Genomic DNA, 72,089 nt, shown 5'->3' on the forward strand with positions numbered 1-72,089 from the left:
ACTGGCAAAAGAAGCCTTCTTATGGACTCAACCTTACGTCCATTTGACAAGAGCCACATCACATTTGCTGACACTGGTAAAAGTAAGGTATTGGGTCTAGGTAGAGTTGCAATCTCAAAGGATCAACACATGGATAAAGTCATGCTTGTTGAATCCCTTGGTTTCAACTTAATGTCTGTCTCAATGCTTTGCGATTTGAACATGGTCATAATATTTGGAAAATATCGTTGCCTGGTACTAATGGAATCTGACAAGTCTCTAGTGTTTGAAGGGTATCGGAAAGATGATTTGTATGTGGTAGATTTCTCAGCAAGGCCACAACTTGCAGTATGTCTTCTTGCAAAAGCTTCAGAATGCTGGCTTTGGCATCGGAGGCTTGGGCATGCTGGCATGAGGAACCTCCACACCCTTGCGAAGAAGAAGCATGTCATAGGCATCAAGGGCGTCAAGTTCAAGAACGATCACTTATGCGGTGCCTGTGAAGCAGGGAAGATGACAAGGGCAAAACATCCCTTGAAGACAATCATGACCACTACTCGACCCTTCGAACTGCTTCACATGGATCTTTTTGGTCCCACTCACTACTCAACTTTTACTACTACTGCTTGCCTCTATGGCTTCGTTATTGTTGATGATTATTCTAGATATACTTGGGTGCACATAATTCTTTACAAGACTGAAGTGCGGGATGTCTTTAGACGCTTCGCCAATCGAGCTATGAACAATTACGACGCCAAGATAAAGCACATCAGAAGTGACAATGGCACTGAATTCAAGAAAACTGGCCTTGATACATATCTTGATACCTTGGGCATCACACATGAATTCTCAGCTCCGTACACGCCACAGCAGAATGGCATCGTCGAACGCAAGAACAGAACACTCATTGAGATGGCCAGAACGATGCTAGATGAATACAAGACTCCAAGAAAATTCTGGACTGAAGCCATTGACACTGCATGCCATACAATCAATCGTGTTTATCTTCACAAGCTTCTGAACAAGACATCTTATGAACTCCTAACTGGCAAGAAGCCAAATGTCAGTTACTTCAGAGTATTTGGTGCAAGGTGCTGGATCAAGGACCAACACCACACCTCAAAGTTTGCACCAAAAGCACATGAGGGTTTTAAGCTTGGATATGGAAAGGATTCGCACTCCTACAGAGTCTTCAATCTCTTTCATTACAAAGTGGTTGAAACAGTGGATGTGCGGTTCGATGAGACAAATGGTTCACAAAGAGAGCAGCTGCCAAGTGTGCTAGATGAAGTTCCATCCAGTGAATCAATCAAGCTAATGGGAACTGGAGAGATTATACCTTCTGAAGCTCATCCTGAAGAAGAACTTATCATTTCAGCACCTGATCAACATGAAGACATTGCTCAGCCTGAAGACATTCCTTCCAACAACGACAGTGAACAGCAAGAGCAAAGTCTTCGCCCTGTACATCCTCGCGTTGCCAATGAAGTGCAGATTGAAAGAATAATTGATAGCATCAATGCACCTGGTCCACTCACTCATTCAAGGGCAACTCAGCTAGCAAATTTCTGTGTGCACTTTGCATTCGTCTCAATATCAGAACCCAAGAAAGTTGAAGAAGCCTTCATGGAACCTGAATGGATTCAAGCTATGCAAGAAGAGCTTCAACAGTTTGAGCTGAATAATGTATGGGAACTGGTTAAGCGTCCTGATCCACGGAAGCACAATATAATAGGCACCAAATGGATATACCTCAACAAGCAAGATGAGCATGGTCAAGTTGTCAGAAACAAAGCTCGTCTCGTTGCTCAAGGATATACTCAAGTGGAAGGCATTGACTTTGATGAAACGTTTGCTCCTGTGGCTAGGCTTGAAGCCATACGCATACTGCTGGCCTATGCAAATCATCATAACATACTTCTATATCAAATGGATGTGAAGAGTGCCTTTCTCAATGGCAAGATTGAAGAAGAAGTGTATGTTGCACAACCGCCTGGCTTTGAAAATCCAAAACATCCTGACATGGTATACAAGCTCAACAAGGCACTGTATGGCCTTGAACAAGCCCCTAGGGCCTGGTATGACACACTCAAATACTTCCTGAAGAGCAAAGGCTTCATACCTGGTTCCCTAGATCCCACTCTTTTCACGAAGACATATGATGATGAACTGATTGTGTGCCAAATATATGTGGATGACATTATCTTCGGCTGCACCAATCAGAAGTACAGTGAAGAGTTTGGATATATGATGCAAGAGCAATATCAGATGTCCATGATGGGGGAGCTGAAGTTCTTCCTTGGTCTTCAAATACAACAACAACGCAATGGCATCTTCATATCTCAAGAGAAGTATCTCAAAGATTGCCTGAAGAAGTTCGGTATGCAAGACTGCAAAGGCTTCACAACACCAATGCCAGCCAAACATCATCTGGGTCCTGACGACAATGGTAAAGAGTTTGATCAAAAGGTATACCGCTCCATGATTGGTTCTTTACTTTATCTATGTGCATCTAGGCTAGATATTATGCTGAGTGTTTGCATGTGTGCTCGATTTCAAGCGGCACCAAAGGAGTCGCATCACTTAGCTGTGAAGCGAATTCTTCGATATTTGGCTCACACCCCAACTCTAGGATTATGGTATCCAAAGGGCTCAGAGTTTGATTTGGTTGGATTCTCGGATTTTGATTATGCTGGTGACAAAGTTGATCGCAAGTCTACGTCAGGCACATGTCACTTTCTGGGACGATCACTTGTATGTTGGTCTTCAAAGAAGCAGAACTGTGTATCTCTCTCCACTGCTGAATCTGAATACATTGCTGCTGGATCTTGCTGCGCTCAGCTTCTGTGGATGAAGCAAACACTCAAGGACTATGGCATTCATCTGAAGCAAGTGCCACTTTACTGCGACAACGAAAGCGCCATCAAGATTGCCAACAACCCAGTTCAGCACTCGAAGACAAAGCACATTGAAATTCATCATCACTTCCTCAGAGATCATGTTGTGAAGGAAGACATTGGTATCATACACGTCAACACTGAAGAGCAATTGGCAGATATCTTCACCAAGCCCTTGGATGAGAAGAGGTTTTGCAAGTTACGGTGTGAGCTAAATATCCTGGAATCCTCAAATGTCCTGTGATCAGGCACACATCCTAACACTTATGCATATGATGACTTAGATGTGCAACACACAAAGTAAAGTATATCTTCAATCAATGAAGACATACATTCTAAGTGTGAATACATTAATGTGGAATTTGACTTCGGAGCGCCACGATAATTGTGCGCCGTGTCTGGGTCTAATACTTCCTATACGGTGGGTAACGCCACCACCAAACGTTCTATTTTGAAGTGTTTCACTCATGGCGTTACCTTGCAATGTCTTCACATTTGGTTTGGCTTCGAATTTAACATGTCTTCATGATTATCTTCACTACGTTGATTATATAGATATATATATATATACTAGTGTTCTGTCCTCTACAGCATTCACTTATAGCTATGTCTTCTTGGTTGAATCTTTTTGAACTAAGTGAATGTGATCGGACCCTTATCTCTCTATGCTTTCTATCTCAAATTCTATCTCTCCAAGTCATATGCATTCTATTGAAACTGTCGAATGTCTTCTCTGCGTCCTTGTCAGCAGAAGACACAGAGACAACCTTTAAAACCGTTTTCAATGCTCATTCATCCACAAGAAATCCGAAGAAGTAGGAACGACCACCCAACAATCCAGGCGTGCGTGGGACGTGGAACAAACCCCAAACTTCCGCAAACTGGCCACACGTTCCTCAGATGCGAATCGCCAGGGGCACCTGTGTAATAGCACAGTGCCGCCCCTGCGCCTATAAATTCACACTTACCACGGTCATAATCTCCTTCCTCCACCCTCGCACGAACCCTAGCGCCACCACTAGCTCTCGACGACGCCGGCGACGAAGCGCTTCGCTGCCGCAACCTCTCCGACGTCGTCTTCACGCCGATCGCGGACATCGTCCTCTCCGCCGTCGCCGTAGGTGTCTTCCGTCGCCAAGTTAGGGCACGGAGGATTGAACTGCTCGGCCTCATCTCTCGCTCCGTCTAGCAGTTCTCAGTGTGGTAAATAAAACTGCCTTTTTACAACACCATTGATCCTATTGATCTGTCACTTTCTACCACAAGCAGTTTCTGCTCACACAAACTAGATCTCTCTCAAACTGCATCTAATAACATGCCTAGAATATTCACTTGTGCTTCAAAAAGTAGTTAGATTCCTCACTTGTACTGATCTGTGGATTCGTACAAATCTGGAACCAACTTCTTATCTATGTGTGAATGTCTTCGCACGATGAGGTCAATGTCTTCTAAACTGATTAATCTTCAAAACCTTCTGAGAATGCATATGACCTCTTCTCCTTCCCTCGCACCTTAATGCTGTCACAGGTACATGTCCGTGGGAGAATCCTTTGGTTCTCATAGTCTGCATTCATTTGCAGAGTTCTTACAGCATCACATAAATTCTCCTGAAGCCAGTTCCTGTTGATCCAGCAAAAGAAAGCCTTTGAAGCCTTTGAACGTCTTGAAGCCTTCCAAGTTAAGGTTTATGGCTTCAGAAACAGCAGCAAGGAAGGGGGGCAGACAGAGACGTGGAGGAACATCCAAAGATGTGCCTGATGAACTGGCAGAAATGTATAAAATAGATCCTAAAGAGAATTATGGGCAGCGCAAGACCCGAATCCAATGGATTCGACGCTATTGGGCAGAGCAATGGTTCAAATACTGCTTCACAACCCAAGAGTATGCTGAGAAAAGTGCCATCAAAAGACCGTGGGGAGACATCTTATACAAGAACCTTGTACCCAGGTCCAGAGATGAAGCTATTGCCCAAAGCTTCTATCCATACATGGTTCGTGGGCCACAGCCTGATGATGCACATCCGTCATCACTACTCTGATGTCGTGATGACAATCTATTCAAGCGCAACTTCCAGTTTGCCCAACAATCAGCGAAGCAGAACAAGAAGAAGTTGGGGTTAGACTTCAACCCTGGTCCCTCCACACCAAGGGCAGATGGCACACGCGACGCAGAACCCAATATCATCGGTCCGTATGCCAACCTTGAGGGCCTCATCACCCGCATCTTAGTCCAAGGGACTGCCGTGAATGACCCTCCAGCTGACTCTGAGTCTGATGAAGCTCCTGCTGTACCAAAGCCAAAGCAGTCGAAGAAGCCAAAAGCTTCAAAGCCGGCCCCTTCACCAAAAATCTCAAGGGCGAAGCCATTGGCAACTACACCTCCTGAAGACAGTGTGCAGTCTGAAGACGTATCCCGCGTCTCCAAGCCCCAGAAGGCCAAGATACCTCAGCTGCACACCGGCAAAGAGCTCACAGTTGCTGCCATTCTATGCAGCGAAGCCATTGATCTGTCAAGTGATGAAGATCTTGGAGATGACGCTCTCGAGCAGCTCATCAAGAGCAAAGAAGAAGCTGAAATCTTCAGCAATTTGCCTCTCTTTGATGTTGCCATCATCCACAACTTCATCGACGAATGGTTTGCCACACCAAACATCAGCTTCGAAGATCTGCAGCTGCCCGTTGGCCTCAGCGTCACCTTCCAAGGCGTTATTGCTTCAGAACTTGCAATTGCCCAGCGCATTATTGAACTGAAGCAGAAAATTGATCATGAAAAGGCTCAGTTCAAGAAGCATATGGCCAAGCTTAGTGTGCAAGAAGTGAAGAGCTTCAAGATCATGTTGCATGAACTGAAGGAAAACTTTCTGAAGAAGCGTGCAGAAGCTCAAGGTTCACGGGAGCGAATGAAGACTCTGGCGGACAGATGTGTGCAGGCCTACAATGAGGCTGAGAAGCGCAAGGCACTTGGGCGTCCTGGCATCGACCCCAAGATGGCCGCAAAGAAAAAGAAGAAGATGGTTCCAGCTGAACAAGAGGCACCAAGGTAGGAAGCAATTCCACTTGTCTTCCCAACTGCAACAACTGGCTCGAAGCCAAAGAGCCGGTCAACAGCTTCAGAGCTCAAGAAGACAAGAACTGCTGAGGCTGAAGCCAGGAAGAGGAAAAGCTCTGAAGCCTCTCCTACTGCCCCCAGCAAGAAAAAGAGAAAGACCAAGAAATCTCGGGCTGCTCCCACAGAGCCCTTGATAGTTGAACCTATTTCTATGGTTCACCCTGACGCAGAACGTCAACTGACCGTTCATGAGCCTGCTTCCACAGAGGCTCCTGAAGTTGAAGACATTCCAGCAGCTGATCCCATCACTGCTGAAGACATTGGTCATCGTGACAATGTAGAAGATGATGCAGCCCTTCCTCAGTTAGAACACAGCGAACACATCAGCATTGGTCGTCCACTGACGCCAATTGCACAAGATGCTTCATGGGCGGATCGCCCTCAAGAGGAAGAAGACTATGAGGCCCAGCCCACTCCAATCCCACAGGCGTCATCTGCATTCCGTAGGCTTCGCAAAGGTTCAAGGCCTCAAGTCTATGCTGAAGACATTCCGGCTGCATCAGCCGCAGAAGAAGCACCACAAGAGCCCACTCCTATGCTCCACCAAGAAGCAGTTCTCCAGGAGAACGTGCTTGTGACCGACCCTCCAGCTAGTCAAGCGGAGGCTGAAAATATTAAGGCTGCCACAACCAACACTGAAGCCAATGTGGAGCCCTCCCCACCAAAAGCTTCAGAAGACAGCGAAGCTACTAATCCAGACACTTATGTTCCTGAGTCTGCTGCAGGTCCTCAATTTGATTACCATGTTGAGCACAGGCCTCATGTCCAGAAGCCAGTCCCAAGGCTGCCGAGGTTCCCAGGTCCTGCATCAGCACCTGGCTCCTTTAACATCAATAGCTTCAAGGCAGATAATACGTTCTTCAACAGCTCCAAGAACCCCTATTCAAGGGAAAGGATTTCATCAGATAGGTTCTGGAGCTATCCTCAGCGCAGCTACTATTTATGCATCCTATACAACCAAGGTCGCATCTTCCCGCACAAGCGCCTTGATGTTGAAGCCATTGCTGGTCTGCCCTGTTTAGAGGAAGCGTTGGATTGCTTCAAGCAAGTGGGTCTGCTGCAGTTTGTAACTGATGAAGAGCAATGGAATGAATAGCTTCTACTGCAATTCTATGCCACCCTCCACATCAAAGGATACAACAGAGATCCGAAGACTTGGGCCCTGGAGTGGATGACCAGCAATGTTCATCATGAAGCCAATGCATTTGATATCATTGAGCTCACCGGCCTGCCCACTCCTGGCGAATTCTTCGAGGAAGGCTGTCCACTACACACTGAAGCTCTTGAGAGCATATTCCAGAGGCCTGAACCGAATATGAGTCAGATGCTCTCCATGATGAAGCCATTGCCCCACGATGCTCCTTATCCAACAGAGTTCTTCGTTGAAGACTTTGAGTACCTGCCTAGAACCATCTATCACATTATCCGGCGGACTCTCTGGCCTATCAAAGGGCACTCTCCAAATGCCAAGATCGAGGGTGCAATGAAGACTCTGATATTTTGTATCCTTCATGGCAAATGCTTCAACGCACAGGATTTCTTCATACACCAACTTGCTGCATCAGGCTCAGATTTACTTGGTTTGAAGTTCTATGCTCCTTGGGTAATGAGACTGATCAAGCTTCACTCTGCAATCTCATATCAGCCCTCAGCCCGCAACCATCGGATCTTCTTGCCAGATGTGGATACCTCTGCTGAAGCTATATATCCTGAGCCTGCCAAGCAACCTTTGAGTCTTCAGAATGCAGAACACCAGAGCTTCACTCAGAATGTTGAAGGTGTTGAAGCCATCTCCAGGGTGTATCCTTTGGCTGGCACTACACGTGCACCACACCCTGCTTCAACTGAAGCCACTGACAGTGCAACTGCTTCAAGACCCAAGAAGCGCACTCGTGTTCTCAACGACCGAGAGCTTCTTGTGGCCCTTCATCAAAAGCAGGATAGGCATCATGACTGGTTGAAGAGACAGATGAAGAGCCTCTTGGTGGATGTAAATCGCATCCGAAATCTTGCCACCAAGAACGCTTTCGTTGCCCATGAAACCTATCGCCGCACATGGAAAGGGCTAACGATGATGCTTTCTGAAGCTGATCTTCAAGAGGATGGCTTCACTGAGAGATTCAAATTTGACTCCACACCTCTTCGAAGAGCTATGCTGATGGGGACTCCATCTCTTGAAGACTCTGAGTTTTCTTCCTCTGCTGCCACAGTCACTGCCAGAATCATTGATGAAGAAGACGATGCTACCTCACCGCCACCTGCTTCAGCACCTCCAAGCTCTTCTGCACCGCCAAACAACGCCAACAACCCTACTACTTCATCTACTCCTCATGGGAATGAGTAGAGGCTCTATGTCTTCAAACCTTTTTGGTCATTACTGACAAAAGGGGAAGAAGCATATGAGACTGATAGTCTTCAAGCGGGTTCATATGGGCGGGTGCCTTATATTTTGCTTCGTGCTTACAACTCTCGTTTTTTTTGCTACATTTGGTTCTTATGAGTTGTAACACTTAAACCAGATGGTCGTCTGCTACTTGTTTGCCACCCTGTTATGCGAAGATAAATTCCGCATGTGTGACGATAAATTCCGCACTTATCTCATTCTGCAGACGTCCATTTTCCATTATGCATGTCATTATCTTCATATATTTTCACATGCATAGTGGATTGTCATCATAAGCTGAAGTGGATCTCCACAAGTACAACCTGCCATGTGCATTTGCATTCCAAAAGCAAATTAACTTATATGCACATCTTCAGGGGGAGCCCTTGCAACTTATGAAGACAATTCCTTATCCTTTACAATTTCACAGACTATATTCCCCATTGAAAACTTCAACTAGTTTGTCATCAATCACCAAAAAGGGGGAGATTGTAAGTGCATCTAGTGCCACCCCTAGTTGGTTTTGGAGTATTGACGACAAACCTAGTTGAGGGACTAATGTGTTTGTGAGAATTGCACGATAACACAGGTAGAAGTCCCTCATTGATTCGGTTTTACTACCAGAGATGACCCCTAAAAATGTATGAAGACATTGAAGTCAAAGGTGGTATATGAAGATATTCACATTGAAGACTATGACAAAAGAAGACACGTTATGAAGCCTATGGAACTCGAAGACTTATATCTTTCATAGTTCTTTTTCTTTTGTGTTGAGTCATAGGAACCACCGTACTGTTAAGTGGGGTCTAGGAGAACCAGTCAGAATGACTGAAGTGATGCCTAAACCAAAAACCTATGTCTTCGAGTGAAGACTATGAGAGCGAATCTTGTCCAGCGCCGGACAAGTCAGCTTTGCTTGTAGCCCAAGTAAAGTTGCCATGAGAGTTTGAAATCTGACCGTTGAGACACATGTCAGTTCCTTAGTGACCCAGGGTCATTTCGGACAAATCAAGTTGGGTTGCCAAGTGGCTATAAATAGCCCACCCCCTACAACCATAAACGGTTGGCTGCTCAGATTTCAGTGCACGACTTTTGTCATTTGAGAGCAACCCACCTCGAAGCCTTTGAGAGAAAATTCCTAGCGAGGAGAAAAGCCCTAACCACCCAGAGCCAGAGAACATTGGGCATCACTTAAGTCTTCTTGTCTGTGTGATCTGAAGACTTATTACACTTGAGGATTGTGCATCCCCAGACGGTTAGGCGTCGCGTTCAGAGCATCCAAGAGACATTGTGGATTGCCAGTGAATGAAGTCTGTGAAGGTTTGGGAGTCTACCTTGAAGACTTACTAGAGTGATTGGGCGAGGACTATGTGACCTTAGCTCAAGGAGAATACGGTGAGGACTTGGTGTCCTGAGCTGCGTGTTCAGGACTGGGTGTCCGGGACTGTGTGTCCTAAGGTTTAAATACCTAGCCGCTCCAACCAGACGTACAGTTGTCACAGCAACTGGAACTGGTCCATCACATCATTGTCTTCAACGAGTCACTGGTTTCATCTTCACTTCCTTTTACTTACTGATCACTCAGTGTGAAGTCATTGCGTGTCTGTTCTATCTTTTGTCTTCACAACGCGAGTGCATGATCTGTTTGGCTTCATAGTATCTTCCTACCTGATCCTTATTACACTACAGCTATTTGTCACTGTGCTTTCACTCTGTTGATACTTGACCATAGCTTGCCTAGTGTAGTCTAACTTCCGCTGCATAGTAATAGGCATATCTCTACTGTTTGTCTTCATAACTTCCATGTTTTGAAGACTTTCATAAAAATCCCCTATTCACCCCCCTCTAGTCGATATAACGCACTTTCAGCATGATAGACTACTCTTATCAATAAGGAATTTCTTCTTTTCCGGGAGCCCATTCGGACAGAACTCCAAAGTTAAGCGTGCTCAGCTTGGAGTAGTGTTAGGATGGGTGACCGACTGGGAAGTTGCTCCCGGGTGCGCACGAGTGAGGACAAAGTGCGCAGAAAAGACTAGTATTGATCTGTGGGTCCAGTCTAGATCCCGCCAGGAGTAACGACCACCGGCGGGTGTGTCCGGGGCGTTACAACTATTTAGTTAATTCTTTCTGCAGATGATTAATAGATAAATTCCTCATGTCCAGCAATTTATTTTAGAATTTTTGGGGTTCCAGATCTTGCGCTAGCTACAGATTACTACAGACTGTTCTGTTTTTGACAGATTCTGTTTTTCGTGTGTTGTTTGCTTATTTTGATGAATCTATGGCTAATAAAATAGTTTATAATCCATAGAGAAGTTGGAATACAGTAGGTATAACACCCGTATAAATAAAGAATGAGTTCATTACAGTACCTTGAAGTGGTCTTTTGTTTTCTTTCGCTAACGGAGCTCACGCGATTTTCTACTTTAAGTTTTGTGTTGTGAAGTTTTCAAGTTTTGGGTAAAGATTTGATGGATTATGGAACAAGGAGTGCCAAGAGCCTAAGCTTGGGGATGCCCATGGCACCCCCAAGATAATCTAAGGACACCTAAAAGCCAAAGCTTGGGGATGCCCCGGAAGGCATCCCCTCTTTCGTCTACTTCTATCGGTAACTTTAGTTGGAGCTATATTTTTATTCACCACATGATATGTGTTTTGCTTGGAGCATCTTTTATGATTTGAGTCTTTGCTTGTTAGTATACCACAATCATCCTTGCTGTACACACCTTTTGAGAGAGCCATACATAATTTGGAATTTGATAGAATACTCTATGTGCTTCACTTGTATCTTTTGAGTTATATAATTTTGCTCTAGTGCTTCACTTATATCTTTTAGAGAATGGTGGTGGATTTGTTTAATAGAAACTATTGATCTCTCATGCTTCACTTAGATTATTTTGAGAGTCTTAATAGCATGGTAATTTGCTTAATAATAATATGCTTGGTATTCAAGATTTGTAAAACTTTCTTTTGAGTGCGTTGAATACTAAGAAAAAAATTTGATGCTTGATAATTGTTTTGAGATATGAGGATGGTGATATTAGAGTCATGCTAGTTGAGTAGTTGTGAATTTGAGAAATGCTTGTGTTAAAGTTTGTGATTCCCGTAGCATGCACGTATGGTGAACTGTTATGTGATGAAGTCGGAGCATGATTTATTTATTGATTGTCTTCCTTATGAGTGGCGGTCGGGGACGAGCGATGGTCTTTTCCTACCAATCTATCCCCCTAGGAGCATGCGCGTAATACTTTGCTTTGATAACTTCTAGATTTTTGCAATAAGTATATGAGTTCTTTATGACTAATGTAGAGTCCATGGATTATACGCACTTTCCTTCCTTCCACCATCGCTAGCCTCTCTAATACCACGCACTTTTTGCTGGTATCATACACCCACCAAATACCTTCCTCAAAATAGCCACCATACCTACCTATCATGGCATTTCCATAGCCATTTCGAGATATATTGCCATGCAACTTTCCACCGTTCCATTCATTATGACACGCTCCATCATTGTCATATTGCTAGCATGAAAATGTAGTTGACATCGTATTTGTGGCAAAGCCACCGTTCATAATTATTTCATACATGTCACTCTTGATTCATTGCATATCCCGGTACACTGCCGGAGGCATTCATATAGAATCATATTTTGTTCTAAGTATTTAGTTGTAATTGTTGAGCTGTAAGAAAAATAAAAAAGTGTGATGATCATCATTTTTAGAGCATTGTCCCAAGTGAGGAAAGGATGATGGAGACTATGATCCCCCCACAAGTCGGGATGAGACTCCGGACGAAAAAAAAGAGGCCATAAAAAAGAGAAGGCCATAAAAAATGAGAGAAAAAGAGAGAAGGGACAATGTTACTATCCTTTTACCACACTTGTGCTTCAAAGTAGCACCATGATCTTCATGATAGAGAGTCTCTCATTTTGTCACTTTCATATGCTAGTGGGAATTTTTCATTATAGAACTTGGCTTGTATATTCCAATGATGGGCTTCCTCGAAATGCCCTAGGTCTTCGTGAGCAAGCGAGTTGGATGCACATCCACTTAGTTTCTTTTGTTGAGCTTTCATATACTTATAGCTCTAGTGCATCTGTTGCATGGCAATCCCTACTTACTCACATTGATATATATTGATGAGCATCTCCATAGCTCGTTGATACGCCTAGTTGATGTGAGACTATCTTCCCCTCTTTTTGTCTTCTCCACAACCACCATTCTATTCCACATATAGTGCTATATCCATGGCTCATGCTCATGTATTGCGTGAAGATCAAAAAAGTTTTGAAAATGTCAAAATTATGAAACAATTGCTTGGCTTGTCATCAGGGTTGTGCATGATTTAAATACGTTGTGTGGTGAAGATAGAGCATAGCTAGACTATATGATTTTGTAGGGATAGCTTTCTTTGGGCATGTTATTTTGAGAAGACATAATTACTTTATTAGTATGCTTGAAGTATTATTATTTTTATGTCAACATGAACTTTTGTCTTGAATCTTTTGAATCTGAATATTCATACCACAATTAATAAGATTTACATTGAAATTATGCCAAGTAGCACTCCGCATCAAAATTTCTGTTTTTATCATTTACCTACTCGAGGACGAGCAGGAATTAAGCTTGGGGATGCTTGATACGTCTCCAACGTATCTATAATTTTTGATTGCTCCATGCTATATTATCTACTATTTTGGACATTATTGGGCTTTATTTTCCACTTTTATATTATTTTTGGGACTAACCTATTAACCGGAGGCCCAGCCCAGAATTGCTGTTTTTTGCCTGTTTTAGGGTTTCAAAGAAGAGGAATATCAAACGGAGTCCAAACGGAATGAAACCTTCGGAAACGTGATTTTCTCATCAGATAAGATCCAGGAGACTTGGTATAACACCCATGATGCAGCTATATCTCCCACGTGTCGGAGCACGACTTAGAGGCATAACCGCATTGTAGGCAATGTCGCAAGAGGGGTAATCTTTACACATCCCATGTACTGAATAAGAAAGAGGTACAGAGTTGGCTTACAATCGCCACTTCACACAATACATGAATATAACATTAAACCATCCAGATATAATCAAGGTCCGACTACGGAACCAAAATAAAAGAAGACCACCCCTAATGCTAGATCCCCGATCGCCCCGACTGGGCTCCACTACTGATCAACTGGAAACAAAACAAGACTACGATCAAGATCTTCATTGGGCTCCTCCTTGAGCTCGGTTGCGTCACCTGCACGGTTATCATCGGCACCTGCAACTGTTTGAAGTAATCTGTGAGTCATGGGGACTCAACAATCTCACACCCTCGCAATTAAGACTATTTAAGCTTATGGGTAGGAAAAGGTAAAACAAGGTCGGGCCTTGCTGGAGGAGTTTTATTCAAAGCGAACTGTCAAGGGGTTCCCATAACACCCAACCACGTAAGGAACGCAAAATCAAGGAACATAACACCAGTATGACGGAAACTAGGGCGGCAAGAGTGGAACAAAACACCAGGCATAAGGCCGAGCCTTCCACCCTTTATCAAGTATATAGATGCATTAATTAAATAAGAGATATTGTGATATCCCAACATAACCATAATCCAACAATAACCATGTTCCAACAAGGAACAAACTTCATCTTCACCCGCAACTAGCAACGCTATAAGAGGGGCTGAGCAAAGCGGTAACATAGTCAAACAACGATTTGCTAGGACAAGGTGGGTTAGAGACTTGACATGGCAATATGGGAGGCATGATATAGCAAGTGGTATGTATCGCAGCATAGGCATAGCAAGGAGCGAGCAACTAGCAAGCAAAGATAGAAGTGATTTCGAGGGTATGGTCATCTTGCCTGAGATCCCGCAAGGAAGAAGAACGAGTCCACGAAGAAGACAAACGGACGAAGTCGAACGGATCCTCACAAACGCGACGTTATCGGAACTAACCCGAAGAAGAAACACCGGAAAGAAGCAAACAACATAATAAACAACCATCACATCAATATGGCATGATGCACAACCAAGTATGATGCATGTCCAGTTTAAATATGCATGGCATGGCAAAGGGCACAAACAAAACTACAAGTTAAGTGGAGCTCAATATGCAACGAGTTGCATATTGACGGAACACCACATCAATTATTTAGTTCTCTCTCGTTTATGTACCCCAACAATATCAAATGTTGTTAAACATGGCAAGAGGTGAAATATGAGTAAAATACACAGTTAGGCATTTTAAATGAGGTCGGAAACATCAAACAACAATTCTGGTAAATCCTCATGTGCATTTAGCAATTTAATGCAAACAACAATTTTAACCATTTAAATGTTATTAACATGATGCGGATGACATGAACAAGTTTTATGCAATTTGGAAAAAGTTGACAAGAGCATGATATGAAGCATTTGTTATCGTGGCGAAAACGAAAAAGGGGTGCCATGGCAACGATAACGAAAACGGTGCCATGACAACATTTCGGTTCCGGTAACTCAATTGAGATACCAATGCAAAGGAGAAGTGTGCGGATACGTGCAAAAGATGGTGGGGCACTCCCGGATACCGGGTGTCCCATGAGTCGACGATGGTGACAAGGCAAAAGAGGGGCAACCTGCACCGACAATTTGAGCACGGAGCAAGCACGGGCATCTCATACATCACACATGCATTCGTTCACGGGCGGTCGTCTCAGGGTTATACCTTTGAAGCGTGCAATTTCGGAACGGATCAAGTCGGCGTAGAGGAAGTAGTGGAAGTCGACGTTCTCGCGACGGTAGTGGAAGTAGACGTTCTCGCGACGGTAGTGGAAGTAGAGGTACACGTCTCAATGAGGAAATAGTTGTTTTTGTTCGCGAAGCGGTGGTGGTACATGGTCATCAAGGAACTTGACGAATCCACGTTCATCGGTAGTTGTACACGGGTCTTCGGCCACGGTAGTAGTCATTCAACGTTTTCGTAGATGTTCAGGGTCACGGCGAGAAACTTGACGTCCACGGAGTCTTCGAGGGTCGACGGTAGTGGTACACACGTCGTCGGGGTACTTGTCGGATCCAAGAGGTACTTGGCAAAATGCACGTCGACGGTTGTTGTACTCGTATCATCGTGTTGGAGAGGAACTTGGCGCCCGGTGCGGTACTTGAAGAAATCCTTGGAGATGGTAGTGGTATCTGGCGTCGCACGGGATCTTCGAGGTTCGGGCGAGTAGGTAAACAACGACGAAGCCGTTGGTCTTGCGTCAACAGCAACCGACAACGAAAACGCGCGAACCAGCAACAGGGGGCTGCCTCTTGGCAATCCAGTGACACCAGGGTATGGAGCTCGATGGAGGCGGAGCAGCGAGGAGGCAGGGGCGACGAGAGACAGCGGGGACACGGGGAAGACGGATCCGTCCGATTCCCAGCTGGAAGGAGTGCAGAACGGCGGCACGGCAACGGGCTTGGTAGAGCCGTTCGTTCATGGCGGGGTCCTGCTCCCATTGGGTGATGAAGACACAGGCGCAATACCCATGGCAGGGGCCGAGGCGCGGTGCTCCGGGTCGGCGGTGCCCGGCAGGGTCGCGGTGGCGGCCTCCAGTGAGGGAGCCGAACGGGGTAGGTGGCGCTCGGCGTACTCCGACGATGCAGCGATCTCCTGGCGAAGCGGCGGCGCGCCTGCTGGCTCCTGGAGAGGCGGAGCGACGGGGACCGGTGAAGTGGCGCCCCGGCGGCCGTGCTCGTGAGGATGAGGTCAGAGGAGGGCCGGCAGGGGCGCGGGCAGGTCGTCTGCATAGGTGGCCGGCGGGAAGAAGGGCAACGGGCGTGCGGCTCCAGGTGGAGCTCGAGCTCCCGGCAAGAAAGACGAACGGGGAGGAGGAGAGATGGGGATCGGGCGAACAGCAGGGGTGCGAGGTGTGTGTGAGTCTCTGGCGGCGCATGAGGAGAACGAGGGGAGAGGGAGAGATCGAGCAGGGAGAGAGATGGCATCGAGGGATCCCGCACCCTGGCGGCTAGGGTTACGGGGGAGGTGGCCTTGGGGCCGGCCCAGTAGAGAGGAGGGGTCAGCTGGGCCTTAAGGCAAAAGGGCAGGCCTGGCAGGCCTGAGAGGCTGGGCTCTTCTCTCCCTCTATTTGCTCTATTCAAAAACAACAGAAAAAGAGGAATTGTCTCAAAAAAAAACAGAAAAAGAGGAAGAAAAGGGAAGAAAAGAAAAGGGTAGAGAAAGAGTTTGGGCACGGGAATAAATTTCCCGGACTCGCAAAAATACGCATGTTCCAAGAAAAATGGAGTGGGCATTTTTGAAAGTTTTAAATTCAAACTCATTTGATTTAAAATCAAATGGTTCGAATAGGAAGTGAGGGTTAGGAAGGTCCAAAAAATGTTCGGATTTTTGGTGGAGCTCCGAAAATGGAGAAAGGATAAAAAGCAAAGTTTGGAGACCAAAATTGAAGCGGGAAAATGGCATGTGATTATTTGCAAGTGTGTTCATGGGTGATTCCGAAAATGAAATATTTAATGTAGCTCCCTAATATTGGGAGGTTATGTTATAAAGAGAATCATCATGTGAATTCCCTCGATTTAAATGGATCAAATATCGATATGGTTTATTTAGTTGAGTTAAGAAAAAGAAATGACATGATGGCATGATGACCTGATGCAATGCAAAAAAACGGGCAGGCACAAATGAAACACACGGCGAAACCAGGAATATATGGAAGTCTTCTCGAGCATCGATCTGCGGGCGCCACACTTGGACCCTCCGTCAAGAAAGCCACGAGGCGGCCACGAGGGTGGAGGGCGCGCCCCCTGCCTCGTGGGCCCCTCGAAGCTCCACCGATGTACTTCTTCCTCCTATATATATCCACGTACCCCCAAACGATCAGATATGGAGCCAAAAACCTAATTCCACCACCGCAACTTTCTGTATCCACGAGATCCCATCTTGGGGCCTGTTCCGGAGCTCCGCCGAAGGGGGCATCGATCACGGAGGGCTTCTACATCATCATCCAAGCCCCTCCGATGAAGTGTGGGTAGTTTACTTCAGACCTACGGGTCCATAGTTAGTAGCTAGATGGCTTCTTCTCTCTTTTTGGATCTCAATACAATGTTCTCCCCCTCTCTTGTGGAGATTTATTCGATGTAATCTTCTTTTTGTGGTGTGTTTGTTGAGATCGATGAATTGTGGGTTTATGATCAAGTCTATCTATGAATAATATTTGAATCTTCTCTGAATTCTTTTATGTATGATTGGTTATCTTTGCAAGTCTCTTCGAATTATCAGTTTGGTTTGGCCTACTAGATTGGTTGTTCTTGCCATGGGAGAAGTGCTTAGCTTTGGGTTCGATCTTGCAGTGTCCTTTCCCAGTGACAGAAGGGGCAGCAAGGCACGTATTGTATCGTTGCCATCGAGGATAACAAGATGGGTTTTTTTTATCATATTGCATGAAACTATCCCTCTACATCATGTCATCTTACTTAAGGCGTTACTCTGTTTTTAACTTAATACTCTAGATGCATGCTGGATAGCGGTCGATGAGTGGAGTAATAGTAGTAGATGCAGGTAGGAGTCTGTCTACTTGTCTCGGACGTGATGCCTATATACATGATCATACCTAGATATTCTCATAACTATGCTCAATTCTGTCAATTGCTCAACAGTAATTTGTTCACCCACCGTAGAATACTTATGCTCTTGAGAGAAGCCACTAGTGAAACCTTTGGCCCCGGGTCTCTTTCTCATCATATCAATCTCCATCACTTTATTATTGCTTTGCTTTTACTTTGCTTTTACTTTTTACTTTGCATCTCTATACCAAAAATACCAAAAATATTATTTATCATCTCTATCAGATCTCACTTTCGTAAGTGACCGTGAAGGGATTGACAACCCCTAAGCGCGTTGGTTGCGTTGAGCTATTGTTTTTGTGTAGGTATGAGGGACTCGTGCGTAGCCTCCTACTAGACTAATACCTTGGTTCTCAAAAACTGAGGGAAATACTTACGCTACTTTGATGCATCATCCTCTCCTCTTCGGGGAAATCCAACGCAGTGCTCAAGAGGTAGCAATAAACCTTAGGTCATCCACTTGAGGGAAATTTGCTACTTTCCTACAAACCTCTGCACTTGGAGGCCCAACAACGTCTACAAGAAGAAGGTTGTGTAGTAGACATCAAGCTCTTTTCTGGCGCCGTTGCCGGGGAGGTTAGCGCTTGAAGGTATATCTTTAGATCTTGCAATCGAATCTTTTAGTTTCTTGTATTATCACTAGTTTAGTCTATTAAAGAAAACTACAAAAAATGGAATTAAGGGCACCTCATATGCTTCATCTTTTTAATATCTTTCGTGAGTATGATGGAAAGGAAAATTATGCCAAAGTGTTAGAATAAGAATGCATTAAAATGTTTGGCACTAAATCTTTGATTGATGAGCATGATTGCAATGTTATTAGTATGAACTCTTTGAATATCCATAGTACTAATGATGATTGCACTAGTCATGATGAAAATATCTCTTGTAAGCATGTCGATTTTTGTGGAGTGCATAGAGTTTGCAAGTACATAGCAAATAGAGAAGATAGATTTTGCAAGAGGCATAAGTATTTAGAAACTAAATGGTTGCAAGAAAGGCTAGATGTTTGTGCTGAAAATTTTAATTTTCTTAGCCGTACTTGTGAACTTTGCAATGAACATGGAATTTAACTATCCGATGCAAATTGTTTCATAATCTAATCGTTTCCAAAAATTGTGATGACTTGATTTCGCTTGCACATCATAATGAACTTAGTTTGCTTATGGGTTATGAAGAAATGAAACGTATAACTAACTATCTTCCAGTATTAGCCCGTGATAAACTTCTTGATTTTGATCTAGATGAAATTTATATGTATTGTGCGGTGAATTGTATTGAAAATCCTTATATTGCCAATTACATAAAGAAAAGAAAACAAATAGAAGATGAAGAGAATACTAATGAAAGGGAAGAGACTTCCCAATATCCTCCTATTATTTCTTATGATGAATCAGGTAACGAGGAGGAGCCTTCTATTCAACCAATCTCATTAATAAGGAGCTCCAAAAAGAGGATTGAACCCACACATGATGTGGTGAAGAAGAAGAAAAGAAAAAGGAAGAGAGGTAAAAAGATATCTCTCCCAAATAATGTTGCTCCTATTACTGTTGTGCCTCATGAAAATATAATTGTGGAAGATGATGCACTTGGTGATGATCTCGTTATGCCTATTGCTTGTTGTGAGGATTATGATTGGGAAGATAATGATGCTTCTTATGATCTTGAAAATCTTTTTGGCACTTGCTTGGAAGAATATGATAATTGCTAAACTATTGGTGCTATCCGTACTATTAATGATGAGAGTGATTATGCTTATGATATGAAAAGGCCCAAGCTTGGGGATGCTATGTTTGAAGAAGATGATGTTTTTGAGAATATATTTGCTGCAATTGTTGTTTTGTCCCAAGCTTGGGGATGCTATGTTTAATGAAGATGATATTTTTAGCCTCCCAAATTTTGATATGCAAATTTGTTATGATGATAGCATGCTTGCTACTTATGATGATTATTGTGATGAAACTTATCCTACAAAAGTAGTGATGATTATATTTATAAAACTTGTCATGATTATGATTACCCTTTTTCTGAACATTACTATTTTAATGTGGAAACAATTTATAGTATTCGAGTCTCTTATGATACTCCCACTATTCCGATTGAGAAGAATTTTGCTTATGTAGAGAGTAGTAAATTTTCTATGCTTGTAGATCATGAAAAGAATGATTTATGTGATAGTTATATTGTTGAATTCATTCATGATGCTACTGAAAATTATTATGAGGGAGGAACATATAGGAATTGCAATAATATCAAGTTTCCTCTCTATGTGCTTAAAGTTTTGAAGTTATGCTTGTTTTACCTTCCTATGCAAGTTGATTCTTGTTCCCACAAGTTGTTTGCTCACAAAATCCCTATGCATAGGAAGTGGGTTAGACTTAAATGTGCTACTCATATTCTTCATGATGATCTATTTATGTTACAGTACTTATCTTTTATGTGAGCATCATTGAAATCATCATGCCTAGCTTGGGGCGTTAAACGTTGGCACTTGTTGGGAGCAACCCAATTTTATTTTTGTTCCTTGCTTTTTTGTTCCTGTTTAGTAATAAATAATTCATCTAGCCTCTATTTAGATGTAGTTTTATGTCTTAATTAGTGTTTGTGCCAAGTAGAACCTTTGGGAAGACTTGGGGAAAGTCTTTGCGATCATGCTGTAAAAATCAGAAACTTTAGCGCTCACGAGATTTGCTGCCATTTTTTATTGGAGAATAATATTTAGTTAATTATTTTTGCATATGATTAATAGATAAATTACTCACGTCCAGAAATTTATTTTATAATTTTTTGGGTTCCATAAGTATACGTTTGATCCAGATTACTACAGACTGTTCTGTTTTTGACAGATTCTGTTTTCTATGTGTTGTTTGCTTATTTTGATGAATCTATGAGTAGTATCGGAGGGTATGAACCATAGAGAAGTTGTAATATAGTAGATATTACACTAATATGAATTTAGAATGAGTTCACAATAGTACCTAAGTGGTGATTTATTTTCTTATACTAACGGAGCTTACGAGTTTTCTGTTAAGTTTTGTGTTGTGAAGTTTTCAAGTTTTGGGTAAAGATTCGATGGACTATGGAATAGGGAGTGGCAAGAGCCTAAGATTGGGGACGCCCAAGGAACCCCAAGGTAATATTCAAGGACAACTAAGAGCCTAAGCGTGGGGATGCCCCGGAAGGCATCCCCTCTTTCGTCTTCATTCATCGGTAACTTTACTTGGAGCTATATTTTTATTCACCACATGATATGTGTTTTGCTTGGAGCATAATTTTATTTTATTTTGGTTTGCTTGATGTTTGAATAAAATACCAAGATCTGAAATTATTAAATGTTAGAGAGTCTTCACATAGTTGCATAATTATTCGACTATTCATTGATCTTCACTTATATCTTTTGGAGTACTTTGTCATTTGCTCTAGTGCTTCACTTATATCTTTTTAGAGCACGGCGATGGTTATATTTTGAAGAAATTGTTGAACTCTCATGCTTCACTGATATTATTTTGAGAGTCTTTTAGAACAGCATGGTAGTTTGCTTTGGTTACGGAACTAGTCCTAATATGATAGGTATCCAAGTGGGATATAATAAAAACTTTCATAAAAAGTGCATTGAATACTATGAGAAGTTTTATACTTGATAATTGTTTTGAGATATGAAGATGGTGATATTAGAGTTATGCTAGTTGAGTAGTTGTGAATTTGGGAGATACTTGTGTTGAAGTTTGTAATTCATGTAGCATGCACGTATGGTGAACCGTTATGTGATGAAGTCGGAGCATGATTTATTTATTGATTGTCTTCCTTATGAGTGGCAGTCGGGGACGAGCGATGGTATTTTCCTACCAATCTATCCCCCTAGGAGCATGCGTGTAGTACTTTGTTTCGATAACTAATAGATTTTTGCAATAAGTATGTGAGTTCTTTATGACTAATGTTGAGTTCATGGATTATACGCACTCTCACCATTCCACCATTGTTGGCCTCTCTAGTACCGCGCAACTTTCGCCGGTACCATAAAATCACCATATATCTTCCTCAAAACAACCACCATACCTACCTATTATGGCATTTCCATAGCCATTCCGAGATATATTTCTATGCAACTTACCACCGTTCCATTTATTATGACACGCTCCATCATTGTCATATTGCTTTGCATGATCATGTAGTTGACATCGTATTTGTGGCAAAGCCAGCGTTCATAATTCTTCTATACATGTCACTCTTGATTCATTGCACATCCCGGTACATCGCCGGAGGCATTCACATAGAATCATATATTGTTCTAAGTATTGAGTTGTAATCATTGAGTTGTAAATAAATAGAAGTGTGATGATCATCAATAATAGAGCATTGTCCCAAAAAAGGCCAAATAAAAAAAGGAAGGCCCAAAAATAAAAATAAAATAAAAAGGGGCAATGCTACTATCCTTTTTCCACACTGGTGCTTCAAAGTAGCACCATGATCTTCATGATAGAGAATCTCCTATGATATCACTTTCATATACTAGTGGGAATTTTTCATTATAGAACTTGGCTTGTATATTCCAATGATGGACTTCCTCAAAATGCCCTAGGTCTTCGTGAGCAAGCGAGTTGGATGCACACCCACTTAGTTCCTTTTGTTGAGTTTCATATACTTATAGCTCTAGTGCATCCGTTGCATGGCAATCCCTACTCAGTCACATTGATACCTATTGATGGGCATCTCCATAGCCCATTGATACGCCTAGTTGATGTGAGACTATCTTCTCCTTTTTGTCTTCTCTAGAACCACCATTCTATTCCACATATAGTGCTATGTCCATGGCTCACGCTCATGTATTGCATGAAGATTGAAAAAGTTTGAGAACATCAAAAGTATGAAACAATTGCTTGGCTTGTCATCGGGGTTGTGCATGATTTAAACATTCTTGTGTGACGAAAATGGAGCTTGACCAAACTATATGATTTTGTAGGGATGAACTTTTTTTGGCCATGTTATTTTGAGAAGACATGATTGCTTAGTTAGTATGCTTGAAGTATTATTATTTTTATGTCAATATTAAACTTTTGTCTTGAATCTTATGGATCTGAATATTATTGCCACAATAAAGATAACTACATGGATAAAAATGTTAGGTAGCATTCCACATCAAAAATTCTGTTTTTATCATTTACCTACTCAAGGACGAGCGGGAATTAAGCTTGGGGATGTTGATACGTCTCCAACTTATCTATAATTTTTTTTGTTCCATGCTATTATATTATCTGTTTTGTATGTTTATGGGCTTTATTATACACTTTTATATTATTTTTGGGACTAACCTATTAACCCAGACCCCAGTGCCAGTTTCTGTTTTTTCCTTGTTTTAGAGTACCGCAGAAAAGGAAAATCAAACGGAGTCCAATTGACTTGAAACATCACGGAACTTATTTTTGGACCAGAAGAAGCCCACGGAGTATCGAAGATGGACCAGGAGAGCCCCTGGGCGCGCCTCCTGCCTCGTGGACAGCCCAGAGATCCACCGACGTACTTCTTCCTCCCATATATACCCATATACCATAAAAACTTCGGGGAGGACAATAGATCGGGAGTTCCGCCGCTAGAAGCCTCCATAGCCATCGAAAACCAATCTAGACCCGTTCCGGCACCCTGCCGGAGGGGGAATCCCTCTCTGGTGGCCATATTCATCATCCCGGCGCTCTCCATGACGAGGAGGGAGTAGTCCACCCTCGGGGCTGAGGGTATGTACCAGTAGCTATGTGTTTGATCTCTCTCTCTCTCATGTTCTTAAGGTGCTACGATCTTGATGTATCGCGAGCTTTGCTATTATAGTTGGATCTTATGATGTTTCTCCCCCTCTACTCTCTTGTAATGAATTGAGTTTTCCCTTTGAAATTATCTTATCAGATTGCGTCTCTAAGGATTTGAGAACACTTGATGTATGTCTTGCACGTGCTTATCTGTGGTGACAATGGGATATCATGTGATCCACTTGATGTATGTCTTGGTGATCAACTTGCGAGTTCCGTGACCTCGTGAACTTACGCATAGGGGTTGGCACACGTTTTCGTCTTGACTCTCCGGTAGAAACTTTGGGGCACTCTTTGAAGTACTTTGTGTTGGTTGAATAGATGAATCTGAGATTGTGTGATGCATATTGTATAATCATACCCATCGATACTTGAGGTGACATTGGAGTATCTAGGTGACATTAGGGTTTTGGTTGATTTGTGTCTTAAGGTGTTATTCTAGTACAAAATCTATGATAGATCGATCAGAAAGGATAACTTTGAGGTGGTTTCGTACCCTACCATGATCTCTTTGTTTTTTCTCTGCTTTAGTGACTTTGGAGTGACTCTTTGTTGCATGTTGAGGGATAGTTATATGATCCAACTATGTTATTATTGTTGAGAGAACTTGCACTAGTGAAAGTATGAACCCTAGGCCTTGTTTCAACACATTGCAATACCATTTGTGCTCACTTTTACATTAGTTACCTTGCTGTTTTTATATTTTCAGATTACAAAAACCACCATCTACTATCCATATTGCACTTGTATCACCATCTCTTCGCCGAACTAGTGCACCTATACAATTTACTATTGTATTGGGTGTGTTGGGGACACAAGAGACTCTTTGTTATTTGGTTGCAGGGTTGCTTGAGAGAGACCATCTTCATCCTATGCCTCCTACGGATTGATAAACCTTAGGTCATCCACTTGAGGGAAATTTGCTACTGTCCTACAAACCTCCGCACTTGGAGGCCCAACAACGTCTACAAGAAGAAGGTTGTGTAGTAGACATCAACCAACTATAGGTTTCTTCCACTGGTTCATACACCGAGTCATAGACGGTTTGCACGCCGCACGTACAAAGTTGAGGGATAAAGCACGAATCGCCTGAAATGTCCATAGTGGAGGTTCGACTGACTCCTCACAAACAATCTGCCTTCGCTGCCACCATAGATACCATCCATGGATGAATGGTTAAAGCGCCCAACTCATAATTGGTAAATTTGCGAGTTCAATTCCAATTCAGGTAGCTCCACCATGTTCATGTAATTTGTTTGGTGTGCAGAGTCACAGAGGATAATCTCCAGAATCTCCGCGCCTGTACGCCCCAGCTCCACAAGTGTGTTCATTATTACATGCAATCCAAGATTATTCCAAACCTCTTTGGCTCGCCCACATTTAAAAAGCAAATGCTTGTGTCTTCTGCATATAAAGAATAGACTGGACATTGGGCAGATTTTGAGATATGTCAGTATGCTAAAACATAGCAGCATGGTATAGCATTGTGTAGGCATCTCCACAAAAATATTTTAACCTTACCCGGGACTTTCAAACTCCTTAATCTCTTCCATACTAGGTGTGGAGAAGATCCTTGTGCACCAAAAGAGTTGGTATTATTTGGTTTGTAACAGACCTCCCACTATTTATAGTATGCTGATCGGACGCTAAAAATGCCTGACTTGGTGAGATACCAGGCTATAAAATCCTCCGTGTCATGGTGATACATCGGAATCTGCAGTATCCTTTCTGCATCAATGGGCCAGAAGTTATCCCTCATCAAAATTTCCTCCCATTCACCATTAGAAGGATCAATAAGTTCATTTACTATAGTGAGAATACATTTACCTCTAGGGGTAATTATCTTCCTCGAGTTGCTATTTGGAATCCAACAATCATCCCAAATATTGATTTTCAATCCGTTTCCCACTCTCCATATGCATCCATTTTAAAATGTTTGGATACCTGACCATATGCTTTGCCATACATAAGATGATCCCTTTTTTAAAGCACAATTCATAATGTCACCAGAGGGGTAGTACTTTGCTCTTAATACCTTTGCAAATAAAGAGTCATAGTTCTCAATTAACCGCCAACACTGTTTGGCAAGCATCGCAAGGTTGAAACTATGTATATCACGGAATCCCATACCACCCCATAGTTTGGGTACACACATCTTCCACCAAGCAAACCAATGTAATTTTCGTTGGTCCTCTCCATCACCCCACCAGAAATGCGATATAGTATCAGTGATCCCCTTGCAAAAAAAATTCGGGAATTTGAATACACCCGTCGCACTAGTTCGGCGAAGAGATGGTGATACAAGTGGAATATGGATGATAGATATAGGTTTTTGTAATCTGAAAATATAAAAACAGCAAGGTAACTAATGATAAAAGTGAGCGTAAACGGTATTGCAATGCTTGGAAACAAGACCTAGGTTTCATACTTTCACTAGTGCAAGTTCTCTCAACAATAATAACATAATTGGATCATATAACTATCCCTCAACATGCAACAAAGAGTCACTCCAAAGTCACTAATAGTGGAGAACAAACGAAGAGATTATGGTAGGGTACGAAACCACCTCAAAGCTATCCTTTCTGATCGATCTATTCAAGAGCCGTAGTAAAATAACATGAAGCTATTCTTTCCGCTCAATCTATCCTAGAGTTCATACTAGAATAACACCTTAAGACACAAATCAACCAAAACCCTAATGTCACCTAGATACTCCAATGTCACCTCAAGTATCCATGGGTATGATTATACGATAAGCATCACACAATCTCAGATTCATCTATTCAACCAACACAAAGAACTTCAAAGAGTGCCCCAAAGTTTCAACCGGAGAGTCAAGACAAGAACGTGTGCCAATGCTACCTCTTGAGCACTGCGTTGGTTTTCCCTTGAAGAGGAAAGGGTGATGCATTAAAGTAGCGTAAGTATTTCCCTCAGTTTTTGAGAACCAAGGTATCAATCCAGTAGGAGATCACGCTCAAGTCCCACGCACCTACACAAACAAATAAGAACATCGCAACCAATGCGATAAAGGGGTTGTCAATCCCTTCACGGTCACTTATGAGAGTGAGATCTGATAGATATGATAAGATAATATTTTTGGTATTTTTATGATAAATAGAAAATAAAAGATGAAAAGTAAAATAAATGGCAATAGAAATAACTAAGTATTGGAAGATTAATATGATGGAAGATAGACACGGGGGCCATAGGTTTCACTAGTGGCTTCTCTCAAGAGCATAAGTATTACGGTGGGTAAACGAATTATTGTCAAGCAATTGATAGAATTGAGCATAGTTATGAGAATATCTAGGTATGATCATGTATATAGGCATCACGTCCGTGACAAGTAGATCGAAACGATTCTGCATCTACTACTATTACTCCACACATCGACCGCTATCCAGCATGCATCTAGAGTATTAAGTTCAAGAGAACAGAGTAATGCTTTAATCAAGATGACATGATGTAGAGGGATAAACTCATGAAATATGATATAAACCCCATCTTTTTATCCTCGGTGGCAACAATACAATACGTGTTGGTTCCCTTTCTGTCACTGGGATCGAACACCGCAGGATTGAACCCAAAGCTAAGCACTTCTCCCATTGCAAGAAAGATCAATCTAGAAGGACAAACCAAACTGATAATTCGAAGAGACTTGCAAAGATAAACCAATCATACATAAAAGAATTCAGATGAGAATCAAATATTGTTCATAGATAATCTAGATCATAAACCCACAATTCATCAGATCTCGACAAACACACCGCAAAAGAAGATTACATCGAATAGATCTCCAAGAAGATCGAGGAGAACTTTGTATTGAGATCCAAAGAGAGAGAAGAAGCCATCTAGCTAATAACTATGGACCCGAAGGTCTGAAGTAAACTACTCACACATCACAAGAGAGGCCATGGAGTTGATGTAGAGGCCCTCTGTGATCAATGCCCGCTCCGGTGGAGCTCCGGAAAAGGCCCCGAGATGGGATCTCTCGGGTAAAGAAGGTTGCAGCGGTGGAATTAGGTTTTTGTGGTGCTCCTGGATGTTTGGGGGGGTACGTGGATATATATAGGAGGAAGAAGTACGTCGGTGGAGCAACGAGGGCCCCACGAGGGTGGAGGGCGTGCCCTGGGGGATAGGCGCGCCCCCTGCCTCGTGGCCGCCTCATTTGTTTCTTGACGCACACTCCAAGTCTCCTGGATCACATTTGTTGAGAAAATCACGTCCTCGAAGGTTTCTTTCCGTTTGGACTCCGTTGATATTCCTTTTCTTCGAAACCCTAAAATAGGCAAAAAACAGCAATTTGGGCTGGGCCTCCGATTAGTAGGTTAGTCCCAAAAATGATATAAAAGTGTAAAATAAAGCCCATTGGCATCCAAAATAGATAATATAATAGCATGGAGCAATCAAAAATTATGGATGCATTGGAGACGTATCAAGCATCCCCAAGCTTAATTCATGCTCGTCCTCGAGTAGGTAAATGATAAAAGAAGAATTTTTGATGTTGAATGCTTTCTAACATATTTCTCAATGTAATTTTTCTTTATTGTGGCATGAATGTTCAGATCCGTAAGATTCAAGACAAAAGTTTAATATTGACATAAAAATAATAATACTTCAAGCATACTAACTAAGCAATCATGTCTTCTCAAAATAACATGGCCAAAGAAAGTTATCCCTACAAAATCATATAGTCTGGCTATGCTCTATCTTCATCACACAAAATATTTAAATCATGCACGACCCCGATGAGAAGCCAAGTAATTGTTTCATACTTTTAATGTTCTCAAACTTTTTCAATCTTCACGCAATATATGAGCGTGAGCCATGGATATAGGACTATGGTGGAATAGAATGGTGGTTATGGATAAGACAAAAAGGAGAAGATAGTCTCACATCAACTAGGCGTATCAACGGGCTATGGAGATGTCCATTAATAGATATCAATGTGAGTGAGTAGGGATTGCCATGCAACGGATGCACTAGAGCTATAAGTGTATGAAAGCTCAACAAAAGAAACTAAGTGGGTGTGCATCCAACTCGCTTGCTCACGAAGACCTAGGGCATTTTGAGGAAGCCCATCATTGGAATATACAAACCAAGTTCTATAATTAAAAATTCCCACTACTATATGAAAGTGATATCATAGGAGACTCTCTATCATGAAGATCATGGTGCTACTTTGAAGCACATGTGTGGAAAAAGGATAGTAACATTGTCCCTTCTCTCTTTTTCTCTCTCTTTTTTCTTTTTTTCTTTGGGCCTTTTTCTTTTCTTTTTGGCCTCTTTTCTTTTCTTTTTTCGTACGGACTCTCATCCCGACTTGTGGGGGAATCATAGTCTCCATCATCCTTTCCTCACTGGGACAATGCTCTAATAATGATGATCATCACACTTTATTTACTTACAACTCAAGAATTACAACTCGATACTTGGAACAAGATATGACTCTATGTGAATGCCTCCGGTGGTGTATCGGGATGTGCAATGATGCATGAGTGACATGTATGAAACTTATGAATGGTGGCTTTGCCACAAATACGATGTCAACTACATGATCATGCAAGCAATATGACAATGATGAAGCGTGTCATAATAACGGAACGATGGAAAGTTGCATGGCAATATATCTCGGAATGGCTATGGAAATGCCATAATAGGTAGGTATGATGGCTGTTTTGAGGAAGGTATATGGTGGGTTTAGGGTACCGGCGAAAGTTGTGCGGTATTAGAGAAGCTAGCAATGGTGGAAGGGTGAGAGTGTGTATAATCCATGGACTCAATATTAGTCATAAAGAACCCACATACTTATTGCAAAAATCTACAAGTTATCAAAGCAAAGTATTACGCGCATGCTCCTAGGGGGATAGATGTTGGGTTTCGTAGTAATTTCAAAAAATTTCCTACGCGCACACAGGATCATGTGATGCATAGCAACGAGAGGAGAGTGTTGTCTACGTACCCAACGCAGACCGACTGCGGAAGCAATGACACGACGTAGAGGAAGTAGTCGTACGTCTTCACGATCCAACCGATCAAGCACCGAAACTACGGCACCTCCGAGTTCGAGCACACGTTCAGCTCGATGACGATCCCCGGACTCCGATCCAGCAAAGTGTCGGGGAAGAGTTTCGTCAGCATGACGGCGTGGTGACGATCTTGATGAACTACAGCAGCAGGGCTTCGCCTAAACTCCGCTACAGTATTATCGAGGAATATGGTGGCAGGGGGCACCGCACACGGCTAAGGAATCGATCACGTGGATCAACTTGTGTCAACTTGTGTGTTTAGAGGTGCCCCTGCCTCCGTATATAAAGGAGGAGAGGAGGGGAGGCTGGCCGGCCAAAGAGGGAGGCGCAGGAGAGTCCTACTCCCTCTGGGAGTAGGATTCCTCCCCCCAATCCTAGTCCAACTAGGATTCCTCGGAGGGGAAGGGAGAGAGGGGGGCCGGCCACCTTCTCCTAGTCCTAATAGGACTAGGGGAGGGGAAAGAGGCGCAGCCACCTTGGGCTGCCCCTTTCTCCTTTCCACTAAGGCCCATGATGGCCCATATGGCTCCCGGGGGGTTCCGGTAACCTCCCAGTAACCCGGTAAAATCCCGATTTCACCCGGAACACTTCCGATGTCCAAACATAGGCTTCCAATATATCAATCTTTACGTCTCGACCATTTCGAGACTCCTCATCATGTCCGTGATCACATCCGGGACTCCGAACAACCTTCGGTACATCAAAATGCATAAACTCATAATATAACTGTCATCGTAACCTTAAGCGTGCGGACCCTACGGGTTCGAGAACAATGTAGACATGACCGAGACATGTCTCTGGTCAATAACCAATAGCGGGACCTGGATGCCCATATTGGCTCCTACATATTCTACGAAGATCTTTATCGGTCAGACCGCATAACAACATACGTTGTTCCCTTTGTCATCGGTATGTTACTTGCCCGAGATTCGATCGTCGGTATCCAATACCTAGTTCAATCTCGTTAACGGCAAGTCTCTTTACTCGTTCCGTAATACATCATCTCACAACTAACATATTAGTTGTAATGCTTGCCAGGCTTATGTGATGTGTATTACCGAGAGGGCCCAGAGATACCTCTCCGACAATCGGAGTGACAAATCCTAATCTCGAAATACGCCAACCCAACATCGACCATTGGAGACACCTATAGTACTCCTTTATAATCACCCATTTACGTTGTGACGTTTGGTAGTACCCAAAGTGTTCCTCCGGTAAACGGGAGTTGCATAATCTCATAGTCGTAGGAACATGTATAAGTCATGAAGAAAGCAATAGCAACATACTAAACGATCAGGTGCTAAGCTAATGGAATGGGTCATGTCAATCAGATCATTCTACTAATGATGTGACCTCGTTAATCAAATAACAACTCATTGTTCATGGTTAGGAAACATAACCATCTTTGATTAACGAGCTAGTCAAGTAGAGGCATACTAGTGACACTCTGTTTGTCTATGTATTCACACATGTATTATGTTTCTGGAAAATACAATTCTAGCATGAATAATAAACATTTATCATGATTATAAGGAAATAAATAATAACTTTATTATTGCCTCTAGGGCATATTTCCTTTAGTCTCCCACTTGCACTAGAGTCAATAATCTAGATTACACTGTAATGAATCTAACACCCATGGAGCTTTGGTGCTGATCATGTTTTGCTCGTGGAAGAGGCTTAGTCAACGGGTCTGCAATATTCAGATCCGTATGTATCTTGCAAATCTCTATGTCTCCCACCTGGACTAGATCCCGGATGGAGTTGAAGCGTCTCTTGATGTGTTTGGTTCTTTTGTGAAATCTGGATTCCTTTGCCAAGGCAATTGCACCAGTATTGTCACATAAGATTTTCATTGGACCCGATGCACTAGGTATGACACCTAGATCGGATATGAACTCCTTCATCCAGACTCCTTCATTTGCTGCTTCCGAAGCAGCTATGTATTCCGCTTCACATGTAGATCCCGCTACGACGCTTTGTTTAGAACTGCACCAACTGACAGCTCCACCGTTTAATGTAAACACGTATCCGGTTTGCGATTTAGAATCGTCCGGATCAGTGTCAAAGCTTGCATCAACGTAACCTTTTACGATGAGCTCTTTGTCACTTCCATATACGAGAAACATATCCTTAGTCCTTTTCAGGTATTTCAGGATGTTCTTGACCGCTGTCCAGTGATCCATTCCTGGATTACTTTGGTACCTCCCTGCTAAACTTATAGCAAGGCACACATCAGGTCTGGTACACAGCATTGCATACATGATAGAGCCTATGGCTGATGCATAGGGAACAACTTTCATATTCTCTCTATCTTCTGCAGTGGTCGGGCATTGAGTCTTACTCAATTTCACACCTTGTAACACAGGCAAGAACCCTTTCTTTGCTTGATCCATTTTGAATTTCTTCAAAATTTTGTCAAGGTATGTGCTTTGTGAAAGTCCAATTAAGCGTCTTGATCTGTCTCTATAGATCTTAATGCCTAATATGTAAGCAGCTTCACCGAGGTCTTTCATTGAAAAACTTTTATTCAAGTATCCCTTTATGCTATCCAGAAATTCTATATCATTTCCAATCAGTAATATGTCATCCACATATAATATCAGAAATGCTACAGAGCTCCCACTCACTTTCTTGTAAATACAGGCTTCTCCAAAAGTCTGTATAAAACCAAATGCTTTGATCACACTATCAAAACGTTTATTCCAACTCCGAGAGGCTTGCACCAGTCCATAAATGGATCACTGGAGCTTGCACACTTTGTTAGCTCCCTTTGGATCGACAAAACCTTCTGGTTGCATCATATACAACTCTTCTTCCAGGAATCCATTCAGGAATGCAGTTTTGACATCCATTTGCCAAATTTCATAATCATAAAATGCGGCAATTGCTAACATGATTCGGACGGACTTAAGCATCGCTACGGGTGAGAAGGTCTCATCGTAGTCAATTCCTTGAACTTGCCGAAAACCTTTTGCGACAAGTCGAGCTTTGTAGACAGTAACATTACCATCAGCGTCAGTCTTCTTCTTAAAAATCCATTTATTCTCAATCGCTTGCCGATCATCGGGCAAGTCAACCAAAGTCTATACTTTGTTCTCATACATGGATCCCATCTCAGATTTCATGGCTTCTAGCCACTTTGCGGAATCTGGGCTCACCATCGCTTCTTCATAGTTCGTAGGTTCATCATGATCTAGTAGCATGACCTCCAGAACAGGATTACCGTACCACTCTGGTGCGGATCTTACTCTGGTTGATCTACGAAGTTCAGTAGTATCTTGATCTGAAGTTTCATGATCATTATCATTGGCTTCCTCACTAACTGGTGTAGGTGTCACTGAAACAGTTTTCTGTGATGAACTACTTTCCAGTAAGGGAGCAGGTACAGTTACCTCGTCAAGTTCTACTTTCCTCCCACTCACTTCTTTCGAGAGAAACTCCTTCTCTAGAAATGATCCATTCTTAGCAACAAATGTTTTGCCTTCGGATCTGTGATAGAAGGTGTACCCAACAGTTTCCTTTGGGTATCCTATGAATACACATTTCTCCGATTTGGGTTCGAGCTTATCAGGTTGAAGCTTTTTCACATAAGCATCGCAGCCCCAAACTTTAAGAAACGACAACTTTGGTTTCTTGCCAAACCATAGTTCATAAGGCGTCGTCTCAACGGATTTTGATGGTGCCCTATTTAACGTGGATGCGGCCGTCTCTAAAGCATATCCCCAAAATGATAGTGGTAAATCTGTAAGAGACATCATAGATCGCACCATATCTAGTAAAGTACGATTACGACGTTCGGACACACCATTACGCTGTGGTGTTCCGGGGGGCGTGAGTTGCGAAACTATTCCACAGTTTTTCAAATGTACACCAAACTCGTAACTCAAATATTCTCCTCCACGATCAGATCGTAGAAACTTTATTTTCTTGTTACGATGATTTTCAACTTCACTCTGAAATTCTTTGAACTTTTCAAATGTTTCAGACTTATGCTTCATTAAGTAGATATATCCATATCTGCTCAAATCATCTGTGAAGGTGAGAAAATAACGATATCCGCCACGAGCCTCAATATTCATCGGACCACATACATCGGTATGTATGATTTCCAACAAATCTGTTGCTCTCTCCATAGTACCGGAGAACGGTGTTTTAGTCATCTTGCCCATGAGGCACGGTTCGCAAGTACCAAGTGATTCATAATCAAGTGGTTCCAAAAGTCCATCGGTATGGAGTTTCTTCATGCGCTTTATACCGATATGACCTAAACGACAGTGCCACAAATAAGTTGCACTTTCATTATCAACTCTGCATCTTTTGGCTTCAACATTATGAATATGTGTATTACTACTATCGAGATTTAGTAAGAATAGACCACTCTTCAAGGGTGCATGACCATAAAAGATATTACTCATATAAATAGAACAACCATTATTCTCTGATTTAAATGAATAACCGTCTCGCATTAAACAAGATCCAGATATAATGTTCATGCTCAACGCTGGCACCAAATAACAATTATTTAGGTCTAATATTAATCCCGAAGGTAGATGTAGAGGTAGCGTGCCGACCGCGATCACATCGACTTTGGAACCGTTTCCCACGCGCATCGTCACCTCGTCCTTTGCCAGTGCCCGCTTATTCTGTAGTCCTTGTTTCGAGTTGCAAATATTAGCAACAGAACCAGTATCAAATACCCAGGTGCTACTGCGAGCATTGGTAAGGTACACATCAATAACATGTATATCACATATACCTTTGTTCACCTTGCCATCCTTCTTATCCGCCAAATACTTGGGGCAGTTCCGCTTCCAGTGACCAGTCTGCTTGCAGTAGAAGCACTCAGTTTCAGGCTTAGGTCTAGACTTGGGTTTCTTCTCTTGAGCAGCAACTTGCTTGCCGTTCTTTTTGAAGTTCCCCTTTTTCTTCCCTTTGCCCTTTTTCTTGAAACTAGTGGTCTTGTTAACCATCAACACTTGATGCTCCTTCTTGATTTCTACCTCCGCAGCTTTTAGCATTGCGAAGAGCTCGGGAATAGTCTTGTTCATCCCTTGCATATTATAGTTCATCACGAAGCTCTTGTAGCTTGGTGGCAGTGATTGGAGAATTCTGTTAATGACGCAATCATCTGGAAGATTAACTCCCAATTGAATCAAGTGATTATTATACCCAGACATTTTGAGTATATGCTCACTGACAGAACTGTTCTCTTCCATCTTGCAGCTATAGAACTTATTGGAGACTTCATATCTCTCAGTCCGGGCATTTGCTTGAAATATTAACTTCAACTCCTGGAACATCTCATATGCTCCATGACGTTCAAAACGTCGTTGAAGTCCCGATTCTAAGCCGTAAAGCATGGCACACTGAACTATCGAGTAGTCATCAGCTTTGCTCTGCCAGACGTTCATAACATCTGGCGTTGCTCCAGCAGCAGGCCTGGCACCCAGCGGTGCTTCCAGGACGTAATTCTTCTGTGCAGCAATGAGGATAATCCTCAAGTTACGGACCCAGTCCGTGTAATTGCTACCATCATCTTTCAACTTTTCTTTCTCAAGGAACGCATTAAAATTTAACGGAACAACAGCACGAGCCATCTATCTACAATCAACATAAACAAGCAAGATACTATCAGGGACTAAGTTCATGATAAATTTTAAGTTCAATTAATCATATTATTAAAGAACTCCCACTTAGATAGACATCCCTCTAATCCTCTAAGTGATCACGTGATCCAAATCAACTAAACCATGTCCGATCATCACGTGAGATGGAGTAGTTTCATCGGTGAACATCATTATGTTGATCATATCTACTATATGATTCACGCTCGACCTTTCGGTCTCCGTGTTCCGAGGCCATATCTTCATATGCTAGGCTCGTCAAGTTTAACCTGAGTATTCTGCGTGCGCAACTGTTTTGCACCCGTTGTATTTGAACGTAGAGCCTATCACACCCGATCATCACGTGGTGTCTCAGCACGAAGAACTTTTGCAACGGTGCATACTCAGGGAGAACACTTCTTGATAATTTAGTGAGAGATCATCTTATAATGCTACCGTCAATCAAAGCAAGATAAGATGCATAAAAAGATAAACATCACATGCAATCAATATAAGTGATATGATATGGCCATCATTATCTTGTGCTTGTGATCTCCATCTCCGAAGCACCGTCATGATCACCATCGTCACCGGCGCGACGCCTTGATCTCCATCGTAGCATCGTTGTCGTCTCGCCAATCTTATGCTTCCACGACTATCACTACCGTTTAGTAATAAAGTAAAGCATTACATCGCGATTGCATTGCATACAATAAAGCGACAACCATATGGCTCCTGCCAGTTGCCGATAACTTGGTTACAAAACATGATCATCTCATACAATAAAATTCAGCATCATGCCTTGACCATATCACATCACAACATGCCCTGCAAAAACAAGTTAGACGTCCTCTACTTTGTTGTTGCATGTTTTACGTGGCTGCTACGGGCTTAAGTAAGAACCAATCTCACCTACGCATCAAAACCACAACGATAGTTTGTCAAATAGACTCCGTTTTAACCTTCGCAAGGACCGAGCGTAGCCATACTTGGTTCAACTAAAGTTGGAGAGGCAGTCGCCCGCAAGCCATCTCTGTGCAAAGCACGTCGAGGGAACCGGTCTCGCGTAAGCGTACGCGTAAGGTTGGTCCGGGTCGTCTCGTCCAACAATACCGCTGAACCAAAATATGACATGCTGGTAGGCAGTATGACTTGTATCGTCCACAACTCACTTGTGTTCTACTCGTGCATATAACATCAACATCATTAACCTAGGCTCGGATGCCACTGTTGGGTTTCGTAGTAATTTCAAAAAATTTCCTACGCGCACACAGGATCATGTGATGCATAGCAACGAGAGGAGAGTGTTGTCTACGTACCCAACGCAGACCGACTGCGGAAGCAATGACACGACGTGGAGGAAGTAGTCGTACGTCTTCACGATCCAACCGATCAAGCACCGAAACTACGGCACCTCCGAGTTCGAGCACACGTTCAGCTCAATGACGATCCCCGGACTCCGATCCAGCAAAGTGTCGGGGAAGAGTTTCGTCAGCACGACGGCGTGGTGACGATCTTGATGAACTACAGCAGCAGGGCTTCGCCTAAACTCCGCTACAGTATTATCGAGGAATATGGTGGCAGGGGGCACCGCACACGGCTAAGGAATCGATCACGTGGATCAACTTGTGTCAACTTGTGTGTTTAGAGGTGCCCCTGCCTCCGTATATAAAGGAGGAGAGGAGGGGAGGCTGGCCGGCCAAAGAGGGAGGCGCAGGAGAGTCCTACTCCCTCTGGGAGTAGGATTCCTCCCCCCAATCCTAGTCCAACTAGGATTCCTCGGAGGGGAAGGGAGAGAGGGGGGCCGGCCACCTTCTCCTAGTCCTAATAGGACTAGGGGAGGGGAAAGAGGCGCAGCCACCTTGGGCTGTCCCTTTCTCCTTTTCACTAAGGCCCATGATGGCCCATATGGCTCCCGGGGGGTTCCGGTAACCTCCCGGTAACCCGGTAAAATCCCGATTTCACCCGGAACACTTCCGATGTCCAAACATAGGCTTCCAATATATCAATCTTTACGTCTCGACCATTTCGAGACTCCTCGTCATGTCCGTGATCACATCCGGGACTCCGAACAACCTTCGGTACATCAAAATGCATAAACTCATAATATAACTGTCATCGTAACCTTAAGCGTGCGGACCCTACGGGTTCGAGAACAATGTAGACATGACCGAGACATGTCTCTGGTCAATAACCAATAGCGGGACCTGGATGCCCATATTGGCTCCTACATATTCTACGAAGATCTTTATCGGTCAGACCGCATAACAACATACGTTGTTCCCTTTCTCATCGGTATGTTACTTGCCCGAGATTCGATCGTCGGTATCCAATACCTAGTTCAATCTCGTTAACGGCAAGTCTCTTTACTCGTTCCGTAATACATCATCTCACAACTAACATATTAGTTGTAATGCTTGCAAGGCTTATGTGATGTGTATTACCGAGAGGGCCCAGAGATACCTCTCCGACAATCGGAGTGACAAATCCTAATCTCGAAATACGCCAACCCAACATTGACCATTGGAGACACCTGTAGTACTCCTTTATAATCACCCATTTACGTTGTGACGTTTGGTAGTACCCAAAGTGTTCCTCCGGTAAACGGGAGTTGCATAATCTCATAGTCGTAGGAACATGTATAAGTCATGAAGAAAGCAATAGCAACATACTAAACGATCAGGTGCTAAGCTAATGGAATGGGTCATGTCAATCAGATCATTCTACTAATGATGTGACCTCGTTAATCAAATAACAACTCATTGTTCATGGTTAGGAAACATAACCATCTTTGATTAACGAGCTAGTCAAGTAGAGGCATACTAGTGACACTCTGTTTGTCTATGTATTCACACATGTATTATGTTTCCGGAAAATACAATTCTAGCATGAATAATAAACATTTATCATGATTATAAGGAAATAAATAATAACTTTATTATTGCCTCTAGGGCATATTTCCTTCAATAGATTGGTAGGAAAAGACCATCGCTCGTCCCCGACCGCCACTCATAAGGAAGACAATCAATAAATAAATCATGCTCCGACTTCATCACATAATGGTTCACCATATGTGCATGCTACGGGAATCACAAAATTTAACACAAGTATTTCTCAATTTCACAACTACTCAACTAGCATGACTCTAATATCACCATCTCCATATCTCAAAACAATTATCAAGTATCAAACTTCTCATAGTATTCAATGCACTTTCATGAAAGTTTTTATTATTGCCATGTTGTTCTAAAGGACTCTCAAAATAATATAAGTGAAGCATGAGAGATCAATTATTCCTATAGAATAAAACCACCGCCGTGCTCTAAAAGGTATAAGTGAAGCACTAGATCAAAAACTATATAGCTCAAAAGATATAAGTGAAGAACATAGAGTATTCTAATAAATTCCCAATCATGTGAGTCTCTATCAAAAGGTGTGTACAGCAAGGATGATTGTGTTAAACTAAAAAGGAAATACTCAAATCATACAAGATGCTCCAAGCAAAACATATATCATGTGGTGAATAAAAATATAGCTCCAAGTAAAGTTACCGATAGACGAAGACGAAAGAGGGGATGCCTTCCGGGGCATCGCCAAGCTTAGGCTTTTTGGTGTCCTTGAATTTTACCTTGGGGTGCCATGGGCATCCCCAATCTTAGGCTCTTGCCACTCCTTGTTCCATAATCCATCAAATCTTTACCCAAAACTTGAAAACTTCACAACACAAAACTCAAATAGAAAATCTCGTGAGCTCCGTTAGCGAAAGAAAAGAAAAAACCACTTCAAGGTACTGTAATGAACTCATTATTGATTTATATTGGTGTTAAACCTACTGTATTCCAACTTCTCTATGGTTTATAAACTCTTTTACGAGCCATAGATTCATCAAAATAAGCAAACAACACACGAAAAATAGAATCTGTCAAAAACAGAACAGTCTGTAGTAATCTGTAGATAACGCAACTTATGGAACCCCAAAAATTCTAAAATAAATTTATGGATGTGAGGAATTTTTCTATTAATCAAATGAAAAAAGAATTAACTAAATATCACTATCCAAATAAAAATGGCAGCAATTCTCGTGAGCGCTAACGTTTCTGTTTTTTACAGCAAGATCAAAAACACTTTCCCCAAGTCTTCCCAACGGTTCGACTTGGCACAAATACTAATTAAACACAAAAAACACAACCAAAAAAGAGGCTAGATAAATTACTTATTACTAAACATGAGAAAAAATCAATAAATAAAAATAAAACTGGGTTGCCTCCCAACAAGCGCTATCGTTTAACGCCCCTAGCTAGGCATAAAAGCAAGGATAGATCAAGGTATTGCCATCTTTGGTTTTAGGGAAGAAAAGAGCAAAATTATTATCTATGGCATTAATCTTTCTATTTTGATAAAGCACATGGTTGTTAATGGTAGAATAAAGATTAAGCATTTTACGGAAATTTGCATCTAAGCTAGCTTTCATCTCTTTGATAGATTCGTGTTGGTAGGAGAGCAAAAGAGATGTGGATTCAACTTTCTCATTCATGGGGTGCCCAAATATGGTTTTCATCTTTTCATAAGTATCTACGGCATCCCCTTCAAGAAAACCTTCTTCAAAAATAGAATCTAAGACATGCTTAAACGAAGAAGGTAGGGCAACATAAAAGCTCTTTAAGTAAATTTCAATTTGGTATTGGGGCACATAGCTGGCCCGGATCCTTAATAGTCTATCCCAAGCATCTTTCAAAGATTCATCGAGTAAATAACGAAAAATTCCGGAATCATCTTCATCCAAATTATTAAGATTCTCATTGATAACTTCGGTAGGTCTTTCCATAGCATCATTTTTATGAGTTTAGAGAGAATAGAAGGATTGTGAAAAGTACTAAAACTCGGGAGAGAACCCCCAACCCTTTTTGATTCCGACATGGCGAAAGAAAGGAGAGAGGAAAAGAGATGGCAAATAAAACGGCAAGGGTGAGGTGGGGGAGAGGAAAACGAGAGGCAAATGGCAAATAATGTAATGCGAGGGATAAGAGTTTGTGATGGGTACTTGGTATGTCTTGACTTGTGCTTGACTTGACTTGGCGCGATTCTCCCCGGCAACGACGCCAGAAATCCTTCTTGCTACCTCTTGAGCACTGCTTGGTTTTCCCTTGAAGAGGAAAGGGTGATGCAATCAGTAAAGTAGCGTAAGTATTTCCCTCAGTTTTTGAGAACCAAGGTATCAATCCAGTAGGAGATCACGCTCAAGTCCCACGCACCTACACAAACAAATAAGAACCTCGCAACCAACACGATAAAGGGGTTGTCAATCCCTTCACGGTCCCTTACGAGAGTGAGATCTGATAGGTATTGTAAGATAATTTTTTGGTATTTTTATGATAAAGAGAAAATAAAAGATGCAAAGTAAAATAAACGGCAATAGAAATAACTAAGTATTGGAAGATTAATATGATGGAAGATAGACCCGGGGGGCATAAGTTTCACTAGTGGCTTCTCTCAAGAGCATAAGTATTACGGTGGGTAAACGAATTACTGTCCAGCAATTGATAGAATTGAGCATAGTTATGACAATATCTAGGTATGATCATGTATACAGGCATCACGTCTGCGACAAGTAGACCAAAACGATTCTACATCTACTACCATTACTCCACACATCGACCGCTATCCAGCATGCATCTAGAGTATTAAGTTCAAGAGAATAGAGTAATGCTTTAAGTAAGATGACATGATGTAGAGGGATAAACTCATGCAATATGATATAAACCCCATCTTTTTATCCTCGATGGCAACAATACAATACGTGTCGGTTCCCTTTCTGTCACTGGGATCGAGCACCGCAAGATTGAACTCAAAGCTAAGCACTTCTACCATTGCAAGAAAGATCAATCTAGAAGGCCAAACCAAACTGATAATTCGAAGAGACTTGCAAAGATAAACCAATCATACATAAAAGAATTTGGAGTAGAATCAAATATTGTTCATAGATAATCTGGATCATAAACCCACAATTCATCGGATCTCGACAAACACACCACAAAAGAAGATTACATCAAATAGATCTCCAAGAAGATCGGGGAGAACTTTGTATTGAGATCCAAAGAGAGAGAAGAAGCCATCTAGCTAATAACTATGGACCCGAAGGTCTGAAGTAAACTACTCACACATCACCGGAGAGGCCATGGAGTTGATGTAGAGGCCCTCTGTGATCAATGCCCCCTCCGGTGGAGCTCCGGAAAAGGCCCCAAGATGGGATCTCTCGAGTAGAGAAGGTTGCGACAGTGGAATTAGGTTTTTCTGCTGATCCTGGATGTTTGGGGGTACGTGGATATATATAGGAGGAGGAAGTACGTCGGTGGAGCAATGAGGGCCCCACGAGGGTGGAGGGCGCGCCCAGGGGGTAGGCGCGCGCCCCTGCCTCGTGGCCGCCTCGTTTGTTTCTTGACGCACACTCCAAGTCTCCTGGATCACGTTTGTTGAGAAAATCACGTTCCCAAAGGTTTCATTCCGTTTGGACTCCGTTTGATATTCCTTTTCTTCGAAACCCTAAAATAGGCAAAAAACAGCAATTTGGGCTGGGCCTCCGGTAAGTAGGTTAGTCCCAAAAATGATATAAAAGTGTAAAATAAAGCCCATTGACATCCAAAATAGATAATATAATAGCATGGAGCAATCTAAAATTACAGATACGTTGGAGACGTATCAGCCAACCCCTATGCATAAGTTCACGAGGTCACGGAACTCGCAAGTTGATCACCAAAACATACATCAAGTGGATCACGTGATATCCCATTGTCACCACAAATAAGCTCATACAAGACATACATCAAGTGTTCTCCAATCCTTAAAGACTCAATCCGATAAGATAACTTCAAAGGAAAAACTCAATTCATCACAAGAGAGTAGAGGGGAAGAAACATCATAAGATCCAACTATAATAGCAAAGCTCGCGATACATCAAGATCGTGCGAATCAAGAACACAAGAGAGAGAGAGATCAAACACATAGCTACTGGTACATACCCTCAGCCTCGAGGGTGAACTACTCCCTCCTCATCATGGAGAGCGCCGGGATGATGAAGATGGCCGCCGGAGAGGGATTTCCCCCTCCGGCAGGGTGCCGGAACGGGCCTAGATTGGTTTTTAGTGGCTACGGGGGCTTGCGGTGGAGAAACTCCCGACATAGGTTTCTTTCTAAAAGTTTGGGGTTATATAAGAGGTGTTGGAGTCGGGAACAAGTCAGGGGGTCCCCGAGGCGGCCACGAGGTAGGGGGCGCGCCCAGGGGGTAGGGCGCCCCCCCACCCTCGTGGTGGCCTCGGGACTCTTCTGGACCATCTCCAGTGCTCCGTGGGCTTCTTCTGGTCCAAAAATTATCTCCGTGAAATTTCAGGTCAATTGGACTCCATTTGGTTTTCCTTTTCTGTAATACTCAAAAACAAGGAAAAATAGAAACTGGCACTGGGCTCTAGGTTAATAAGTTAGTCCCCAAAATCATATAAAATAGCATATGAATGCATATAAAACATCCAAGGTTGATAATATAATAGCATGGAACAATCAAAAATTATAGATACGTTGGAGACATATCAAGCATCCCCAAGCTTAATTCATGCTCGTCCTCGAGTAGGTAAATGATAAAAACAGAATTTTTGATGTGGAATGCTACCTAACATATTTATCCATGTACTTCTCTTTATTGTGGCAGGAATATTCAGATCCATAAGATTCAAGACAAAAGTTTAATATTGACATAAAAATAATAATATTTCAAACATACTAACTAAGCAATTATGTCTTCTCAAAATAACATGGCCAAAGAAAGCTTATTCCTACAAAATCATATAGTTTGGCTATGCTTCATTTTCATCACACAAAAATGCTCTCATCATGCACAACCCCGATGACAAGCCAAGCAATTGTTTCATACTTTAGTAATCTCAAACTTTTTCAACTTTCATGCAATACATGAGCGCGAGCCATGGACATAGCACTATGGGTGGAATAGAATATGACGATGGAGGTTGTGTGGAGAAGACAAAAAAGGAAAAAGTCCCACATTGACGCGGCTAATCACCGGGCTATGGAGATGACCATCAATTGATGTCAATGCGAGGAGTAGGAATTGCCATGCAACATATGCACTAGACACTACTGGAAACAGCTTCTTTGCCGTCCGCCATTGTGGACGGCAAAGGCATAGATCACGGACGGCAAACTTCTTTGCCGTCCGCTAGCGGACGACAAACTGTTCAGATGAACGCCTGCCAGCAAAGGCCTTCTTTGTCGTCTGCTTCTTAGACACGGATGACAAAGGATTACGCCGTCCGCCATCCGAGGCCAGCGGACGGCAAAGATAGCTGACGGCAGTGCGGTGGCGTGAGAGCCGTTAGGGGGTTTACGGTGCTCTTTGTCGTCTGCCAGCGGATGGCAAAGTGCCAAAGATCTTTGTCATCTACTGGCAGACGGCAAAGAGCCCAGCTAGGCAGCACTGGGAAGCTGCCACGTGTCCAGATATGCCGTCCGCCAGCAGACGGTAAGGAGGTTTGAATCATTGCCGTCTGCTGGCGGACAGCATAGCTGGTCACTTTGCCGTCCGTCAGCAGACGGCAAAATGACCAAATAGGCAGCCAGTGTTCCTAGTTTGCACAGGTGACTGCCACGTGTCCTCTTTGACGTCTGCTAGTGGACGGCAAAGCTCTTTGCCGTGTGCTAGCGGACGGCAAAGAGGCTATATATCCCCTGTTTTTATTTAAATCCCATTATTAGACATGGTTTCAAACACAGATATACATGCATACATATCCAACATATCCAAAAGCATGTCCAACAACATATTTCATCCAATCCAACAACATAGTTCAACAAAGTCCAACATATCCATATATACATAACCAGAAACAAGTTTCCGATAACATATCCATATAGACATACATATCCAAACAAGTTTTCATAAACAACAAGGAAGCACCACAAGAATAGTACACTCCATGAATCCAAGCTTCCTCATGTAAAGCAAATCTGCAAATTGGGAAAGATGAAAGTTAGAAGAAGAAGAAGAATACTAGTTAGAAGAAGAAGAAGAAGAAGATTTTTTTCTTCTCTTTCTTTTTCTCCTCTCCTCTTCTTTATCTTCTTCTTCTTCTTCTAACTAAGGTAGGTAAAAATGTCATTTTATTGCTAAGTGTAGGTCATTTTAGAGCTAGGGTAGGTAAATAGGTCATTTTGGAGCTTAGTAAGGTTATTATGTCATTTTCGAGGAAAATAAGCTAAGTCTATTCATTTTGGAGCTAACAAAGATTATCATGCCATTTTTTACCTAAGTATGCTAAGTATGTCATAAATGAACTGAATAAGCTAAGCATAGCTCATTTTTATCTAACTTAGGTAATTATGCCATTTAGGAGGAAAATAAGCTAAGTATCCATTTGTAAAGCAAAACACTAGAGAAAATTTACCCTAATCACAACAAATGTGATGAAGATCGCAACAAATGTAACAACTGATCCAACGGCATAATGATACCAAGCCTCATTATCAATGGCATATTTTCTAATCTTCTTAAGCTTTAGGCGCATTGCATCCATCTTCAAGCGCATTGCATTCATCTTCATCTTGTGATCATCGATGACATCAGCAACATACAACTCCAATGTCATCTTCTCTTCTTCAATTCTTTTAATTTTTTCTTTCAAATACTCATTTTCTTTTTCAACTAAATTTAACTTCTCGACAAGAGGATTTTGTCTTACTGGTACAGGTTTGGAGGTAGCACATGGCCTTTGGGTAGAAATCGGCCGAATACTGTCATCATCGCGTCGTAGCATTCTCTGCCCAAGTTGAATTGAGCCTTCAAAGCCATTATTTGTGAGATGGCATCCAGCTGACAAAGCTCAGTGTGCTCGTGGAGAGGACGTTTTGAGGACTCCAACATTTCAGTGAAGGCCTTTGCAGATTCCTGCATCTCCTCGTCCGAGTCCCGAGCATCGTCAAAGTCTTGCACCATGTCTGCGGTCCTGATACCATGCTCATCGGTGCGGCGACGAACCTCGGCTCTGGCACGTTGGGCAGACTCACCATGTAATGTCCAGACCGTGTAACCAGGCGTAAAACCAAACTTCTGCAGGTCTTTACTTATTTCAAGCTCGTCCCTCTTTTTATAGTTGTCGCAACGGGCACAGGGGCACCAGCTAAATTCTTGGCCATTTGCAAATGCGGCTCTAACAAACCCCTTGGTTTTTGTTAACCATTCCTCGGTCCAAACTTTCTGACTAGTGTAACCGGTGTACATCCATGCATGATCACTCATATTGACTTCCTACTGGACACACAAGAAATATATACATAATTAAGCAAACCATATCCATCAGTTAATGGAGTTTGTTAGTTTTATTATGTCCACACAACCTACATGCTAATAGGTAAAGATAGGTCCTAATCCCACCCGAGTATGTGTAGATCGGGTTCGTTTTCCCATGCTCTGCTCCAGATCCGGCACAAAATTTCGGCAGCACCTCCCCGTTGTTCTCCTGATACACGTCTCGGCAATAAGCAGAGAGAATGTGTACCCGGAGAACAACAGGGAGGCACTAACGAAATTATCGGATCCGAAGCTAAGCATATGGGAAAACGAACCCAATCTACACATATTCGGGCTGTCCATGGATAACGTTGGACAATTCGAAAGAATCATGATTATAAATATGCAAATGCATGCATATTTATAGATGTAACCCTTTCGAATGGGAGACGCATATTGGTTACGCATACTGATGATTGATACCTATAGCTAGCAAGTTTCATCGGCACGAAGACCGGAACAAAGCAAATGAAGGGGGCGAGGAGATGTCATTTGTGCTCACCAACGAACGCATGGGCGGAGCTCGTCGAACACTACACCCTCGAAGCGATGAAATACCTGCATATTTAAATCGAAAGATGCGTAACATAGCAAGTATTCGACACCGACGGCCACATGTACCTCGCACTGACGATACTTGCTATTTACGGTACCATCGACACCGAGGAACCCTCTAACCCGCTCGTCCCTGGGTAAACTAAATAGTAACTACCATCGGTGCAAGGTACATGAGGTGGTCGGCGTTGAACACTAGATCCACATCCCACAAGTGAAGCCGGCGTCCGGCGTCCCGCAACAATAGTTCTGGTGGCCGATGACGGTCGAACACCTTGGCAAATTTGTCTGGCAGCCTCTGCGATGAGGATTAAAGCCAAGTTTTGCAATTTCAAACAACCAAACCGACTTGAGTTAGTTTGGGTGTTTCAAGATTCAACACTTAGCTTTCAATCGTCATCTCTGTGGCTGCTAGACAAATTTGCGATGGTGTTCGACCGCCATCGACGCCGAGAACTGTTGCTGCTAGACGCAGGACCCCTATGTCACTTGTGGGACGTGGATGTACTGTTCGACACCGACAGCCACATGTACCTTGCACTGACGATACTTGCTATTTAGGGTACCATCGACACTGAGGAACCCTCTTTTTTTCTCTCTTTTTTCCTTTTCTTCTTCTTCTTCTTCTTCTTCTTCTTCTTCTTCTTCTTCTTCTTCTTCTCCTTTTTCCTCTTCTTAAACCTAGCACTAACCTAAACCTAAAAACTCAAAACTACACCTAAACCTAGCACTAACCTAAACCTAAAAACTCAAAACTACACCTAATTAAACCTAGCACTAACCTAAAACAAATCAAAAAATAGAGAACAATAAAATAGGAAAAAACAGAAAAAAATTACCTCTTGCTCCGGCGAGATCGGCCGGTTGGGCGGGGCGGCGCACGGGCCGTGGGGAGGAGGACGGCAGCGGTGCGGGGCGGCGTAGGGACCTCGGGGAGGGGTCCGGCACCGGGGCGGCCCGGCGCAGGCCACTCCGGCGACGGGGCGACGTGGCGCGGAGATGGGGCGCGGCGGCGCGGTGGGGCGATGGGACGCGGCGGCACGGCGGGGCGACGAGGCTTCTTTGCCGTCCGTTAGCAGACGGCAACGAGGGCCATCGTTAGGGGTGGCTCACGTCTCCTCTTTGTCGTCCGCAAGCAGACGGCAAAGTAATCACCTCTTTTGCCGTCCGCTAGTGGACGGCAAAGAATCTGACCTAGCCATGCCGTACCCTGTGGGGCCCACCTAGCTCTTTGTCGTGTGCCTTATAGCTCTTTGTCGTTAGCTGGCCGATGGCAAATAAGGAGCTGACGGCAAATAGCATTTTTGCCATCTGCCCTTTCTTTGTTGTAGCGGCCAGACCTCAAACGGTCCAATCTCTGTGCTCTGGTGTCATCCCTGGATCAGTAATGCTGACACCACACAGTACATGAAGGATTTATAGCAGAGTAGTAATCACACACTTATTACATCGAGTGTCTCAAAAGAGAACTTATTACAATAAATATGGCTTAAGGCCATCTAACAACGATAACAGTGGAAGGCTTGGAAGATAGGTGAGTCCATCAACTCCAACGGCATCACTGAGTATAGAACCACAACCTAAAAACTCCTTAATTGTCGTCTGAAAAGTCTGCAACATTAACGTTGCAGCCCGAAAACGGGTCAGCACATGGAATATGCTGGCAAAGTAACACATAGAGAGTAATGGAAAGAAACAACTATTCTATATGCATATTAGGCTGGTGGAAAGCTCTATGGTTACAGTTTTGCATAAATCCATTTTTCCCTACTGCAAAGGAATAAATTTATTTAACTATCATGGTGGTTGTTAAACATTGAGAATGGTTGACAACATTCTCAATCCCAATTAATCATCATCATTAAACAAAACCCAACAAAATTAATTTTAGAGTAACATGTTGAGATTCACATGATAATCCAGGTACTAGATACTCAAGATGTCCATAACTGGGGACTCGGCTAACCATGATTAGTTTATACACTCTGCAGAGGTTTGCGCACTTTTCCCCACAAGACTCGATCACCTCCATTTGGTTTCTCGCACTACACGGTGTTTGAGAAACGGATGACCGAGACATAGTCTTTCAGAAGCGCTAGCACCTTACGATGGGTAGACCGTACCACCTACATCGCCTACATCTGCTAGTCTACCACTGTAAGAGTTCGCACGACTTAGTCAACTATGCTAGAGCCCATAATAGCTTGTGGCTGCACACGGAAGTTTCTAGCATGAATAATCTCATGATCCCTTTGAGCCTGGGTGGCGGTCCAAAAACAAAACAGGCAATCCTGGAATACCCAGGTACCTCAATCCACCCAGATGTGTGTTTAAGTTGCCACCTTAAATAAACCATTAATTAACAATCTCACATCTGTCATGGATGCACTCACCCAGTCCACGTCTACTAGCATAGCATGGCATAATAAGCAAACATAGAAGTAACTCCCAAAGGTTTGATAATAAACAGGTAATAGGTACTACCTCAACTACTTCCCAATCCCACAATTTAATTAGATCCTAATCATGCAATGTGTAAGGATTGATCTAATGCAATAAAACTGGGTAGTGGGAAAGCATGATCAAAGTGTTACTTGCCTTGCTGATGATCCGGGAAACCTAGCGATTCGAAGTAACAAGCGGCGCACTCCGGGTACTCTATCGCAAACAAACAAGCACACAATAAGTACTCAACTAATGCACAGTAAAACTCAAATAAGAGATCTAACCAGAAAGTTCAACTTAAGAACTCCGGTTGGCAAAAAGAATCAAAACAAACAAAGCAACGAAAGACAAACAGCAAAAGAAACAGGCTTCGTTTACTATTCTGGATCTAAGGCAATTTTTACCGAAGCAAAAACTTGTTTAACATGGTTAAACGGAAAAAGGGTTTCAAGACGAAACTCCAGGCGCTTGAATCGCCTGATTCCGATAAACGAGCGAAAAGTTAGACTAAAACGAAAATCGGATCAGAGATCGCGATCAGAAAAAAATCACGGATTTAATCCGAGAAAAAGAAAAACGACGAACGTTCGTTAAAACGAACGAATGGACGAACGCTCACTATTTAAATAAACCGGAAAAACCGATCTATTTAAAACAAACCGAAACTAAAAAACGAAACTAGAAAAACCGATGAAAACCGACGGAAAAACCGAACAGTTTTTCTAATAAAAACGACGGCGGGATCGAGGTAAACCTCGGGCGGCAGGTCCGGCGATGGCGGCGGCAGCGGGCGGAGGCGCGGCGCGGGCGGTGACGCGGCGCGGATCGGGCAACGGCGGGCGGCGGCGCGGCGCGGATCGGGTGGCGGCGGCACGGATCGGACGCGGCTAGGGTTTGGGGCGCGGGTTGGGCTGGCTCGGGCCCCGGGGCGGCGGCTTATAAAGCCCCGGCCAGGCGGAGCCCTGGACGGTTACGGCCCAGGGTCGGTTCGGACTTTTTTTAAAATAATTCCGCGCAGAAAAACTAACGAAAGAAATACTAAATGGACTCCAAAAATCCCGAAATAAATTTCCCCCGGTTCTAAAATCAAGTCGCACAGGATGAACATTTATTTGGGGCCCAAATGCAATTTTGAAAAACGTGCATTTTTCCTAAATTCAAATAAAATAGCAAATAATGCCAAATAAAATCTTTAACTAGTTTTTATTAAATCCTTAATATTTCTTTATTTTGGGAAAGTCATTTTATTCCCTCTCTCATATATTTTTATATTAGAAATAATTGAAGATGAAATAAATAAAATCAAATGATGATTTTCAAAATTTGAGACAACTCAAATATGAAAATAACGAAATCCCCAACTCTCTCCGAGGGTCCTTGAGTTGCGAAAAATTTCTAGGATCAACCAAAATGCAATAAATATGATATGCAATGATGATCTAGTGTATAACATTCCAAATTGAAAATTTGGGATGTTAGAAACCTACCCCCCTTAAGATGAATCTCGCCCTCAAGATTCAGGTTGGCTAGAAAATAGGTGAGGGTGGTCTTTCAGCAATTCTTCCTCTCATTCCCAGGTGGCTTCATCCTCCGTGTGATGGCTCCACTGAACCTTGCAAAACTTGATAACCTTGCTGCGGGTGACTCGACTGGCATATTCTAGAATCTTAACTGGTTTCTTCTCATAGGTCAGATCACTGTCCAACTGAATTTCTTCCAGTGGTACCGTATCTCTCAGCGGTATGTCAGCCATCTCTGCGTGGCACTTCTTCAACTGGGATACATGGAACACGTCGTGAACTCCCAACAGTCCTTCAGGCAATTCCAACTTGTAGGCAACTTCTCCCGTATGCTCCACAACTTTGTATGGGCCTACAAAATGTGGCGCTAATTTTCCCTTAACTCCAAAGCGCTTAACTCCTCGAAGTGGTGATACTCGAAGATAAACTCGGTCTCCGATTTCGTAAATTGTCTCCTTGCGTTTAGAATCTGCATAACTCTTCTGCCTCTGTCTCCTTGCGTTTAGAATCTGCATAACTCTTCTGCCTGGATTGAGCTACCTTGAGCCTATCACGAATCAATTTCACTTTCTGTTCAAATTCCTTTATCAGATTCGTTCCAAACAACTGGCGGTCTCCAACTTCATCCCAGGACAATGGGGTCCTGCACCTCCTCCCGTACAAGGCTTCGAAAGGGGCCATCTTTAAACTGGATTGATAGTTGTTGTTGTAAGAGAACTCTGCATACGGCAAATTCTCGTCCCAACTAGATCCGTAATCTAGTGCACAAGCTCTTAGCATATCCTCCAAAATCTGATTGACTCTCTCAGTCTGTCCATCTGTCTGCGGGTGGAAATCTGTGCTAAACTCCAGTCTGGTTCCCAAAGCCTCATGCAACTGATTCCAGAACTTTGAGGTAAACTGGGTTCCTCTATCTGATACAATGCTCCTTGGAACTCCATGCAGACATACGATCCTGGTCGTGTATATCTTTGCCAACTTTGCACTGGTATAGGTAGTCTTCACTAGAATGAAATGAGCTACCTTTGTCAAACGATCGACTACAACCCATATCGAGTCATAGCCTGAATGTGTTCTGGGCAATCCTGTAATAAAATCCATGCCTGGCTTATCCCACTTCCATTCGGGTATCGGCAATGGTTGTAGCAATCCCGCTGGCTTCTGATGCTCTGCCTTCACTCTCTGACATACATCACAAACTGCTACATACTCCGCAATATCCTTCTTCATTCTGGTCCACCAGAAAATATCCTTCAAATCCAAATACATCTTGGTATTTCCTGGGTGAATCGAGTATGGTGAGTCATGGGCCTCTTGCAAAATTAACTTCCTGATCTCCGGATCATTGGGCACATAAACACGGTCTTCAAACCATAGGGTATCGTGCTCATCCTCGCGAGATCCCTTAGCTTTTCCTTTGCTCATTTTCTCCTTAATAGAGGCAATCTCCTTGTTAGTCCTTTGAGCTTCTCTGATCTTATCCATCAAAGTAGACTGAATCTCCAATACTGCTACATAGCCTCTCGGAACTATTTCCAAACATAGTTCACGAAGATTTTCTGCTAACTCCCTTGGTATTTTTCCCGTCATTAACGTATTGACATGGCTCTTACGGCTTAATGCGTCAGCTACTACATTAGCCTTTCCGGGGTGATAATGCAATTTCATATCATAATCCTTGATAAGCTCCAACCATCTCCTTTGTCTGAGATTCAACTCCTTCTGTGTGAAAATGTACTTCAAACTCTTATGATCCGTGTACACCTCACAATGATTTCCAATGAGGAAATGTCTCCATGTCTTCAATGCATGCACTATGGCTGCTAACTCCAAATCATGCGTGGCATAATTTAGCTCATGAGGCTTCAGTTGTCTTGAGGCGTATGAAACAACTCTTCCTTCCTGCATAAGCACTGCTCCAAGTCCTCGACGTGAAGCGTCGCAATACACCTCATAATCTTTGGTCTGGTCTAGCAAAATCAACACTGGTGAGGTAACCAAACGTTTCTTCAACTCCTGGAAACTAGCCGCACATTCCTCTGTCCATATGAACTTGGTATCCTTCTTCAACAACTCAGTCATAGGCTTTGCAATCTTTGAGAGATTCTCAATAAACCTCCGGTAGTATCCAGCGAGTCCAAGAAAACTCCGGATCTCTCCAACTGTGGTTGGCGCTTCCCACTTGGTCACGGTATCAACTTTAGTGGGATCTACTGCTATACCTTCTTCGGATATAACGTGTCCGAGAAATCCAACTTCTTTCAACCAAAACTCACATTTGCTAAACTTGGCATATAACTGATGTTCTCTGAGCTTTCCAAGAACCAAACGCAAATACTCCTTATGCTCCTCTTCATTCTTCGAGTAAACCAGGATATCATCAATGAACATACGACGAACTTATCCAAGAACTCCATAAACACTTTATTCATCATGTTCATAAAATATGCAGGTGCGTTAGTCAAACCAAATGACATAACGGTATACTCGTACAACCCATACCTGGTGGTAAAAGCCGTCTTAGGTATATCTTGTTCGCGAATCTTCAACTGGTGGTATCCTGATCGCAGATCGATCTTGGAAAATACCTTAGCTCCTTGCAATCGATCAAACAGATCATTGATCATCGGTAGTGGGTACTTATTCTTGATGGTTACTTCATTCAAACCTCGATAATCAACAACCATCCTTAACGATCCATCCTTCTTCTCCACTAGAAGTATTGGCGATCCCCAAGGCGATGAACTTGGGTGAATATATCCTTTATCCAGCAACTCCTTAATCTGCTTCTTAATCTCCACCAAATCCTTTGCGAGCATCCTATATGGTATCTTTGATATTGGCCCTGTGCCTGGCAAAAGCTCAATCAAAAACTCAATATCTCTATCCGGTGGCATGCCTGGCAACTCTTCTGGAAATACTTCGGGGAAATACTTCACTACTGGTACTTCCTCCTGCACAACTCCGGTTAAACAATTTACTTGAGTCCTCTTTGGCACATGTCGGGATACGTACTTGATCCTTCTCCCTTCTGGGGTGGTAAGCAAAATTGACTTACTGGCACATTCAATATTCCCTTCATACTTTGACAACCAATCCATCCCTAATATCACATCCAATCCTTGGGATTCCAACACTATTAGGTCTGAGGGAAAAACATAGTTACCAATTCTTAATGGTAACCGATCACACCATAGACTAGCCATATATTCTGCTCCAGGCGAGGTTACTAACATGGGTGACCTAAGGGCTTGGGTTGGCAGTTTATACTTATCCATAAATCCCCTTGATATGTATGAATGCGATTCACCAGTATTGAAAAGAACGAGTGCAGTAAATGACTTAACCAAAAACTTACCGATTATTGCATCCGGCTGCTCTTCAACCTCCTCCACGTTAACGTGGTTCACCTGTCACCTGTTGAAAGGGTTCGGCTTCTTCCCAGAGCTTCCATTGCCATTTCCATTCTGGGATTCAGGACATTCATTGGCCTAATGTCCGGTCTTCTGGCACTTAAAACAAGTGACTTGGCTCAGGTCTCTCTTGGCTGGGGTCGATGGGTTGGTGCGGTTCTGGCCATTGCTTCCTCCATTCCCATTACCATTCTTGGTGCCATTGTGATTGTGCGAGCTACCTCCTCCATGGGTATGCTGAAAAATGTCCTCCCGATCTAGGGGTAAAACGTGGCCTCTGCTGAGCTCCTGAATTCTGCTTCCCTTGTCCATACTTCCTTTTGCGATTCTCAATCTGATGCTGCTTCCCTTCAATCATAAGAGCATGATCTACCAACTCCTGGTAGTTGTTGAAGGTTGCTACCATCAACTGCATGCTCAACTCATCATTCAGTCCTTCCAGAAACTTCTCTTGCTTAGCTGCATCCGTAGCAACGTCATCTGGGGCATAACATGCTAATTTACTAAAGTCTTCCACATACTGGCCAACTATCCGTCCTCCTTGGCGCAAGTTGCGAAACTCTCGCTTCTTCATGGCCATAGCTCCTGTTAAAACATGGGCAGTATGAAAAGCCTGCTGAAACTGGTCCCATGTGATAGTATTGACAGGGAAAGTGACTGTGAAATTCTCCCACCATGATGCTGCGGGTCCTTCAAGCTGATGTGCGGCAAACTTCACCTTCTCCGCATCCGTGCATCCTGCTGTGGTCAACTCTCTAGCTGTCTTGTGGAGCCAATCATCTGCTACTATCGGCTTGGTGCTACTGGAAAACACCGGCGGATTCAGCCTAAGAAAACGGGCTAAGTGATCAACAGGTGGTGGTGGTGGTGGGTTGTTGTTGTTGTTGTTGTTCCCCTGGTTCTGATTCTGGACTAGCAACTGCATCAATGTGTTCTGCTGCTGGATCAACTGAGTGAGCTCCGGTGGAAAAGTAAATCCGGGGTCAGGTCTCGAAGGCATCTGAGGGTTTAGAAAAGATGAGATTTAAGAATAGAGAGGGTCTAAAGAGAAAACACTACCCATATGCACATGAGGCAAAAGCAAACAATTCACTTCATTCATTCAATCAAACAAGGGCATACAATCGATCTAACTATCGCAAAAGTGCTTGGACTATAATATTTACATGGTGGACTACTACTACTGTAACATCCCAAATTTTCAATTTGGAATGTTATACATTAGATCATCATGCATATCATATTTTATTTTGCATTTTGGTTGATCCTAGAAATTCTACGCAACTCAATGACCCACGGAGAGAGTTGGGGATTTCGTTATTTTCATATTGAGTTTTCTCAAATTTTGAGACTAGGATCATTTGATTTTATTTATTTTATCATCAATTATTTCTATTAAAAAAAATGAGAGAGGGAATAAAATGACTTTCCCAAAATAAATAAATATTGAGGATTTAATAATAAAATCAAATAAGATTTTATTTCGGAGTTTTTCGGAGTTCTATTTGAATTTAGGAAAAATGTGCGTTTTTCAAAATTGCATTTAGGTCCCAAATAAATGTTCACCTTGTGCGGCTTGATTTTAGAAACCCGTGAAAATTTGTTTCGGAATTTTTGGAGTCCGTTTAGTACTTCTTTTTATTTTTCTTCCGAGCGGAATAATTTAAAAAAAACGAACCGACCTAACGGGTCGTGTCCGACTAGGACTCTGGCCCGACTAGGCAATAAAAGCCGGCCCAGCCCCCCGGGCCAAACCCTAGCTAGACCCGCCCCGCCACCGCCGCCCTGCCTGCTGCCGCCGCCGCTCCGCGCCGCCGCCCTCCCGCCGCCGCCGCCGCCACGCGCCGCCCCGCCGCCCGCCGGACGCCGCCGCTGAGGTTCGCTGCCGCCTTGTTTTCCGTGTCATCTTTTAAAAAAACAATTGGTTTTCGTCGGTTTTCGCCGGTTTATTAGATTCGTTTTTTTAAATAGATCGGTTTTCCGGTTTATTTATTTTAGCGAGCGTTCGTCGTTTTTTTTTCTCGGATTAAATCCGCGATTTTTCTGATCGCGATTCCTGATCCGATTTTCGTTTTAATATAACTTTTTGCTCGTTTATCGGAATCAGGCAATTCAAGCGCCTAGAGTTTCGTCTCGAAACCCTCTATCCGTTTAATCAACTTAAACAAGATTTTGCTACTGTAAAATTTACCCTAGATCCAGATTACTAGAACGAAGTTGTTTTCTTTCGCCGTTTGACTTTCGTTGCTTCTTTCGATTTGATTCTTTTTGCAAACCGGAGTTCTTAAGTTGAACCTTCTGGTTAGATCTCTTATTTGAGTTTTACCCATGCATTAGATGAGTACTTATTGTATGCTTGTTTGTTTGTCTGTGATAGAATACCCGGAGTCCGCCGCTTGTTACTTCGAATCGTTAGGTTTCGCGGATCATCATCAAGGCAAGTAACACTTTGATCACACCTTTTCTACTACCCAATTTTATTGGATTAGATCAATCCTCACACAATGCATGATTAGGATCTAATTAAATTGTGGGATGGGAAGTAGATGAGGTAGTGCCTATTACCTGTTTATTATCAAACCTTTGGGAGTTACTTCTACGTTTGCTTTTTATGCCATGCTATGCTAGTAGACATGGATTGGGTGAGTGATATCCATGACAGATGTGAGATTGTTAATTAATGGTTTATCTAAGGTGGCCAGTTAAACACACATCTGGGTGGATTGAGGTACCTGGTTATTCCAGGATTGCCTGTCTAGGCACCTGGGTAGACCAGGATTGCCTATTTTTTAATGGACCGCCACCCAGGTTCAAAGGGATCATGAGACTATTCATACTAGAAACTTCCGTGTGCAGCCACAAGCTATTATGGGCTCTAGCATAGTAGACTAAGTTGTGCGAACTCTTACAGTGGTAGACTAGCAGATGTAGGGGATGTAGGTGGTACGGTCTACCCGATCGTAAGGTGCTAGTGCTTCTGAAAGACTATGTCTCGGCCATCCGTCTTCTCAAACTCCCTGTAGTGCGAGAAACCAAATGGAGACGATCGAGTCTTGTGGGGAAAAGTGCGCAAACCTCTACATAGTGTAATAAACTAATCATGGTTAGCCGTGTCCCCGGTTATGGACGTTTTGAGTATCTAGTACTTGGATTTTCATGTGAATCTCAACATGTTACTCTAAATTAATTTTGTTGGGTTATGTTTAACAATGATGCTTAATTGGCATTGAGAATGCTGTCAACCATTCTCAATGTTTAACAACCACTATGATAGTAATTAAATTTTATTCCTTTGAAGTAGGGAAAAATTGGCTTTACGCAAAACTGTAACCATAGAGCTTTCCACCAGCCAAATATGCATATAGTATAGCTATTTCATTCCATTACTCTCTATGTGTTACCTTGCCAGCATATTCCATGTGCTGACCCGTTTTTGGGCTGCAACGTTAATGTTGCAGACTTTTCAGACGATGATTAAGGAGTTTTTAGGTCATGGTTCTATACTCAGTGATGCCGTTGGAGTTGATGGACTCACTTATCTTCCAAGCCTTCCGTTGTTATCGTTATTAGATGGCCTTAAGCCATATTTATTGTAATAAATTCTCTTATGAGACACTCGTTGTAATAAGTGTGTGATTGCCACTCTGCTATAAATCCTCCGAGTACTGTGTGGTGTCAGCATTACTAATCCAGGGATGACACGGAAGCACAGAGATCAGACTGTTTGAGGTATGGTCGCTACAGAGATGGTATCAGAGCACATGCTGACTGTAGGAGACGACCATTAAGCTAAAGACCTAGATCACTATTCACTCTCTTCTCTTTTGACTTCTCATCTACTCTACTCTTTAGGATGGCGGATGCAAGGAGCAAGTTCACGCAACCGGATGAAGATACACCCTTTGGACGACACTTGAAGGAAGTCACTAGATACCTGAACATAGGAGTACCAAGCTTCACCGGAACCTACAACGCCACTTTACCTGAAGAAGAGCGCTGGATGATTCATGTTCAAGTTCTAGGAAGGACGTTCATGCCAGTCACCGAGCCCATAGAGTTTTCTTTTGATGCACCAACTTGGAGTCTAGGAAAGAGCATGGCAGCTCACATCGCCATGGGACGCATTGGAGAAGTCTACCGCAAGGATCTCAAGGATACTATCTACCAGATTTGTGGGCGCCGAGATGAGCACTGGGAGATGATCAGCACCCGGAAGGATAGATCAATTGCAGCTTTTATCCAGGAGTTAAATCAGCACATTCGACGACAGGAGAACCAGATGTGCGCCAACATGATAGATCTTAAGAAGGCTAAGACTAGAATCAAGGAACTGGAGGAAGAACTCAAGGCTACACATGAAGATTATGAAGAGGAAATTGAAGTATTGGTGGATAAGAATGACGACCTGATCAAGAAGATTGGAATATTTATGGGAGGCCCTACGCCAGTAGATGAAGACGAAGAACCCCAGGAGATTAGCCCGGAAGACTACATCATCATCGACGGCACCGACTCGGAACCAGATAGTAGCGATGATGACTATGTTGATGAAGCTGGAGCAGATATCATGGAGTCAACGACCGAAGAATATTTCTAGTAGACCACCTCATTAGTAGTAGTAGTCCACCATGTAAATATAGTAGTCCGAGCACTTTTGCGATAGTTAGATCGATTGTATGCCCTTATTTGATTGATTGAAGTGAATTGTTTGTTTTGCCTCATGTGCATATGGGTAGTGTTTTCTCTTTAGACCCCCTCTATTCTTATATCTCATCTTTTCTAAACCCTCAAATGCCTCTGAGACGTGCCCCCGGATTTACCTTTCCACCGGAGCTCACCCAGTTGATCCAGCAGTAGAACACATTGATGCAGTTGCTAGTCCAGAATCAGAATCAGGGGAACAACAACAACAACAACCCACCACCACCACCACCACCTGTTGACCACTTAGCCCGTTTTCTTAGGTTGAATCCGCCGGTATTTTCCAGTAGCACCGAGCTAATAGTAGCAGATGATTGGCTCCGCAAGACAGCTAGGGAGTTGACCACAGCAGGATGCACAGATGCAGAGAAGGTGAAGTTTGCCACACATCAGTTAGAAGGACCCGCAACATCATGGTGGGAGAATTTCACAGCCACTTTCCCAGTTGACACTGTCACATGGGACCAGTTTCAGCAGGCTTTTCGTACTGCCCATGTTTCAGCAGGAGCTATGGCCATGAAGAAGCGTGAGTTTCGCAACTTGTGCCCAAGGAGGACGGACAGTTGGCCAGTATGTGGAGGAATTTAGTAAGCTAGCACGTTATACCCCAGATGACGTCGCTACGGATGCAGCTAAGCAGGAGAAGTTTCTGGAAGGACTGAATGATGAGTTGAGCATGCAGTTGATGGTAGCCACCTTCAGCAACTACCAGGAGTTGGTAGATCGTGCTCTTATGATTGAAGGGAAGCAGCAGCAAATTGAAAATCGCAAGAGGAAGTATGGACAAGGGAAGTACAATTCAGGAGCTCAGCAGAAGCCACGTTTTACCCCTAGACCGGGAGGACATTTTCAGCATACCCATGGAGGAGGTAGCTCGCACAATCACAATGGCACCAAGAATGGTAATGGCAATGGAGGAAGCAACAGCCAGAACCGCACCAACCCATCAACCCCAGCCAAGAAGGACCTAAGCCAAGTCACTTGTTTTAAGTGTCAGAAGACAGGACATTATGCCAATGAATGTCCTGAAGGCCAAAATGGCAATGGAAGTTCTGGGAAGAAGCCGAACCCTTTCAACAGGGGACAGGTGAACCACGTTAGCGTGGAGGAGGTTGAAGCTCAGCCCGATGTAGTAATAGGTAAGTTTTTGGTTAAGTCATTTACTGCACTCGTTCTTTTTGATACTGGTGCATCGCATTCATACATCTCAAGGGGATTTGTGGATAAGTATAACCTACCAACCCAAGCCCTTAGGTCACCCATTTTAGTAACCTCGCCTGGAGCAAAGTATGTGGCTAGTTTATGGTGTGATCGATTACCATTAAGGATTGGTAACTATGTTTTTCCCTCAGACCTAATAGTATTGGAATCTCAAGGATTGGATGTGATATTAGGCATGGATTGGTTATCAAGGTATGAAGGGAATATTGAGTGTGCTAGTAAGTCAATTTTGCTTACCACACTAGAAGGGAGAAGGGTCAAGTATGTATCTCGGTATGTGCCAAAGAGGACTCAAGTAAATTGCCTAACAGGAGTTGTGCAGGAGGAAGTAGCAGTGGTAAGGGATTTTCCCCATGTATTTCCGGAAGAGTTGCCAGGCATGCCACTGGATAGAGATATTGAGTTCTTGATTGAGCTATTGCCAGGCACAGGGCCAATATCAAAGAGACCATATAGGATGCCAGCAAAGGATTTGGTGGAAATTAAGAAGCAGATTAAGGAGTTACTGGATAAAGGATATATTCGCCCAAGTTCTTCGCCTTGGGGATCGCCAATACTACTAGTGGAGAAGAAGGATGGATCGTTAAGGATGGTTGTTGACTATTGAGGATTGAATGAAGTAACGATCAAAAACAAGTACCCACTACCAATGATCAATGATATGTTTGATCGATTGAAAGGAGCTAAGGTATTTTCCAAGATCGATCTGCGATCAGGATACCACCAGTTGAAGATTCGAGAATAGGATATTCCGAAGACAGCTTTTACCACCAGGTATGGGCTGTATGAGTATACTGTTATGTCATTTGGTCTGACTAACGCACCTGCCTATTTTATGAACATGATGAACAAAGTGTTTATGGAGTTCTTGGATAAGTTCGTCGTAGTGTTCATTGATGATATCCTGGTTTATTCGAAGAATGAAGAGGAGCATAAGGAGCATTTGCGTTTGGTACTTGGAAAGCTCCGAGAACATCAGTTATATGCCAAGTTCAGCAAATTTGAGTTTTGGTTGAAGGAAGTATGATTCCTCGGACATGTTATATCTGGAGAAGGTATAGCAGTAGATCCCGCTAAAGTTGAAACCGTGACCAAGTGGGAAGCCCCAACAACAGTTGGAGAGATCCGGAGTTTTCTTGGACTCGCAGGATACTACCGGAGATTTATTGAGAATTTCTCAAAGATTGCAAAGCCTATGACTGAGTTGTTGAAGAAGGATACCAAGTTCATATGGACAGAGGAATGTGAGGCTAGTTTCCAGGAGTTGAAGAAACGTTTGGTTACCTCACCAGTGTTGATTTTGCTAGACCAGACCAAAGATTATGAGGTGTATTGCGATGCTTCACGTCGAGGACTTGGAGCAGTGCTTATGCAGGAAGGGAGAGTTGTTTCATACACCTCAAGACAACTGGAGCCTCATGAGCTAAATTATGCCACGCATGATTTGGAGTTAGCAGCCGTAGTGCATGCATTGAAGACATGGAGAAATTTCCTCATTGGAAATCATTGTGAGGTGTACACGGATCATAAGAGTTTGAAGTACATTTTCACACAGAAGGAGTTGAATCTCAGACAAAGGAGATGGTTGGAGCTTATCAAGGATTATGATATGAAATTGCATTATCACCCCGGAAAGGCTAATGTAGTAGCTGACGCATTAAGCCGTAAGAGCCATGTCAATACGTTAATGACGGGAAAAATACCAAGGGAGTTAGCAGAAAATCTTCGTGAACTATGTTTGGAAATAGTTCCGAGAGGCTATGTAGCAGCATTGGAGATTCATTCAACTTTGATGGATAGAATCAGGGAAGCTCAGAAAGCTGACAAAGAGATTGCCGCTATAAAGGAGAAACTGAACAAAGGAAAAGCTAAAGGATTTCGTGAGGATGAGCACGACACCCTATGGTTGGAGACCGCGTTTACGTGCCCAATGACCCGGAGATCAGGAAGTTGATTTTGCAAGAGGCACACGATTTACCGTATTCGATTCACCCAGGAAATACCAAGATGTATTTGGATTTGAAGGATATTTTCTGGTGGACCGGAATGAAGAAGGATATTGCGGAGTATGTAGCAGTTTGTGATGTATGTCAAAGAGTGAAGGCAGAGCATCAGAAGCCAGCAGGATTGCTACAACCATTGCCGATACCCAATGGAAGTGGGATAAGCTAGGCATGGATTTTATCATGGGATTGCCCAGGACTCGTTTAGGCTATGACTCGATTTGGGTTGTAGTCGATCGATTGACGAAAGTAGCTCATTTCATCCCAGTAAAGACCACTTATACCAGTGCTAAGTTGGCAAAGATATACATGACCAGGATCGTATGTCTGATGGAGTTCCAAGGAGTATCGTATCAGATAGAGGAACCCAGTTTACCTCAAAGTTCTGGAAGCAGTTGCACGAAACTTTGGGTACCAGGCTAGAATTCAGTACAACTTTTCATCCATAGACAGATGGACAGACCGAGAGAGTTAATCAAATTTTGGAGGATATGCTGAGAGCTTGTGCGCTAGATTATGGATCTAGTTGGGACGATAATTTGCCATATGCAGAGTTCTCTTACAACAACAGTTATCAACCCAGTTTAAAGATGGCCCCTTTCGAAGCCTTGTACGGAAGGAGGTGCAGGACACCGTTGTCATGGGACGAAGTTGGAGACCGCCAGTTGTTTGGACCTGACTTGATTAAAGAGTCTGAACAGAAGGTGAAGTTGATTCGCGATAGGCTCAAGGTAGCCCAGTCCAGACAGAAGAGTTATGCAGATTCTAAACGTAAGGAGATAGTTTACGAAGTCGGGGATAGAGCTTATCTTCGAGTATCTCCACTTCAGGGAATAAAGCGTTTTGGAGTAAAAGGGAAGTTAGCGCCACGATTTGTAGGACCATATCGAGTTTTGGAGCATATGGGAGAACTGGCCTACAAGTTGGAATTGCCCGAAGGATTGTCAGGAGTTCATGATGTGTTCCACGTTTCTCAGTTAAAGAAATCTCACGCGGAGATGGCTGACATACCGTTGAGAGACAGAGTGCCCTTAGAAACTATTCAGTTGGATAACGATTTGACGTACGAGGAAAAACCGATTAAGATTCTTGAGTTTGCCAGTCGAGTCACCCGCAGCAAGGTTATCAAGTTTTGCAAAGTACAGTGGAGCCACCACACAGAGGATGAAGCCACTTGGGAACGAGAGGAATATTTGCTCAAGGACCACCCTCACCTATTTTCTAGCCAACCCGAATCTCGAGGGCGAGATTCATCTTAAGGGGGTTAGGTTTATAACATCCCAAATTTTCAATTTGGAATGTTATACATTAGATCATCATGCATATCATATTTTATTTTGCATTTTGGTTGATCCTAGAAATTCTACGCAACTCAATGACCCACGGAGAGAGTTGGGGATTTCGTTATTTTCATATTGAGTTTTCTCAAATTTTGAGAATAGGATCATTTGATTTTATTTATTTTATCATCAATTATAACTATTACAAAAAAGTGAGAGAGGGAATAAAATGACTTTCCCAAAATAAAGAAATATTGAGGATTTAATAATAAAATGAAATAAAGTTTTATTTCGGAGTTTTTCGGTGTTTTATTTGAATTTAGGAAAAATGTGCGTTTTTCAAAATTGCATTTAGGTCCCAAATAAAAGTTCACCTTGTGCGGCTTGATTTTAGAAGCCCGTGAAAATTTGTTTCGGAATTTTTGGAGTCCGTTTAGTATTTCTTTTTATTTTTCTTCCAAGCGGAATAATTTAAAAAAATGAACCGACCTAACGGGCCGTGTCCGACTAGGACTCTGGCCCGACTAGGCAATAAAAGCCGGCCCAGCCCCCCCCGGGCCAAACCCTAGCCAGCCCCGCCCCGCCCCACCGCCGCCGCCCTGCCCGCCGCTGCCGCCGCTCCGCGCCGCCACCCCGCGCCGCCCCGCCGACTCCGCCGCCGCGCCGCCCGTCGGACGCCGTCGCCGCCGCCGAGGTTTGTCGCCGCCTCGTTTTCCATGCCATCTTTAAAAAAACGATCGGTTTTCATCGGTTTTTAAAATAGATCGGTTTTCCGGTTTATTTATTTTAGCGAGCGTTTGTCGTTTTTCTTTTTCTCGGATTAAATCCGCAATTTTTCTGATCGCGATTCCTGATCCGATTTTCGTTTTAGTATAACTTTTCGCTCGTTTATTGGAATCAGGCGATTCAAGCGCCTAGAGTTTCGTCTCGAAACCCTCTATCCGTTTAATCAACTTAAACAAGATTTTGCTACTGTAAAATTTGCCCTAGATCCAGATTACTAGAACGAAGTTGTTTTCTTTCGCCGTTTGACTTTCGTTGCTTCGTTCGATTTGATTCTTTTTGCAAACCGGAGTTCTTAAGTTGAACCTTCTGGTTAGATCTCTTATTTGAGTTTTACCCGTGCATTAGATGAGTACTTATTGTATGCTTATTTGTTTGTCTGCGATAGAATACCCGGAGTGTGTCGCTTGTTACTTCGAATCGTTAGGTTTCACAGATCATCAGCAAGGCAAGTAACACTTTGATCACACATTTTCTACTACCCAGTTTTATTGCATTAGATCAATCCTCACACATTGCATGATTAGGATCTAATTAAATTGTAGGATGGGAAGTAGATGAGGTAGTGCCTATTACCTGTTTATTATCAAACCTTTGGGAGTTACTTCTACGTTTGCTTTTTATGCCATGCTAGGCTATAGACGTGGATTGGGTGAGTGATATCCATGACAGATATGAGATTGTTAATTAATGGTTTATCTAAGGTGGCCACTTAAACACACATCTGGGTGGATTGAGGTACCTGGTTATTCCAGGATTGCCTGTCTAGGCACCTGGGTAGACTAGGATTGCCTGTTTTTTATGGACCGCCACCCAGGTTCAAAGGGATCATGAGACTATTCATACTAGAAACTTCCATGTGCAGCCACAAGCTATTATGGGCTCTAGCATAGTTGACTAAGTTGTGCGAACTCTTAAAGTGGTAGACTAGCAGATGTAGGGGATGTAGGTGGTACGGTCTACCCGATCGTAAGGTGCTAGTGCTTCTGAAAGACTATGTCTCGGTCATCCGTCTTCTCAAACTCCCTGTAGTGCGAGAAACCAAACGGAGGCGATCGAGTCTTGTGGGGAAAAGTGCGCAAACCTCTACAGAGTGTAATAAACTAATCATGGTTAGCCGTGTCCCCAGTTATGGACGTTTTGAGTATCTAGTACTTGGATTTTCATGTGAATCTCAACATGTTACTCTAAATTAATTTTGTTGGGTTATGTTTAATGATGATGCTTAATTGGGATTGAGAATGCTGTCAACCATTCTCAATGTTTAACAACCACCATGATAGTAATTAAATTTTATTCTTTTGAAGTAGGGAAAAATTGGCTTTACGCAAAACTGTAACCATAGAGCTTTCCACTAGCCAAATATGCATATAGTATAGCTATTTCATTCCATTACTCTCTATGTGTTACCTTGCCAGCATATTCCATGTGCTGACCTGTTTTCGGGCTGCAACGTTAATGTTGCAGACTTTTCAGACGATGATTAAGGAGTTTTTAGGTCGTGGTTCTATACTCAGTGATGCCATTGGAGTTGATGGACTCACTTATCTTCCAAGCCTTCCGCTGTTATCGTTATTAGATGACCTTAAGCCATATTTATTGTAATAAATTCTCTTATGAGACACTCGTTGTAATAAGTGTGTGATTGCCACTCTGCTATAAATCCTCCGAGTACTGTGTGGTGTCATTATTACTGATCCAGGGATGACACCGAAGCACAGAGATCAGACTGTTTGAGGTCTGGTCGCTACAACTATTGATGAGGTGGTCTACTAGAAATATTCTTCGGTTGCAGACTCCATGATATCTGCTCCGACTTCATCACCATAGTCATCATCGCTATCGTCAAGATCTGAGTCGGTGTCGTCGTTGATGATGTAGTCTTCCGGGCGAATCTCCTTGGGTTCTTCGTCTTCTTCTACCGGTGTAGGGCCTCCCATAAATATTCCGATCTTCATTGTTAGGTCGGCATTCATATCCACTAATACTTCAATTTCTTCTTCATAATCTTCATGAGTAACCTTGAGTTCTTCCTCCAGTTCCTTGATTCTTGTCTTTGCCTTCTTCAGGTCTATCATGTCGGTGCACATCTGATTCTCCTAACGTCTAATGTGCTGGTTTAACTCCTGGATGGAAGCTGCAATTGATCTATCATTTCTGGTGCTGATCATCTCCCAGTGCTCATTTCGGCACCCACAAATCTGGTAGATAGTATCCTTGAGATCATTGCGGTAGACTTCTCCAATGCGTCCCATGGTGATGTGAGCTGCCATGCTCTTTCCTAGATTCCAAGTTGGTGCATCAAAAGAAAACTCTATGGGCTCAGTGACTGGCATGAACTTCCTTCCTGGAACTTGAACTTGAATCATCCAGCGCTCTTCTTCAGGTAAAGTGGCGGTGTAGGTTCCGGTGAAGCTTGGTACTCCTATGTTCAGATATCTAGTGACTTCCTTCAAGTGACGTCCAAAGGGTATGTCTTCATCCGGTTGAGTGAACTTGTTCCTTGCATCCGCCATCCTAAAAGAGTAGAAAAGATGAGGAGTCAGAAAGAGAAGAGAGTGAGTAGTGATCTAGGTCTTTAGCTTAGTGGTCGTGTCCTACAGTCAGCGTGTGCTCTGATACCATCTTGTAGCGACCAGACCTCAAACGGTCCAATCTATGTGCTCCGGTGTCATCCCTGGATTAGTAATGCTGACACCATACAGTACTTGAAGGATTTATAGTAGAGTAGCAATCACACACTTATTACATTGAGTGTCTCAAAAGAGAACTTATTACAATAAATATGGCTTAAGGCCATCTAACAACGATAACAGCGGAAGGCTTAGAACATAGGTGAGTCCATCAACTCCAATGGCATCACTGAGTATAGAACCACGACCTAAAAACTCCTTAATCGTCATATGAAAAGTCTGCAACATTAACGTTGCAGCCCGAAAACGGGTCAGCACATGGAATATGCTGGCAAAGTAACACATAGAGAGTAATGGAAAGAAACAACTATTCTATATGCATATTAGGCTGGTGGAAAGCTCTATGGTCACAGTTTTGCATAAAGCCAATTTTTCCCTACTGCAAAGTAATAAATTTATTTAACTATCATGGTGGTTGTTAAACATTGAGAATGGTTGACAGCATTCTCAATCCCAATTAATCATCATCATTAAACAAAACCCAACAAAATTAATTTTAGAGTAACATGTTGAGATTCACATGATAATCCAGGTACTAGATACTCAAGATGTCCATAACCGGGGACTCGGCTAACCATGATTAGTTTATACACTCTGCAGAGGTTTGCGCACTTTTCCCACAAGACTCGATCGCCTCCGTTTGGTTTCTCGCACTACACGGTGTTTCAGAAATGGATGACCAAGACATAGTCTTTCAGAAGCGCTAGCACCTTACGATGGGTAGACCGTACCACCTACATCCCCTACATCTGCTAGTCTACCACTGTAAGAGTTCGCACGACTTAGTCAACTATGCTAGAGCTCATAATAGCTTGTGGCTGCACACGGAAGTTTCTAGCATGAATAATCTCATGATCCCTTTGTGCCTGGGTGGCGGTCCAAAAACAAAACAGGCAATCCTGGAATACCCAGGTACCTCAATCCACCCAGATGTTTGTTTAAGTTGCCACCTTAAATAAACCATTAATTAACAATCTCACATCTGTCATGGATGCACTCACCCAATCCACGTCTACTAGCATAGCATGGCATAATAAGCGAACGTAGAAGTAACTCCCAAAGTTTTGATAATAAACAGGTAATAGGTACTACCTCAACTACTTCCCAATCCCACAATTTAATTAGATCCTAATCATGCAATGTGTAAGGATTGATCTAATGCAATAAAACTGGGTAGTGGGAAAGCATGATCAAAGTGTTACTTGCCTTGCTGATGATCTGGCAAACCTAGCGATTCGAAGTAACAAGCGGCGCACTCTGGGTTCTCTATCGCAAACAAACAAGCACACAATAAGTACTCAACTAATGCATAGGTAAAACTCAAATAAGAGATCTAACCAGAAAGTTCAAATTAAGAACTCCGGTTGGCAAAAAGAATCAAAACAAACGAAGCAACGAAAGACAAACAACAAAAGAAACAGGCTTCATTTACTATTCTGGATCTAAGGCAATTTTTATAGAAGCAAAAACTTGTTTAAGTTGGTTAAACGGAAAAAGGGTTTCGATACAAAACTCCAGGCGCTTGAATCACCTGATTCCGATAAACGAGCGAAAAGTTAGACTAAAACGAAAATTGGATCAGAGATCGCGATCAGAAAAAATCGTGGATTTAATCCGAGAAAAAGAAAAACGACGAGCGTTTGTTAAAACGAACGAACGGACGAACGCTCACTATTTAAATAAACCGGAAAAACCGATCTATTTAAAACAAACCAAAACTAAAAAACCGACGGAAACCGACGGAAAAACCGAACGGTTTTTCTAATAAAAACGGCGGTGGGATCGAGGTAAACCTCGAGCGGCGGGTCCGGCGGGCGGCGGCGGCGGCGGGCGGTGGCGCGGCGCGGGCGGCGGTAGCGGGCGGCGGCGCGGCACGGATCGGGCGGCGGCGCGGCACGGATCGGGCGGCGGCGCGGCGCGGATCGGGCGGCGGAGGCGGATCGGGAGCGGCTAGGGTTTGGGGCGCAGGTTGGGCTGGCTCGGGCCCCGGGGCGGCGGCTTATAAAGCCCCGGCCAGGCGGAGTCCTGGCCGGTTACGGCCCAGGGTCGGTTTGAACTTTTTTTTAAATAATTCCGCGCAGAAAAACTAACGAAAGAATTACTAAACGGACTCCAAAAATCCCGAAATAAATTTTCCCCGGCTTCTAAAATCAAGCCGCACAGGATGAACATTTATGTGGGGCCTAAATGCAATTTTGAAAAACGTGCATTTTTCCTAAATTCGAATAAAATAGCAAATAATACCAAATAAAATCTTAAATGATTTTTTATTAAATCCTCAATATTTCTTTATTTTGGGAAAGTCATTTTATTCCCTCTCTCATATTTTTTTATATTATAAATAATTGAAGATGAAATAAATAAAATTAAATGATCCTATTTTCAAAATTTGAGACAACTCAAATATGAAAATAACGAAATCCCCAACTCTCTCCGAGGGTCCTTGAGTTGCGAAAAATTTCTAGGATCAACCAAAATGCAATAAATATGATATGCAATGATGATCTAGTGTATATAACATTCCAAATTGAAATTTTGGGATGTTACATTTGCCGTCCGCTTTGTGGAAGCGGACGGCAAGGAGGCTCTTTGCCGTCAGCTGGCGGATGGCAAAGAAGCTGATTCCAGTAGTGAGAGCTATAAATATATGAAAGATGAACAAAAAGAAACTAAGTGGGTGTGCATCCAACTTGCTTGCTCACGAAGACCTAGGGCATTTGAGGGAGCCCATTATTGGAATATACAAGCCAAGTTATATAATGAAAAATTCCCACTAGTATATGAAAGTGACAAAACAAGAGACTCTCTATCATGAAGATCATGGTTCTACTTTGAAGCACAAGTGTGGAAAAGGATAGTAGCATTGTCCCTTCTTATTATATATATATATATATATATATATATATATATATTATTTAGCCTTTCCTTTTTTTTATTTGGCCTTCTTTTTTCTATTTGGCTTTTCTTTTTTTATTTTTTTCGGGACAATGCTCTATTAATGATGATCATCACACTTCTATTTATTTACAACTCAAAGATTACAACTCGATACTAGAACAAAATATGACTCTATATGCACGCCTCCAGCGGTGTACCGGGATGGGCAATGAATCAAGAGTGACATGTATGATAAATTATACATGGTGGCCTTGCCACAAATATGATGTCAACTACACGATCATGCAAGGCAATATGACAATGATGATGTGTGTCATGATGAACGGAATGGCGGAAAGTTGCATGGCAATATATCTCAGAATGGCTATGGAAATGCCATAATAGGTAGGTATGGTGGCTGTTTTGAGGAAGATATAAGGAGGTTTATGTGTGACAGAGCGTATCATATCACGGGGTTTGGATGCACCGGCGAAGTTTGCACCAACTCTCGAGGTTAGAAAGGGTAATGCATGGTACCGAAGAGGCTAGCAATGATGGAAAGGTGAGAGTGCGTATAATCCATGGACTCAACATTAGTCATAAAGAACTCACATACTTATTGCAAAAATCTACAAGTCATCAAAAACCAAGCATTACGCGCATGCTCCTAGGGGGATAGATTGGTAGGAAAAGACCATCGCTCGTCCCCAACCGCCACTCATAAGGAAGACAATCAAAGAACACCTCATGTTTCACATTTGTCACACAACGGTTACCATACGTGCATGCTACGGGACTTCCAAACATCAACACAAGTATTTCTCAAATTCACAATTACTCAACTAGCATGACTCTAATATCACCATCTTCATATCTCAAAACAATCATCAAGCATCAAACTTCTCATAGTATTCAATGCACTTTATATGAAAGTTTTTATTATACCCATCTTGAATGCCCATCATATTAGGACTAATTTTATAACCAAATCAAATTACCATGCTGTTCTAAAGACACTCAAAATAATATAAGTAAAGCATGAGAGTTCATCTATTTCTTCAAAATAAAACCACCGCCGTGCTCTAAAAGGATATAAGTGAAGCACTAGAGCAAATGACAAACTACTCCGAAAGATATAAGTGAAGATCAATGAGTAGTCGAATAATTATGCAACTATGTGAAGACTCTCTAACATTTATGAATTCCAGATATTGGTATTTTATTCAAACAGCAAGCAAAGCAAAATAAAATAAAATGACGCTCCAAGCAAAACACATATCATGTGGTGAATAAAAATATAGCTCCAAGTAAAGTTACCGATTGATGTCTACTACACAACCTTCTTGTAGACGTTGTTGGGCCTCCAAGTGCAGAGGTTTGTAGGACAGTAGCAAATTTCCCTCAAGTGGATGACCTAAGGTTTATCATTCCATAGGAGGCGTAGGATGAAGATGGTCTCTCTCAAGCAACCCTGCAACCAAATAATAAAGAGTCTCTTGTGTCCCCAACACACCCAATACAATGGTAAATTGTATAGGTGCACTAGGCGAAGATATGGTGATACAAGTGCAATATGGATAGTAGATAATGGTTTTTGTAATCTGAAAATATAAAAACAGCAAGGTAACTAATGATAAATGTGAGCACAAACGGTATTGCAATGCGTTGAAACAAGGCCTAGGGTTCATACTTTCACTAGTGCAAGTTCCCTCAACAATAATAACATAATTGGATCATATAACTATCCCTCAACATGCAACAAAGAGTCACTCCAAAGTCACTAATAGCAGAGAACAAATGAAGAGATTATGGTAGGGTACGAAACCACCTCAAAGTTATCCTTTCTGATCGATCTATTCAAGAGTCCGTAGTAAAATAACATGAAGCTATTCTTTTCGTTCAATCTATCATAGAGTTTGTACTAGAATAACACATTAAGACACAAATCAACCAAAACCCTAATATCACCTAGATACTCCAATGTCACCTCAAGTATCCGTGGGTATGATTATACGATATGCATCACACAATCTCAGATTCATCTATTCAACCAACATAAAGTACTTCAAAGAGTGCCCCAAAGTTTCTACCGGAGAGTCAAGATGAAAACATGTGCCAACCCCTATGCATAGGTTCATGGGCAGAACCCGAAAGTTGATCACCAAAACATACATCAAGTGGATCAATAGAATACCCCATTGTCACCACGGGTATCCCACTCAAGACATACATCAAGTGTTCTCAAATCCTTAAAGACTCAATCCGATAAGATAACTTCAAAGGGAAAACTCAATCCATTTCAAGAGATTAGAGGGGGAGAAACATCATAAGATCCAACTACAATAGCAAAGCTCGCGATACATCAAGATCGTATCACCTCAAGAACACGAGAGAGAGAGAGAGAGAGATCAAACACATAGCTACTGGTACATACCCTCAGCCCCGAGGGAGAACTACTCCCTCCTCATCATGGAGAGCGCCAGGATGATGAAGATGGCCACCGGAGAGGGATTGCCCCCTCCGACAGGGTGCCAGAATGGGTCTAGATTGGTTTTCGGTGGCTACATAGGTTTCTGGTGACGGAACTCCCGATCTATTATGCTCCCCGAAGTTTTTAGGGTATATGGGTATATATAGGAGGAAGAAGTACGTCGGTGGACCTCCAGGCCCACCCCCCTGGGCGCGCCCCCCACCCTCGTGGGCAGCCCGGGACTCTTCTGGTCCAACTCCGATACTCCGTGGGCTCCTTCTGGTCCAAAAATAACTTCCGTGAAGTTTCAGGTCAATTGGACTCCGTTTGATTTTCCTTTTCTGTGATACTTTAAAACAAGGAAAAAACAAAAACTGGCA

Source organism: Triticum dicoccoides, chromosome 7A (genome assembly GCF_002162155.2).
Source record: "Triticum dicoccoides isolate Atlit2015 ecotype Zavitan chromosome 7A, WEW_v2.0, whole genome shotgun sequence".
Classification (NCBI taxonomy): domain Eukaryota; kingdom Viridiplantae; phylum Streptophyta; class Magnoliopsida; order Poales; family Poaceae; genus Triticum; species Triticum dicoccoides.